The 72,089-nt window shown below is 37.8% G+C and overlaps 3 protein-coding genes and 1 long non-coding RNA gene across 5 annotated transcripts; all 4 read left to right on the top strand.

Annotated features, from left to right (window-relative positions):
* The first annotated feature begins 14,363 nt into the window (after positions 1 to 14,363).
* LOC113271794 (serine carboxypeptidase-like 25) lies at positions 14,364 to 40,652 on the top strand. 2 transcript variants are annotated; one of them, XM_026521712.1, is made up of 8 exons: positions 14,364 to 14,768; positions 15,631 to 15,834; positions 15,928 to 16,103; positions 16,209 to 16,481; positions 16,587 to 16,726; positions 16,810 to 16,905; positions 17,012 to 17,224; positions 40,574 to 40,652. In XM_026521712.1, the coding sequence occupies exons 1-8, from the start codon at positions 14,489 to 14,491 to the stop codon at positions 40,614 to 40,616; spliced, it is 1,425 nt and encodes a 474-aa protein (XP_026377497.1). In that variant the 5' UTR covers positions 14,364 to 14,488; the 3' UTR covers positions 40,617 to 40,652. The 2 variants fall into 2 exon arrangements, with proteins under 2 accessions (XP_026377497.1, XP_026377495.1); XM_026521710.1 differs by lacking the exon at positions 40,574 to 40,652 and having other exon boundaries at positions 14,365 to 14,768; positions 17,012 to 17,520.
* On the top strand, positions 35,005 to 40,201 carry LOC113271793. The gene is made up of 10 exons (XM_026521709.1): positions 35,005 to 35,197; positions 35,983 to 36,150; positions 36,237 to 37,703; positions 38,015 to 38,126; positions 38,410 to 38,587; positions 38,711 to 38,795; positions 38,931 to 39,161; positions 39,277 to 39,342; positions 39,537 to 39,608; positions 39,693 to 40,201. Exons 3-10 carry the CDS (start codon positions 36,921 to 36,923, stop codon positions 39,813 to 39,815), a joined length of 1,650 nt encoding a protein of 549 aa, XP_026377494.1. The 5' UTR covers positions 35,005 to 35,197; positions 35,983 to 36,150; positions 36,237 to 36,920; the 3' UTR covers positions 39,816 to 40,201.
* Positions 40,653 to 42,122: 1,470 nt separating the features above from the next.
* On the top strand, positions 42,123 to 44,407 carry LOC113271792 (exocyst complex component EXO70E2-like). Its single transcript, XM_026521708.1, has 2 exons — positions 42,123 to 42,589; positions 42,864 to 44,407. Exons 1-2 carry the CDS (start codon positions 42,168 to 42,170, stop codon positions 42,985 to 42,987), a joined length of 546 nt encoding a protein of 181 aa, XP_026377493.1. The 5' UTR covers positions 42,123 to 42,167; the 3' UTR covers positions 42,988 to 44,407.
* A 13,696-nt stretch (positions 44,408 to 58,103) lies between these two features.
* On the top strand, positions 58,104 to 60,736 carry LOC113271790. Its single transcript, XR_003322348.1, has 2 exons — positions 58,104 to 59,770; positions 59,913 to 60,736. It is a non-coding gene; the product is annotated as an uncharacterized LOC113271790 (long non-coding RNA).
* Positions 60,737 to 72,089: the final 11,353 nt, after the last annotated feature.

Genomic DNA, 72,089 nt, shown 5'->3' with positions numbered 1-72,089 from the left:
AATAAAATTAAGAGTGTAAATCTAAAAATGAGTTGAGTAATAATGAAATCATATGAGGGGTGTAGTGTAGGATTTCCTGCAACTACAGTCAACAAACTTCAACGAAAAGCAAATCAATTAGCAAATAAGCTTAAACTTGCTCAGAAGACCGCTGAGGTATGTAGGATTTTATCTTCGTCTAAGAAGTTAGTTTCCAAGGATAAACCAAGACCATTAGAGAAGAAAGTATGGTCGAGTCGTTCTGATAGACAGAAGTCTATGGATTCCTCTCAAGAGGAAAATGGTGGATAAATTATTGTTTACCACAACAAAACTTGATTGTGTTGTTCTGGAAATCTTGTCTCATGTGCCTGATCAAAAGAGACAATGATTTTGTACCTCTCAGGCTTTAGGAAAAGTTTTCTTTCTTCTTTTCTTAGTTTTTGGAATTCCCTGTCTATCAATAAAGGAGGGTTATTATCGACAATTATACTCTTTATAGGATTGTGAGTTGGATGTGTAGGAACCTGTTTAAAGGTTTCGAAACCCTACATTCCTTTTTCTTTCCTCGAAACCTCTTTTTTATCTCAAGACTACTTGTTGAGTTCAATTTGTGATTTCCTCTCACAAAACCATACGTTTTGGATACTCCAAGCATGATGTCTTCTGATGGAAAATATGTTAATATGATTGTTAAGCCATCAATCATGAAGGAAAAAGAGAAATCTCTGTTATCTCCTACCTTGAAAAGAAAGAGAAGGAATGTGAGGAAGCCAAAAGCCGTTCCTTCAAACTCTCAGAAGTTTTCTGATGTTCTTGAAGGGTTGAAGGAGATGCGAAAGGAGATTCAACAAATAAAGGCTTTTGTGTATAAGACTCATGAGATTCAGAAGTCCCTGGTTCGACATCATCAGCCAAGAAGGTTTATTGATATAAACTCCTACTTTAATGAACCTTATGTCCCAACTTGACGACAAGGAGTTCGGGGACGATGAAAAATTCTTCAAAGGTCTTATTGCCTAGTAAATCTTCTATTTTCTTGTTTTTGCTAGAAGAATAACTAGAGTTTGGAATAGTCATTATTGTGATTACACATAGCTATTTCCAACGTTTTCATCTTCATGTTTTTAGATTTATTGGTTAAATTCTAAATTTGGTTGGAAGATGATTTTTGCAGTATTAATATTTATGATTTTATATATTGCAATATTGTTATGGGATATGTGTGTTTGCTTCCGTGAACTATGATTGTCCCATACCTTGTCAAAAGTAAAGTCTTTCATATGTCGATATGCATGTATTGATAAAAGAATGAATAGACTTTTGACAAATACAAAAGTTAAGCCTATTATGTCAATTATTGATGGAAGATAGGTTAAAATCTTTTGTTTGCAAGGATTATGTCTGTTGAATGTCGTTATGTGAATAGTGATGGAAAATAGAATGAATCCTTGTGTATTCCGCAGTATTGATCTTCCCTGATCCATATTTTATGTACTATTGAGAGGCTCCGTAAAGTGTCTTATGTTGAGCACTAAAACGGACAAGTTCATTATTTTTATGATTAGCTTAGTTGTTGTTCCGCAAGATACTTTATGTCGCGCATATTCAACTAAATTAATCATCTTGTTTGGTTATTTAGTTGTTGCTCCGTAAGTTTTCTTATGATGAGCATGACCAATTAAATTGATTACTTTTGTGATTAGTTTGGTTGTGTATTTCGATTAGATTAATTATGGGTTCTCTTGTGATTAATCTAATTGTATATTTTTGAGTCTCCATAAGTTCACTTATGTTGAGCATTTTCGATTAAATTAATCATGGGTTCTCTAGTGGTTAATTTAATTGAGCTTTTTGGATTCAAATTCATACTTGTATGTGATTTGTTATGTCCAAAGAAATCCTTCTTTTCTTTCAAAATTAAGGTCGCTCTTGTTGTTCTTTCGGGAATGACATTTTATGGGGGAGAGTTCTTAATTGAACTTGTGCTTAATTACCAAATCTTTGTGGGGAGTGCGGCTGCAGAATATTATAGGGGTTATCTTGTATCTTTATAAACTCCTTGATGAATGCATTTAGCTTCGGCTATATGATTCCTTCTAAATAAGATGATACATGTTTCTTTCTTTTGGTCATGAAATGTCTCTTTCGGAAATTTCATTAGGATCTCGTTCTTGTAACTTTGCCAATTTTATTGACAAAAATGGGGAGAATTAATATGTAGTTCACACTACAAATACATATAGTTTTCGGATCATTATGTAAGGGGGAGTGGTTTCCATGTGAGATGGAGTATTGACTAAGGGGGAGTGATACATATCACCATAGTATTGTTGTTGAAGTTGTGATGCAATTGAACTTTGACTTTGTGTAATGATACTATGACACTGTATAACAATGATTGAGAACTCTTGTTTTCTCGTTGTTATAGCTACGGATTTTCAACAACGATGATGCTGAACTTACAACCTTTGAGATCATTGGAGTACTTTGAAGTGATGAAAATTAAACATGTGGAATAGGAGCTACAAAAGTTAATTTATTTATATTTTGTATTCCATATGTATTGATAGTTTTGTCACTAAAATTGACAAAGGGGGAGATTGTTAGAGCATTGTTCGGTTGAACTCACATGCGTTGCTATCTCAAGCATGTTTGTCAATGTTAGTGATCAAAACTATAAGTCTTGATTTCTAGTCTACTATAGCTAAGGTCTCAGACTAGGATATAAAGTGTAGTTGAGCTCAAGAACTCTGTGGCAATTATCATACAAGACGAAGGACTACTCAAGGAACCGGTGGATCTTCATCGGAGGATATAAGCATCCTCTAAGAATTTTTCAATGATTGAAATGAGAGTTTAGATAATATAACCATTGGAGGATATAAGCATTGTTGTGGAAACACATATATGTATAAGTCCTTATTCCTTGAACCGAAGTTTTCCAACTTTGTTGATCAAGAGAACCGGAATGGTGGCGTGAGCCAAGTCCGCGAACTCAGTCCGCGAACTGGCGGAAGTTCTCGACCCGAGAAATTATGCTGGAGTTTGTGAACTCCATTTGGGAACTTAAGGCTGCGAACCCAGTCCGCGAACTTGAGTAGGTTATATCTAAAAACGATGTTTGTGAACTTATTCTTATATAAACTAAGGAATGAAAATTGCAAACCGTGGCTATATAGTTCATGAACCGATTCGAGTGAATCAAATCGTTTTTTCTTCGATTGTGTCTTATGTAGTTACATAAGATTTCCTTGCAATTGAACAACTCTCTAATTAGTTCATTTGAGTCACTTGAACTAGTTATGGTGAAGAAGAATATGGTTGATATGAAAGTGATCATATGGCTAACCATTTGGTTGATTATTGTTGAACCAACAAACGTACAAGTTTGGATACGGTTACACAAGCCTGGTGCATTTCATTTGTGTGTAACAAGATAGTTTTCGATCTAACGGTTGAAAGATATTAGCTTGAACCTAATCAGGTTTTCATCTAACGGTGAATATTGAATGCTTTTTTACCAAGCTAACATTGATTGCAAATCCTGATTTGAAAGACTATATAAGGGAGAACTTTAGCAACTGGGAAACCTAATCCCCACACCTTCTGTGTGATACTAGTTGTGCTAAGCTAGAGTCGATTCTCCTTTAACCTTTGGTTTCTTCTTCTAAACCAGGTTAACGACTTAAAGACACCATTGGGATTGTGAAGCCATACCGATACTACTTTCTTGTAGTTGTGTGGTCTGATCTTGTTGTTTCTATCATACGAGTACGGTTGTAATATTTGGATTGAGATTGATATCTCCGATAGGCAAGATATAAAAGAAATCATAGACACTTCGTCTCATCATTTGTGATTCTGCAATATCTTTTTTTCACTGCGTCGATTAAGATTAAAGTGAGGTGATTGATAATACTAGGATGTTCTTCGGGAATATAAGTCCGGTTTATCAATTGGTTCCTGTTCACCTTGATTTATCAAAAGACAAAACAAAACTCGTAGGTATATTCGTGGGAGACGGATTTATCTATTACCGTAGATTTTTTCTGTGTGATACAGATTTGTTTATTAAAGTCGTCGACTTTGGGCCGTAACAACTCTTAGTTGTGGGTGAGATCAGCTAAGGGAATCAAGTGCGTAGTATCCAGCTGGGATCAGAGACGTAGGAGCATAACTGTACCTTGGATCAATGTGAGATTGATTGGGGTTCAACTACAGTCCATACCGAAGTTAATTTGGAGTAGGCTAGTGTTTGTAGCGGCTTAATACAATGTGTGTTCAAACTGGACTAGGTCCCAAGGTTTTTATGCATTTGCGGTTTCCTCGTTAACAAAATTCTGGTGTCTATGTTATTTCTTTTCTGCATTATATTTTGTTATATAATTGAAATATCACAGGTTGTGCGTTGTTCAATCAATTAGAATATCCTACCTTTTGGTTGTTGATTTAAATTGATTGACACTTGGATATTGGTCTTTGGTACCATCCAAGTTATCTCTCTAGTATTTGATAAAGACTCGCAGATTTCTATTTGCTTGAGTATATATCAAATCGAGAGATTCAGATATAAACTCTTTCATATACTTTTTATCTAGATTGAGTCACTGTCTAGTTGATTCTCTAGAAAGTATATTGGAGTTTGTCCATACAGATTGCTAAGCGAAATATTGGGTGTGATTGTTGTACCCCCAATTTTCACAAACAACTGGGATCTTTGAATCCCTAACTCTATTCTTGTATATCCTAGTTGTATACTAGAGTCGTCCTCTCCTTCAAACCCTTATAGGGTTTAGCAACTAAAAAGACTTCACCTAGGGATTCTTGAAGCCAGGTCCAACTGTCTTTATCTTGGTAGTTGGTGTATCCTACTCTTGTTTTGATTTTCGAGACTTGTTCCAACAAACAAGATAAAATATAAATCACAAAGTTCTTCGTCTCAGACTTTGTAATTCCACAAGTTTATACTCGTGAGGTAAATAATAATTTAGGTTACTCTTCAGGAGTCATAAGATCGAATTTTGAGGTTTGCTAGACTTTGTATATTGCAATAGATTTCCTACCTCACCTTGATCTTTGATCAGAACGGAAATCACATATAAGCTTATGTGCGGGAGGCAGATTAGTTTAAATTCTTCAATTGAGTTGAAGCAACTCTTAAGTTGTAAAGGATGTCAGCTAAGGGAATCAATTGCACGGAGTCCTGTTGGGATTCAAGAGGCATAAGGAGCGCGACTGTAACTGAATTGTTGTGACGTTTTATTTCAATCTCAACTATATTCCAATCTGAAGTTATGATAGTAGGCTAGAGTCTGTAGCGGCTTAATACAGTTTGGTATTCAAATCTGGACTAGGTCCCGGGGTTTTTCTGCATTTGAAGTTTCCTCGTTAACAAAATTTTTGGTGTCTATGTTATTTTTTTCCGCATTATATTGTTTATCTTTATAATTCAAATATCACAGGTTGTACGTTGATAAGTCCATCGCAATTGTTGGATACGACATGATTGATTCTTGGATATTAATCTTTGGAATCGTCCAAGTATTCTCACGGTATAATTAGGTTCACGGACTAGTCTTTGTAACATTCTGCTTATGAGAGAAAGAGATATAAGCTCTTCATACCTTTCTTCATTGAGATTCATTAATTTGAACTCTCGGAATTATATTTTAGTTTAGTCCATACATGTTTCCTAAGAAAAACTTGGTGGTGTATTTTGGTACCCCCACGTTATCAATAGTTAAAGAGTTGTTGCTACTGCCGTTAAAAAATCGCGACGAATGTACCTCATATCCTCAGATCCATAAAATCTCTAATCTTTGCCACATTTTATTTCAGATCTCAAAATCAATTAAGTATTTTTCCACCCAAAAATTCAGATCCTCAAACTTTGTGTGTGGTAATATATTATATGATCCATAAAAAACAACAATAAAATGTTTGATTATCAGGGGAAATTTGTAAAGCAAGAAAGAATGTGACATATGTTTCATCTTCGTCATCTTCCTTTAGACGAAATGGTCATTTACTTACATTTGAACCTCAACTTATCATGGGAGTGCTAGCAGGATACATATCCTTGTTAAATTTCCTGACAACTTTGGACATATGCAAACTGGTGGAATAATATACCACAAGCTCAGTGTTCGACTGAGCTTTCCCCAAATCCGCATGTTCATATCATCGATATAGATAACTATAATTCCAATTCAGGAAATTTATTTGTGAGTGCACAATAAGGTGTAATACCTTACTTGTTTATCCATTCCCAATCAAATAATCACTTAGACGGGTATATGAAATCCGCTTGATTATTTCAATCAATAAGTGAGTGTTCCAGTGTAACTGCAAACACACCCGTGGTTTAGAGTCATTTGACTTAGGAAACAAAAAGTCCATCATGTACATTTTCAAATATCTTTGAATCTAAATCTCCAGAGATATAACCACATCTATTGTGTTTCAAGTTCTTTTGAAACTACCAAGCAAACTAATTAACAAAATAGTATGATGTTCAAAAGAGTGCGCGATCTAGGGGTTTGTGAGAAACCTTGCACCACAAGGTGATTCTTTATACTTTAAGACCTCATTCTTCTCACTACACTTTGTGCAAGAATCAAATTGCAGGAGATACAAAGGGAAGAAATAGATACGAAAAAGAAGAATAAAAATGGAACATGAAGATAAGATTGAGAGAGGCAAGAGGTGAAAAATTAATAATTCTCCATTGATAATAATGTGCCTTTTCACAAGACTACAATCCAGAATATAAATACGAAAAGAAATACATAGAACTAGACTAGGATACTTAAAATAAATAAATTATAAAAAGAGAAAAATTAAGAAAGGAAATAACAAAACTTGTAAGACAAGGCATTAACAGTTGAAAGAAAGAAAATTGAAAGATCAGCAATGATGTTCTATATCACAATTGTCTTCAAGGACTTCAGGTTTGTGTTAATATCGACATGATGAGCCAATAATTCAATCATATAGTGAACCGCAACAAGTGAATTAACAAAATATATTTCAACCTACAAAACAAAAACAAGTAAAAAGGAAAGCATCATAGGAAAAATAAATAATGCATGCATTATATCCATCCACTTGTATCATGCATATACAACCAATTTTTGTGAGTACTTCATAAAAATGACTACAATATGAAGCATTGTAAAATGTATAAAACAATTTTGAATACTAAGCTAAGTAATTGTGTAACAAAAGTTATAACAAAATCAATTAAATTGAATCGAAAATTTGATTGAAAATCAAATTGTATCAAGTCGGGAAAAGATCAAGACTATTTTCTAGTAAAATTGATTGGAATGTAAGTCCACCTATATGTGTTAATCTTAAACTGCTACTAGATCAATCAAATATTAGGGGACGAGACTCTAACTCCCCGATATTAGATGGATCTACTCTTAAATTGAATATCAAAGATCAAAGTTCTATATTGGTCTAACCAATTTAAATCTCAATTTCGAAAAAGATCCACACTAGTCTAACATAAACTTACAGAAAGATGATCAAATTAAACAAAAACATGATCGAACTACAGATTCATACTTGAACTTGATATTTGTAGTTGCTTGGAAAATCGAATCATTTAAAAAAATAAATCACAAATCAACAAAAATCAGAACAAAAACAAAAGCTAAAATCACCTCTTAGCTCGCACAACTCCTTACCTGTAGAGAGTCAACTAAAAATATCTCTAAATATGCCTCTTTTTTTTAATAACAAGAAATATATTGATTTTGGTGAGAAATGTTGTGTTGGTCTGCAGCTAAAAGTCTATAGAAAAAAAATCCATAAATATACTTACGAAACCCTAATTATCAATAAAAAACAAAATTCTGAAACTTACTGAGTTTGTCAATAGAATGAAAGTAGAAGAAAACTGCAACTCAAAAGATCATAACCGAAACGAAAAACCTTTAGAGAGAATTTCATGAAAATCCCCTTCGTAGATCCGAGAATCAGCTCAGCTCCACCCCGAGATTTTCTGTTTTTCTTCTGAAAATAAAGAAATTGAGAAGAAAAAGATAGACGAACGGGTTATCTGGCTATTAAGAAAACGGAATTTTTTATAGAAAAAAGGGTGTATGAGAAGAAAAGAAAGGAGCAAATGGCGCCTAAGATATTTTGGACACTGGGTATTTTAGAGAGAAAAAAATGGTATTGGTTTCCACTACATAAGATCAATCTGGTATTAAGTCACTCTTTTATTTTCATACCTGTAAGTACAATCGTTTTAAGAACGAGAATAGGCCTGTCAATATCTGTCTGATATCCGGAATCCGTTTCCGAGTATTCGAGATCCTATAGGATTTTATCCGTTTTATCGGATATCTGATATTAATTTCTTCCTTAATATATCAGAATCGGATTAGTCTCCACTCGAATTGTTAATATCCGATATCTGATAAAACATGGACTTATTTGTGATTTAGCCTAACCAAGTTAGAGTCAAGTAGAAGAGTAAGGAAAAATATTGGATATCCGATATCAAATGTTTGAGAAATTGAACCTAAATTTCAATTATGAACATGTTTTACACGATTTTTAACATTTTTTTCAAAACCAGATATTATCGGATAAATATACGATATCCGATAGCTTAGCCTATCGGAATCGATATATGATTTTGACATCCTATAGGATATTATCGGATATCAAATATCTGATAGCCTTAACCTATCAGATATAGATTTCTAAATATCCGACGGATATTCATTCATTGACACCCCTAAATGAGATGTTATTAGTGTCTAATTGTTAGTAATTAATCTCTTTTGCACACTTACTATATTTTTGTGTTATATGCTTAATGATTTTTCTTCTAAGTTTTTCAATTAAATTATTGAATTTTTATAACGATGAGTCGTATTTCTATTATATCGTTATATATATTTTCCAGGATATGAGGTTAGTTTCAATACCATTTCGAGTATTTTAAGAGTAAATTAAGTGTTCTCTATTTTTATTTTACAATTAAAATAGTCTAATCAAAATCTTACATTTTTCTCGTTGACTAGCAATTTGATTTATAAGTTTTTTTTCTAAATTGAAATCACTAAATAAATCCTTTTAAAATATTATTTTGTTTTTGATATAGAATTTGTTTAATAGCTAGAAATAATGTTAGCAAATGCAGTGGAAGGACTCGTAGCTTGCAAAATGACCACATCGGAATGTAAGTATTTCAAGTAGGCTGGAATGTCTTCAAATATGCCTCTTATTGTTGGGATGAGCTTGACAATAAACATTTAGCATTCATTTAATATAAGTGAGGAAATGAGAGAACCGAGGTATTTTTTTATGACAGAAATGAGAGCACCGAGGTATGTTTGATGACTGCTAGAACTTTTCACTAAAAAAGCTGTTAAAACTGTAAACACAAAAAACTTCCTCGAGATGTTGTTCCATGGTTGCCTTGTCCGTATAATTCTTATTCGGAACTACTTTCATTAAAGGTTTCACTTTATTTATTTATTTATTTTTATTAATTGTTGGATTACGCTTACTGTTATGTTTAAAGTTCAATTACGATATACCAAAGTATGGCTTTGGATAATTTCTAATTTTTGGTTTGGGTATATAATTTAGTCATAAGACAAATTTTGCATTACAATGAAAAGTATTTGGATTGTCATACTGGTTTATATATAGTTGATGAGAAAATTTTATACACTTTGCATGTTAAAAATTGGGAAGGGGAAGCGAAGTGAAACAAATAGGCTAATAGTCTCCTAATATTTCTTTTTGCATTGCCCTTTGAGTAAAAAAAAAAAGTCTCATAATATATCCTAGCTATTTTGAGGTATATGTTGTTTATTTGGGGCCAATGACTAGATGACAAAAACGGGTAATTATGAAGTAAATCCTAAAAACCCTTAGCCAACTATTTTAACTAATGTGTAATTTACCCCCAATTAATTAGTCCTATATAATAATTTTAATTAACGGTTTTAGATGTAAAACCAACTAATATTAATTGAACTTCCAATTATTGGACAACTGAAAATTTTCATTTTTTTTGCGAAATCACCTCCAGAATCGGTATATCTTAGTGCACCAGCGGACCGATTCTGGGTTTGTATTCGTCATTCCCGAAAGAACACTCGTAATCGTTGTACATATACATGGATACAGACCGATGAAAGGAACCAGTAGTTTAACAAGCTTATATAGACCGTTTGTTGCACACGAGGAGATAATTTATTCATGCTTTTAAGACATCTCCATTCATTTCAAATCAATCTAACCACTTTCGTGGGCATCACGGATGCACTTAACACGTGCATCAAGCCTTTAAACCCCTAGACGATCCTAGTGGATGAGTTATAATCTCGTGAGGGTTTACATCGAGATCTACCCAAAAAATCTATACAATTTTTTTTAAAACTATCATTGGAGGAATCTTCTTCTGGTACATTGGATGACATATGGTCGGGAATTTTGGACTTCATTAATTCGTAGCTTTCAAAATATTTGAATTGTTCACCTTTTTCCTCCAAGTAGACTAGTGTCTTTTTGGGACTTCCTCCTACACAAACAAAACACAAATTTACCTTTTCAGTGTGCAAGTGGAAGATCAAACAACCGAGGCTATGTGCTAGAAATTGGTAAATATTTACAAATTCACGGATCGACAAGTCCAAATGGCTACGACAAAATATTTTCTCTTGTATGACCACATTATCAGTAATTTCTTTTTTGGATTAAGTGGAACCTTTCGTAATTTGTCGCCAAGTTTTTCCCCTTGTATTTTCATAATCTACTACGAGTTTGAGATATACCCTACCCCAAAAGATTCCAGGTATAACCTTTTCTGCTAAGACATCTTCACGACGGGTTTCATTCGACCATGTTTTGACTATGGTTAAATCTTCAGCATAATCAAACGATGCCATGCTTGTATGTAGAGGTATGGAATGAGTAGTTGCAGTGTATATGAAGTATGAGTGAGAGTGAATAAAATGGGAAAGTTCGAGGTAAATTGGGTCTGGGTATGAGGTCTCTTTATATAAATAAAGATCCCAATTGATAGTTTTTTTTTAATAAAGTGAAATAATTGAGCACAATCGGTACTCGTGAATGTCTATAAAAATCGGTTTCTTTCGGAATCGGTCTTTGCAGTTGTCCACTTTGACTGATTGTGGATTTGAAAATCAACAACAAATTTTGAACTTTTCACCGACCATAATCTGTTCATATTAACTCATACGTATTCCGATTGTGTGTAAAAAAAGATATAGGAAACTGACTTATCTAAGGCTTATAAAGTCAGATAATACACAACACCTACATAAACAAATTATATGCTTGTGTTTTGAATCATGATGAAAAACCAATTGTACCATAGATCCATTGCATACCACAATTGTACCATAAACATAATATCTAAACCATAATTATACCATAAACATAATAATCAGAACCATAATTGTACCATAAACATAATAACCTAAACCATAAGTCTTAGAACATTAACCTTAAAACTTAAAACATGTTTTCAATAATTTAGAAAGTATAAATTCATAAGGATCAGACAGCAACATCACCAGCATTGTCAGCACATGCACCATCAGCATTGGCACAACATCAAGAATAATAGCACCATCAGAAGCATCATCATTGGAAGCATCACCATCTGCATCATCATTTGCATTGGCAACAACTTCAGCATCATCTTCAGCTAAAGCTTTATCCATTTCCATAAACTTCTCCTTAAGATCCAACCGATCTATAATTTCGTGTCTCGTCCTTTATGCAAAGCTGCTTAGCACCCCAAGTTCCTCATATGAAATCTGGTTTGCAATTTTCAAAGCCTTCTCTATCTTGGTCTTTCGATAAAATGCAACATTGTATTTTTTGACAAAGATTTTATCTGGCTCCCTCTTAAGATCACTTACTTGGATTTCTCGGTTGCAAAATTTCAAGTGACCGAAATCCATCTACAAGGAGTTCAATAAAAAAAATCTGGTTAGACAATCGGTATATAATACATATGTATAATTTGATTCTGTATCGAAAAGCACACATGAATATGAAACCCAAGGAATCGGTTTATAGAGATATAAGTAAAAATCAATTGTGATTTGAGAATCTCAAAAGACGAGCTTCATAATCAGTATTCTAACCACATACATGAAAATCGATTCTAAGGGAAAAAAAATTAATTTTTTTTTAGAGGAATCGGTCTATGTTAATGTACTTATAGACCGATTCCTTTCTATGTTTTTCTATATTCTGATTCTTCGTAGAATTGGCAGATGTTAATCATCCTAAAAGTTGATTCTGGTGCATGTTCTCCATGGACGCGAAGAACATCAGAGAATCGATATACATGATGCTTCGCCGTAAACCAATTCTTGGAAGAGTCAAAGATTCTGATTTTTAAAAGATTAGATTTTAGATGCCTAAATCGATGAATAAATGAATTTAAGGGAATGCGCTTGATGGGGATTTACCTTACGGTTCGGTAATTGTCGACAAAAAACCCAACAATTTTTTTATTAGGGTTTGAATATTTAAAGACTATGGAAAGCTTGTGTGTTTAGATTTTAGTTTCTTTTTACTGAAAATAGAAACCTTTACTGTTTATATGAGTATAAGATTAGGTATAATTTGTGCCTATATTGATCAATTCACCATTTTAGCCACCCCTTAACATCCTTCTAGTTGGGAGGGCAAAATTTTTATAGGTCCCAAATTATCCTAAACACAAAATGATCAACCAAGAGCCCAAGACAGAATGAGGGACAAGAAAGATCGTGACTCGAGTCAATATATAAACTATAACCAACCACAAACGAAAGAAACCTTCTTTTTTTTACGGAAAATGGGTCATTTGTCCAAATATTTTTAAAACATGGTTCACATGGACGAGTAAAAATTAGTATGGATGAAGTGGACGCCAAAAAATAGCAAGAATGAAACTGGATTCATCCTGCCTTAAACTTAAAAAAGAGCGAGGATGAAACTGAATGCATCCTGATATAAATTAAAAATAAGAAAAAATATTTGAAAATGGGTAGGATGGAACTGTTTACATCCTGACTATTTTTACATCCTCGTCCATTTAAGCAGTATCAAATTTTACATGTCTTTCTCACCCAAAAATTATTGATTTTAGTCTTTTTAACTAATTTTGTGTTTATTCTATTTCCTTGAAGAGAAAGCAAAACATCATGATAGTGTTTCTTTCATTTTCCAACAAAAAATGGAAAAAGAAAAAACTACTACTTTCCGTTTGTTCTTATTGGTGTATATCTTACCAATCCATCTCAAATAATCATTACTTTAGTTCTCTGTTCACAGCTGAAATCATATATATACTCCTCCATAGTCCATATAACTTCATCGCGGAGATATATATTATCATTCATATTTGTCCACACTTGCCATCTTCATTTCTAATGCTTCGTGTCCATTAATCATGGTTTGAGGTTTTAAAGCTCTCATGTGACATGACTAACTTAGGAAGCTGGTTGGCTGGGTGGCTCCCGCAACTACATTACCACCAATTTTTAAAAGTGTAAGATGAATTTAATCAAACAACAACAAATAATTGTCAAGCTTATCCATCCAGGGTACACAAACGAAATCATATTATTATAATAAAAATGATAGAAGTACGTATCAAACAAAACATGAAATAAATATTCATATATATAATTAATGAGCATACGGGTGGGAGACTGGAGATAGGATAGGCCCAATAGAGCTAGCCAAAGAAGAAGACAGAGAGCAGTTAGCTAGAAAAAGTAGTGGCGGTCGAAACAGAAACATAGCGGCAGTAGAAGTTGCAGTGTCATTCGTTTTACTCATCATATACTTACAAATAAGAGGAATTCATGGAAGGATTCAAGGGACCCTTTTTGTGGCCGTGTACAATCCATGTGATGTGATTCAACTTTTTCTGTTCGAGGTGGGGCAACTCTAGTTAGGATGGACAAATAAATACTATCACATTTGCTCGGCCATGACAAACCAAGTTTGTACACTTTGCAAACATGGGAAACGAATAACTGGCGGCCCTCAGCCAAAGAATGGTCGAGCGGCCAGCAGGGGCAGAGCCAAAACTTCTAGATTGGAGGTGTACAATTTTTGTTAGGGGCGCAAACAAGCATAGAGATAAATATTACCCCAAGATTATGCAGAAATAATGAGCCATATTTTTACACAACATGTATGCATGTGCTGCAGCCGGTACTAGTTCCCAAGTAGTAGTTGGTTTTATCTCATTTACCTCTCTATTCCCCCTCTCTCATCTCAAACTCAAACAAGCCAATTACTGCTCTCTTCTCTCCCCCATCTCTCTCCTAATTAATACCTGAAAAACAACTCACACCATACAATAAACAAGGCCGTAACACCAAGAGCTCTGGTCTCTATATTATACATAGTCTTGTACTCATCACCAGTACTACTACTACTCACCATTCTTCTTCCTCCTCTTTATTGTTATTTCTTTCAGAGGAGGAGCAAGCAAATGGCTTCTTCTAATGGAAATAAGATCATGCTTCTCTCTTTTCTACTTCTCTTCTTATCATCACTGAGCGTAAGTAGCAGTAGTAAGAGAACTAGAGCAGAAGAGGAAGAACAGCATGATAGGATATCAGCACTACCAGGACAACCCAAAGTTTCTTTTCAACAGTATTCAGGTTATGTTACTGTTAACCAAAAATCCGGCAGAGCTCTGTTCTACTGGCTCACTGAAGCTGCTGTTCGTGATCCTGTCTCTAAACCCTTAGTCATCTGGCTCAATGGAGGTAATCACTCCTCTCTCACGTTAATCATCTTTCTGCACATGATTATTCTTCATGGTGACATATTCATATAGTCTCGTTGTTCTAATATACTCCTCCGTTTCAAAAAGGTGTCACTTTTTTTGAAACAAAGGTAGTATGATAATACTGGTTAACTGAAAAACAACGACTGAGAAGAAACATACGGGTATATTCTTGTTACTTTTTTTGTACTCGGGAGGATCTCTCATCTCTTTAACATATATTATCATTTTGTTATTAGTGTTTTGTACTTGGGATCTCATCTTGTGTCTGTTAGACCGACATTTGTTTAACAGACGATATATGCAAAGTAAAACTCATCATCATCATATCAAATCAATGAAAACATCATGACCAGACAAATCAATCATACAGAGGGATTGATTTTTCATTCATTCATCAGTACTTTGGGCCCAAAAGTGTTGTTATTGCTAGGATTGGGCACAATTTATGTTGATATTTAAATCATTCATTCATTCATTCATCAGTTAACTACTCACTCTATGCATTTTCTCTGACCATGACATTAAAAATATCTCATGGAGAAACTAAAAGGAATTGAATGCCAATATGAGAAGCAACTAATTAAAACCAGTATGCATCATTTATTACTCAATAGTTGACGCCTTGACTATCGTTGACCGTCATTGACTAACCAATGCTGTTCAAACAGCTGTTGGCAGGGTTTGGTTTAGAAAATGAGCACTCAACGTTTAATGTTCTCAGTAATGGGAATTTAATGGTGTTGTTGACCACCGCTTTCGTTTCTATGAGCGTTTATGACTGGTTGTTGTGCAGAGTAAATACTTGTCTAATTAATTTACTGTTGATATTGGTTCTTCAGGTCCTGGCTGTTCATCAGTAGCTTATGGTGCATCGGAAGAAATAGGTCCGTTCAGGTTAAACAAAACTGGTACGGGTTTATACTTGAACAAGTTCTCATGGAACTCCATAGCCAACTTGCTATTCATCGAAAGTCCGGCAGGAGTCGGTTTCTCTTATTCTAATACATCCTCGGACTTGTTGAACTCCGGTGATCGGCGTACCGGTATGTATTTTAATATGTCTGCTCTTAACCTGAAATTTTGCCAACTGATGGAATTACGTCTGATACATTTTTGTTTTGAATCGATGATTTCAGCAAAAGATTGTCTTGAATTCGTCATCCAGTGGTTAGAACGGTTCCCTCGTTACAAGAATCGGGATGTGTACATTACTGGAGAAAGCTACGCTGGTCACTATGTTCCTCAGTTAGCCAGGGAGATAATGGCACACAACAAAATCGCTAAACATCCCATTCATCTCAAAGGAATCATGGTTCGTAACTAATTAAATAAGTCACTTGGTTACTGATTATTAAGAGTGTTTAGTTTCATTAGTATATCTGATAACACATTAATTTGTATGAATTTTTGTGTTTAGGTTGGAAATGCGGTGACAGATAACTACTACGACAACGTAGGCACCATAACATATTGGTGGAGCCATGCAATGATTTCAGATAAAACGTACAGGCAACTACTCAACAAATGCGATTTTCATAGGCAAAAGAATTCAAACGAATGCGAAACGTTGTACTCGTACGCAATGGATCAAGAATTCGGAAACATTGACCAATACAACATTTATGCTCCACCATGCAACAAGTCAGATGGTAGCCAGAGGACGTTACGGTTGCCGCATAGACCTCACCAGGTGTGTATGTTTTCGTATATATTGCAAGCATTTTATTCAAATAGATTGGTGGGTTTTCTTTTGAGAATTGAAGTTTAGTTTTGACTTGTTTGATGTTTCTATCAGGTATTTAGGCAAATTTCAGGATATGAAGGATACGATCCATGTACCGAAAAGTATGCAGAAATTTATTATAATCGGCCTGACGTACAAAAGGCTCTCCATGCAAATACAACTAAAATCCCTTACAAATGGACTGCGTGCAGGTATAGTCAAAACTAAACTAGAGTGCAATATTGATTATCCAATTTATGTATAAATGACTGTTAGTTCTTTTGTTTCATTTCAGTGAAACTTTAAACCGAAATTGGAACGACACGGAAGCATCGATGCTTCCAATATACAAAGAGATGATTGCTGGTGGATTGAGAGTCTGGGTATTTAGGTGTGTGCCAACATTTTTTATAAATTTTCCATTTCATATTCAGTAGCTTATTTTTGTGCTGAATGGTCTTGTTCTTATGCTATCTTTCATCACAAATTCATTACAGCGGCGATGTTGATTCAGTTGTGCCGGTTACTGCAACTAGATTCTCGCTTGAGCGCCTCAAGTTATCAGCAAAGATACCATGGTATCCATGGTATGTCAAGAAACAGGTGGGAGGATGGACAGAAGTATATGAAGGATTAACATTTGCAACAGTAAGAGGTGCAGGTCATGAAGTTCCTCTTTTCAAACCAAGAGCTGCTTTTCAACTTTTCAAGTCATTTTTGAATGGAATTCCTCTTCCGAAATCATCAAATTAAGTGTTAAAATTGTTGATCTGTAGTATATATGCTTCATTCATCCCGATTTAGAAACAATGTATGTTTCATTTACCAAAAAAAAAATAGAAGGAAAAGCAATGTTAGACAGCGAGAGAGGTTTCTTAATTCATAGTTTCACATGTAAGCTTATATTTGTTATGAATTCTTTGTTTAGCAGTGTTTTGAGAACCAGACCGGACTTGCCGATTGTACCGGTAAGCCGGTGACCCAGTAAAACAATGGTTTGCTGTCATGTTGTGTGACCCATTTATTTTCCAAGAAACTGTTTTAAAACTGTTCAACTGGGTGAGCCGAACGCCCAACCAGTGAACCGACTGATCCAACTAGGTTTTTAAGCCGGTTCACTCGGCTCTTTCCGAAAAAAATATTCTCCCATCTCAAGAAGATTAACCAGGTTTCAGAGACTTGCAACTAAAGCATCCAGCAGCTCCGCCGCTTTATATTCTGTGTGAACCTGTTTGTGTTTACGGTTGACTTAAAGGTTGTTCTCTGCGCTATCAAGAGTTTCCCTAAAGGAACTTCCTGCGACCGAGATGGTTTGCGAGTGCAACATTTAATGGACGCTATGAATGGTGCAGCTTCGGCGGTCGCGGATGAGTTACTGTCTTCTATCACAGGGGTTGTCAATCTTTGGTTGGCAGGCAAGTGTCCCGTTGGATTTGCCGAGTTCATAGCTAGTGAACCCCTTACACCATTATTGAAGCCAGATGGAGGACTCATGCCTATTGCTGTTGGTACTATTTGGCGCAGGTTGGTCTCTAAGGTAGCTGTTTTTTCCGTCGGCAAGGCTATGATTTCTTACTTGGGTGATCATTAATTTGGTGTTGGTGTGCCTGTTGGTGGTGAGAGTATTTTACACGCCGTAAATAGCTTGCTGGAGATGAAAGGTCAATCAGAACAGATGTCAATGCTTCTTGTTGACTTTTTTAATGCTTTCAATATGGTGTGCCGGTCTCATCTCATTAAGGAAGTTCGACTTCACTGTCCACGTATTTCACGTTTGGTGGAATTTTGCTACAGTACGCCTGCTAGACTTTATTATGATGGTTATATTTTGTTTTCGGCTTTGGGTGTCCAACAAGGGGACCCTCTAGGTCCTTTGTTGTTCGCTCTGGCACTCTACCCCTTTGTGAAATCCATTGCTTCTCGCTGCAAACTTGATTTGCATTTTTGTACCTTGATGATGGCACAATTTTTGGGGAAACACTTGAGGTGGCCAAAGATTTGAGTGTCATACAATCCGAAGTCCCAAAAAGGGGTTTACATCTCAATATAAAGAAGACGAGGATCTTTTGGCCTCCCATTAAGTTCTTGTTCCCTCATTATATTGGTAGACCTACTAATGGTGTTAAATTTTTGGGGGGACTAGTGAGTCTAGATCCGAACTTCATTAGTGACATGGTGTTGTGTAGGGTACACAGGACCATCCATCTTATGTCTGCCATAAAAAAACTGAAAGACCCCTAGAGTGATGTTATTACTTCGCAATTGCACTGGTGTATCTAAATTATATTTTGCAATGCGTACTACCAACTCTACAGCACTTCAAAAGGCCACTGAACTTTTTGATGACGATGTATTTTAGTATTTGATACTTTTAATCACAGGAGATGGGGCTGATTTTGGGCCTTTGCAACAACGATTGGCTACTCTTCCTATCAAATAGGGGCGCCTCGGCATTTATACTATAGCGGACACTCGCACCTTCTGTTATCTTTCCTCCCAGAGTCAGACTATTTATGTACAAAGGGTGATACTTGATAGCTTATTCTCATCAGATAAAGGATCTTCCTATCAGACGGATCTTCAGAACTTCATTCAGGTATGTGGACTACCTTATAACCATTGCGTTGACGATACTTTCCCCCCTCCTTTTTATGCACTCCCTGGCAGTTACTTATTTTAACGTTGTTAAGAAGCAAATCCCCGTCCGATTTTCAATGTTTGTAAGAGATTCCATTTTGTGGCAATGCAACTGTATTAAGCATGCTCAAGATTATCTTTTGGTTGTTCCTATTAGTGGGTTGAATCAGTGCCAGGGGCCAAGACAGTTTAGAGTTGTAGTTTGCTATCCCCTTGGCATTCCCATGTTTGTCGAGGGGGCTTATGTTCAAGTTTCAATAGACTCATGGATAATTTTGGTGTTCACGCTCTTCATTGTGCCAAAGATGTTGGGCTCAAGTTCCCGCATGACCTTGTGCGGGATGTAATCGCTGAAATATGTTACAAGGCTGGTGTACCTGCACGTAAATAAGTGGCCTTGGGTTTTTGTCTGGTGATAATAGAGATTTGCGTCCAGAGGATATTCTTGTTCTTAATTGGGAGAATGGCCAAGATATTTGTATGGATGTAACCGGAGTTTCACCTTTCACCTTTCACAGGTAAGGACATTCGTGCTTTTATTCTGGGCCTGGCTGTTTCGAATACAGAAATGTACTAAATATTTAGACAAATGTGTTTCACACGGTTATGGTTCGGGTGTTCTAGCCTTTTCCACGTTGGGAGAACTTAGTGGTGATACTTTGTGTTCTTTTAAGAGACTGAAGAATTGTCTAGTTACTAATGATGATAGTAGTAGGTAAATTTCTTTTTATATAGATTAGTTAATCTATATAATTTTGTTATTCAAAAGGGTGTTGGCGCCCAGCTTGTTTCTAGGTTGCCAACCTAAGCTTTGTATGAATCCTAATTCTATTAATACGATATTTAATAATATTAAATATATAAGATGATTAATTATATAATAAGAAAGATCATACAAATCTTTTGGTTGGTAACCTAGCAACAAGCTAGTATCCAACTCCCCTTTGGATAGCAATGCCTAATCTATAAAAATAAAACTACACAAACCGCTACTAGCATCATTGCTGACAAGACAATTCTTCAAACACTTGAAGAAACTCAAAGTGTCATCGTCGAGTTTCCCTAAAGTGGATAAAGCTAGGACACCCAGATCATAACCATGTGAAACACATTTTTCCAAATATTTAGTACGTTTTCGTGAAACTGCACTAGAAATAGCTTTACCAGGGACAAATGAGCGAACACCTTCCCCAGTGAATGGCGAGACGCCTGTGACATCCATACAAACAATCTCACAGTGATCCAAGGTACAATTATGCTCTTACGTCTCTGATCACAGCAGGATACTACGTACTTGGTTCCCTTAACTGATCTCACCCACAACTAAGATTTGCTACGACCCAAAGTAGAAAACTTTAATAAACAAATCTGTATCACACAGAAAAGTCTACGGTAATAGATAAATTCGTCTCTCAAGAATATACCTACGAGTTTTGTTCCGCCTTTTGATAAATCAAGGTGAATAGGAACCAAATGATAAACCAGACTTATATTCCCGAAGAACAACCTAGTGTTATCAATTACCTCACAGTAGTCTTAATCGACGCAACGAAAAAATATATTGTGGAATCACAAACGATGAGACGAAGATGTTTGTGATTACTTTTTATCTTGCCTATTGTATATTGAAATCTCAAGCCAATTATTACAATTTTACTCGTACGATAGAAACAACAAGATCAGATCACACAACTACAATAAAGTAGTATCAGTCTGGCTTCACAATCCCAATGAAGTCTTTAAGTCGTTAACCTAGTTTAGAAGAAGAAACAAAAGGTTAAAGGAGAATCAACTTTAGATTAGCACAATTAATATCACACATAATGTGTGGGGATTAGGTTTCCCAGTTGCTAGAGTTCTCCCTTATATAGTCTTTCAAATCAGGGTTTGCAATCAATTTTACCTTGGTAATAAAGCATTCAATATTCACCGTTAGATGAAAACCTGATTAGATTCAATCTAATATTTATCAACCATTAGATCGAAAACATATCTTGTTATACACAAATGAAATGCACGTTTCTAGGCTTGTATAACCGTACCCAAACTTGTACATTAGTTGGTTCAATAATAGTTAACCAAATGGTTATCCATATGATAAATTTTATATCAATCATATTCTTCATCACCATAACTAGTTCAAATGACTCAAATGAACTAGTTAGAGAGTTGTTCAATTGTAAGGAAATCTCATGTACTACACAAGATACAATTGAAGAAAAAACGAATTCATTCACTCGAATCGGTTCATGAACTATATAACCACGATTTGCAATAGCATTCCTTAGTTTATAAAAATAAGTTCACAAACATCGTTTTTAGACATAACCTACTCAATTTCGCGGACTGGGTTCGCGGACTTAAGTTCCCGGATGGAGTTCACAAACTCCAGCAGAAATTCTCGGGTTTGATAACTTCGCCAGTTCGTGGACTAGGTTCATGGACTGAGTTCGTGGACTTAGCTCACGTACTTCTCTGGTTTCAGTTGATCAACAAAGTTCGAAAACTTTGGTTCAAGCAATAAGGACGTATACATATATGTGCTTCCACAATAATTCTTATATCCTCCAATGGTTATATAGTCTAAACTCTCTTTTCAATCATTGAAACATTCTCAGAGGACGTTTTATAGTTGTTATTCACAAACCATTTTTCGTCAGAGCAATTTTCAAAGTGATTGAAACATAACATGACTTTTGTCATTAGGTAAAGATGAACTTGGCTAAAGCGAAAGCTTTACCAATACATATTTCGAGAAATAGATAGGCGAGGTAAACTTGGATCTAAATACCAAATGTGTATAATCTAAGTAGCAAAACGACTTTTGTCTCAAGATAGGAGATAAATATACTTTTGAGTGATAGATAAGTTTAAGTCTCCACATACCTTTTAGTCGATGAAGATCCACCAGTTCCTTGAGTAGTCCTTCGTCTTGTATGATGATTGACATGGAGTTCTTGAGCTCAACTACACTTTTTATCCTAGTCCGAGACCTTAGCTATAGTAGATTAGAAATCAAGACTTATAGTTTTGATCACTAACATTGACAAACATGTTTGAGATACCAACGCATGCGAGTTCGACCAAGCAATGCTCTAACACAGTTGCTAGAGTTCTTCTTTATATAGTCTTTCAAATCAGGGTTGCTTACAATCAATGTTAAGATAGTTAATAACAAAGCATTCAATATTCACCATTAGATGAACTTATGATTTAAGATTTAAGCTAAGTCTGCTTAGAAATTAAGCAATTAATCTCCACATTTAGATGGTTTTAGCTTGTTACACACAAATGAAATATACCTATATTTAGATATGGGTTACCGTACCTAAACGTGTATATTGAGTTAGCCATATATTTCTTTTTCTTAGCCGTATTCATCTAACACTTCTAGATCAACAATTAAGATCAATTAGTAAAAAAAATGATTGATTGATCTTCATTTTTGATAGATAATCATGAAATATCAATTACTCATGATGGATAATCAGATGAATCTAATTGTGTTTCAAATAGAGTTTTTCAATTGTTCACTATCTCGTAAAAAATATATATATGAACAAATCGGTTTGATTCGTAATCGTAAATAGTACTTATATAAGAATCAATTCATGAAAATTAAGCCACAGTTTGAAAAGTTAATTTGCATTCCTTAAATCATAAATATTTTAGTTCATGAGTATGAGAATCACACATAACCAATTTTAGAACTTCACAATTATGTTCGCTAACTTGGTACGCGGACAAAAGCTCCGGACCTTGGCCTAGTCAAGCCGTTCGCAAACCCGGACCCAACTCTGGTAAACCCATTCGGATACTAGGTACGCAAACAAGGGTTCCGGACCTTCTCAGGTAAATCCATTCACATACTAGGTATGTAAACAAGAGTTCCAGACCTGAATCATCACAATACAGTTCACATACTAGGTATGCATGCCGTGTTGTATCCGGACATGGATAATTGTTATCAACTCTCATTTCAATCATTGAAACATCCTTGGAATACGGCAATAGTAATCTCACACATAGCATTAGCTTCAAGTAATTTTCAAGTGATCGAATGATCAATATGAAACTTCCCGAGCTAACATCAAATGACTGTCTCATACAAATCATATAAGACGTTTCAAGGTAATTTTCACATGATCATCTTTTGACCTAATATTTAGTTTCCAACACCTAAGTTGTTTCCAGCTAAACTCGTCAAGAATACGATGAACATAGCTAAAGCAAAAATATTCCAACACGTATTTCGAGAAATAGATAAGCGAGAAAAACTCGGATGGAAATATCAAATGTGTATGATGTAAAAGTCTATATAGCTATACGACTTAGTCTCATTAGAAGATAGAATAGAATAGACTTCTGAATGATAGATAAGTTTTAGTCTCCACATACCTTTTTTTGATGAAGTTCCTCCAAGATCCTCAGTAGATCTTCTTCTTGAATTGGTGAACGCCATGAAGTCTAAAGCTCAACTACGCATTCTATCATAATCTGAGACATAGCTATAAGTAGACTAGAAATTAGGTATATAGTTTTGATCAACTAAACTTGACAAACAAGCTTGAGATAGCAACGCTTGCGAGTTTGACCGAGCAGTGCTCCAACATAAACGACAACTTTTTTTTTTAATTTATTTGTTCGACACGTATCCAACTAATGTAAAGAAAATCAAAGCAATCACGTATAGAGACTGACCATGGTGGATGTAGAGACACAAAAAATTGAAGAAAAAAAACTCTTTTACCTAGAGAGAGACTTAAGGGACAAACTATCACTTTTTTTATGCACCAATAAAATCAAAGACGACAAAGAATGAACCTATTAATGGCATAATATGATATCATGATAACTTTAGAGAAAGTGAATACTATGTCTTATTCTTATAATTAAGGAGGAATAATACAATGGTTCGTATATATATGCAACACAATAAAAGCGTAAAAGGAAGCTAAGAAAAATGAAGAAACTAAGATATATTCCTAATATTGCATACACTAGAATATTCTTGAACTCATAAACTTGTTAATAGTACGAGCAAATGTAAAGCTAATAAAAGAAGTCTATGGCTATCAACCCAGATATGTTAAAAACCTTTGATATAGTAGAACGAGGCTTCCTTGATGAACTATGAAAAGGTTACGATTTGATAAATATTGGTGTAAAATGATATTTGAATGTGTCTCTGTAGTTTCTGCCTCTGTTTTGTTGAACGACTTACCAAGCGATGTTTTTTTTTATCCTACAAGGTGTTTGGTAAAATAAGACTTTATTAACTATAAAGCAGAACCGGTTACATGCTCGTCAGAGCTAAGTTTTTAGACCCATAACTTCTTCCTACATTGTTGCATTTCGTCAGAGGTAATATGATGATTAGCAAAATTCAGTTTCGGTTTAGCTAGTATATCGACAAGACTATTACAACACATGTTTACATAATTAAAGGAAATATAACTAAAACCCCTACTGAGATCACTAATATTTATCGAGATAAATTGACATCTCCACTTTACCGTGCAAGTTTTTTAAGAAAAAAAGTCTATAATATTTTTGTTATCATTGAGTACAGTTAGGTCCTTATGGTTCTTATTCAGAGCCCATCTGATAGCTTCTCTTCCTTCTGCTTCGCAAGTACTATTGCACCACCCATTCAATATGCAAAGTCACAAATTTCACCAAAATTATTAAATCTAATGACTCCATGTTGTAGTAATTCGATTGCGGTAAATACGGATTCGATGCTCGGACTTGAATAGATTTAAAAAACAAAAATATGTACAAAATTTGTCACAAGATCAAGAGGAACTAGGACTCAGGATTCCAATGTGTTTCATATTCAAGTGGCTCAGAAAATAATTCTAGGCGATTATAGCTCAAAATAAAACAAGTATTAACTCTATCTTTGCCAAATTAGATTCCATAAAATATTACTTGTATATGATAAGCATGGAACATCAAGAATCCCTAGGACTAAGCATGTTCCATCAAACAAAATCACAAGTAATTAATTGAAATCATAAATCAATTAAAATCGGTGCAAAAAGTGAATTAAGAATTATTTAAATAACCACATGGCTGAAAAACAGCTTCCTCCATCATCCCAGTATTGGGGTTTAGCTACTCATAATAATCATGTTCTTAAAATACATACTTGATGCTCAAAATATGATTAAAAGAGTGAAAAATATAATACAGTGAAACTACGACCCTCTTTAAGCGTCCAGAGAAGAACGATAGAATACCACTGCTGTAAAAACGATACCTCACGGCTGCTGTTGACGCTGTTATTTTAAGACCCTCGGATGCTAGTCGTTGACACTGTTGATAAACGACTGTCTATGCTGGTGTGTTCTTCGTGTTCTTCGAGCTTTGTTAATGGCAGCAGCAGCAGGTACAATTCCTGCAACTCCTCCTGCGCCTCTCTGCTGGCCTCCCAATCGACCCCTCACTCTTGATAAAACTTTCTCTCACTTCCCACCAGCCTTTATATACCAATAGGGTCCAAATAACTCGATTAAATCCGAGTTTATCTCCCTTTTTTCTTCACGTGCAGTTGAGAGAGAAATCTCTTTTCTGTTGCTTTGTACGCGTCTTCTGGAAATTTCTTACGCTCCAAACTTCTCCTAATCCTTAAACAAGACTAGATACACTTTACTTCAACGTAAAACTCTCCCAGAATCTCTAAAAATATATTTGAAAACTTCACAGAGAACACGTATTCTGTTTGGACTTTGATCGCTTCTCCCAGCCATTCCAGCCCAAGTTGATCGATAAAATCACTTGCATACGATCTGTTTATTCTTAACAGGCCTAGCCCAATTGATTTCAGGGATTTAATCTCCCTCAAAACTGCCCAGAAATCCAACAGAGAATTATCAGACGTGAAATTAGTTTTCCCGCCAAATTCCATTATTTGAACTTTGAATGTGGTGTCCCCTTAACCAGACCTGGTGCCCCTTTAGCAGCTGCTTGGAAATGGGTCACCCCTTAGTAATTAGGTTACCCCTTATCCAAAATCAAGGGTCCATATAGCAAGTTTCCTCTGGGCATTTTCCGCACTTTTTTCGGGGTTCCTCCGGGGTATTTCTGGGGTACTTCCGGTACACTTCTGGGGCGCTTCCGGCACTCTATCAATGGAGGTTCAAACGCCGCATTTTCAGCCAATTTCGCCGCAAATCCTTATTCTTCTGAAAACACCTACAAATATATAAAATAACCAAATAAGTACAAAAATGGGTGCTAACACTATATACAATTGAGATATATTAGACACATAAATGCGTCTATCAAATACCCCGAAACTTATTATTTGCTAGTCCCGAGCAAATCAAAACTACAAAATAAAATCCTAACTCACTGTCGCAGGCATCGTCGATTGCATTTAGCGTATGCAATAAGCCTTTAAACCCCTAGGTGGCCCTAGTGGCCGAGTTAAAGTCTCGGGAGGGCTTACCAGAGATATACCCACAAAACCTGTACTCCAGACCTTAGCTATCTACGCAGAACCTTGGAAGGCACTAAAGAATCTCCTTGGTTGGCATACTTATTGACTACAGGAAGAAGTACCCTGATGCGAAATTCCAATTGCTGTACACGAGTTTGCATTCAAGCATACTAAAATTCATATAAAGTGACAGAGCTCTACTCAGATAGTTGCACTATGGACATCATATTCGGAGTCAAAACTAATCACATGGTTAGATCAAGAAGATGGATATAGAAAAACATAGATGGTTTTGATGTTTACTAAGTGAACGACGTTTCCCATATCTGTCTGAAGGCCTCCGCCAAAATGAACCTATCCTAATGGATTGAGATACTAGTCTGACTAATATCAACACATTGGCATATACAAGGGTACCAGTGGTCGATAACCTAACTCTAGGTCAACACAACTGGCATATACAAGGGTACCAGTGGTCGACTTTATTGAATTTATTCCTTTTGGTCAAATGGTCTGGTCTCAATTTCTTTTTTTTTTTTTTTTTTTTTTTTTTTTTGGTAACTACCATTTTTTTTTTCATCTTGCTTTTTCTTTTTCACTTTCTTTTTTTTCTACTTTTTTTTTTTTTTTTTTTTTTTTTTTTTTTTTTTTTTGGCTGAAGGTATCTCAATCACTCTAATTCACCTAGCATTGGTAACACTTGAATCGTGGGCCCCACCTATTACTTAGAGAAACATAGTTCAAAAACAAAATAAAATAAAAATAGAAGTGAAAAGGACTCAACGAGATATGGTGAAACTATCATGTTATTTCTAACACCTGAGCTCTGTGCTTTTATGAATAGACTCTTTAGATGTTTCCATCTAATCAGATTGGTTCCTCAAACTCCTACAATCAAAATGCTTCCATCCACTTAGATTAGTTAGTGCAATCCTCAATAGGCATAAATTTCTAGGCTCTGGAGTTTATTTATTGCAACTAAAAAGTTTCTCCCATACCCCCAAACTTAAACCTAACATTGTCCTCAATGTTCTAAAGATAAAATTAAAAACATGAACAAGGAGAAACTATTACCATTCGAAGAAAAAGAGTTAAGGAAAGATATTACCTGGTTGCATGAGTTTGGGTTACCTCCCAAGAAGTGCTAAGTTTAAAGTCTTCAGCCAGACATAGAAAAGGTTTAGTCAACTCGTACCGTATAACAATAGCCGGAATAACTGTGGGTCTTTAAAACCAAAAAGAGCTGACAAAAGGAAACTGCAGTGAACCAAGAAAATGTACAAGACTAGCATGCCCTTACCTAGTTTCTGGATAACTATCGCTAATTGCGGTTCAGGTTCAGGTTCTATGAAGGGGTCTAAATAGACTATTTTCCTCGGATGCATTTCCTCATAGGTAGGATTCAAATTATTAGGTCCTAGAGTCTGGAAAAACTCAGATAAGAATCTGGAATCACAAAATAACCTAAATAATTTAGGATCCTCTAAGTCAATTAGGTATGACTTACATAGTTGACCACAGTCAGAGTAGTGGTCATTCTGAAGCAAATGTGTCGATTCTAATTTCCTAAAGTACTTAGGCTTAGTCTTAGAACTTAATAAGTGACACATTTGAAATCTAAACGTTCCCACAGTTGGAAGAAAACTATTTGGTGGGAAAACAAAGTCAATCTGGGGATCATAGCCTGGGCAAACCACATCAACCAGAGGATGGGTTTCTAACGACTGAACTTTTTTCATGACATCATTAGGTTCGGGAAACCTAGTATGAAGATAATCTTGTAAGATGGTTGAGGCATGGATATCAAGTCCTATGTGAGGCGACTTTCTGAGAGTTAAAGGTAAAGCACTAGGAAAGTGATAATCACCCCCAAACTTAGAGTTTTCAGTGTTTCTAGTTAGACTAGCCACAATCTCCCTAATTTCTAGGTCATCAGATTCCTGAAAATGGGCAATTGATTCTTCTAAGTTGTAATCTTGCGGTGTATCCTCATTAATATCTACGAGTTCATCTAAGACTATTGTTTCTAAATCGTACGACTCTGAAACAGTATTCTCAGGGTAAAACCGTTCCTCGAAACCATCATCGATTACAGTTTCTAAATCGTTCGACTCGAAAACAGTAGTCTCAAGATAAACCGGTTCCTCTAAACCTTTATCGGCTTCGTAAACAGGAATATTACATCGTCTAAAACGGTGGTATCCCTAATCAAATCCTCGTCCTTTTGAATAGGTGAATAATCAAAAATTATTTGGATTTGAACTAGAAATAATATAATCACTATAGCTCAATTGGATTACTAGACTCCTGATCACTATGCCTACATATTTCAGATTCTTCATTACTGCTATCCTCATCATCATAGTACGAAATGATTGAACCTTATCTAAATAAGTGTCTTTTATTCTAACCTCGTCTCTAAATTAGGCAAATATTCACTATTTATCAAGGGTAAAATTAGAACACCATTTTGGAAATTAGATTATTTCGAGCAAGTCTTTCGTTCGTCTCTAACTCAAGTCTACGTGTCGACTCAGCTATCCTCTCAAGGGTCTCTTCCAAAGAAAGTTCCCTTAGTGTAGGATCTAAGTTTTGAGTTAATCTATTGAGGATATCTTCTACAGATTCAGTTTTGTTGCAGTTCTTTCGTCCATAACTACGTTATTCACCTCATCTAATTTATACGTCGATTCAGCTAACTGACGTGAGACTCAGCTAAATTCCTAAGAGTCTCTTCTAGAGAAGGAATAGGAACTGAAGGATCATAATAAGGACTACTTTTCAATAGTTTGATTGTATCCTCTAGAGACGAAGAACTAGTACTATAATCTTCTTGATCGTATGACTGATGCGCGTGCGGATAGTAATTGGGCTCACCATGGTATGAACCATAACCTTGAAAAGGTTGGCGTCCCCAGCCACTATTCTCACTATGGTCATAATACTGATGATGTCCATATTCAAATTCAGGTCGATATTCATTGTATTGGCTTCTATCATACCAGTTCGACATTCTTAATTACAAGGGAATTTACACAACCACAAACAAGGCCGACTCGACTCCACCAAAACAAACCTAAAGATTTCTAGCAAACAAAAAGCATGATGGCTCCACTTAGATTGTTTTCTAGACCAGCTTCTATTCCTTCGAAAAGGAATTCGTTACAATTTGAGCACACCCCTCTGGAATCAATCCGAGCTAATGTAAGTTGAATCGAGGCGAGGGAAGCTCAGTGGAGCTTTGATACCCAAGGCCTCACCGCTATCACAAGGCGGCGCAGTCACGCATTCAACTCACAGAAACCATCATGAACTTTGAAATGTGCTTAAAGAGCAACCAATATTTTTCGAACGAGTTTCCTATTAAGCTCGTTACCCTATTGGTCTCGTTCTATTCAAAATTTTAGGCTTAGGTTCGCGTTTGGTTTCGTTTTCCTAAGGCGGGCAAGAAGGAAACGGTGATGAAATCCGAGTCCTTATCTTGATTTGGCCAGGCCTTGCCCTTTACTAGGAAATTAAAAACAGTCCGGTTCGTCCTCAAACAATTATCACCTTAAGGCAGACAGTAACCCGCTTGCAGGAGATTCGCGGGTGTTTCGATTGGACTTACCTCCCGTACCAGACGGGCGATGAACCGTTGTTGTCGACTCGGGCCACGACTCCTATGCCGTGTGCGAACCCGAGGGGCCGAGACGATATAGTAATCGTCGTCCTTCCCTGCAAACAGTTTGTATTTAATTTTTTTTTAATTTATAACCCTTCCGTAGGGTTTTTAAAAATAATGTCCAAAGTCCAGAATAAAGTCCAAATAAAAAGTCCAAAAATTACAAAAATTATGAAAAATAAAGCCTATTTACAAATTCTAAAAAAAATATATAAAAGCTATATACAAAAATAAATAAATAATAATAAAAATAAAATTAAATCCTAAAAAAAAATTATGTCTTTTTTCTCTTCTCTTTTAGCTTTTAGCTTTAAGCTTTTTGTTCCCAAGTCCTTAGTATTCCACTTCGAACCTGTAAATCAAACACAAAAAGAAACGTAAAAAGGAACAAATATAAATAAATAAAAAATTAAACCTAAAAACAAATCTATATACAAGTCCGCGTCGGCGGCGCCATTTTGTTGTAGTAATTCGATTGCGGTAAATACGGATTCGATGCTCGGACTTGAATAGATTTAAAACAAAAATATGTACAAATTGTCACAAGATCAAGAGGAACCAGGACTCAGGATTCCAATGTGTTTCATATTCAAGTGGCTCAGAAAATAATTCTAGGCGATTATAGCTCAAAATAAAACAAGTATTAACTCTATCTTTGCCAAATTAGATTCCATAAAATATTACTTGTATATGATAAGCATGGAACATCAAGAATCCCTAGGACTAAGCATGTTCCATCAAACAAAATCACAAGTAATTAATTGAAATCATAAATCAATTAAAATCGGTGCAAAAAGTGAATTAAGAATTATTTAAATAACCACATGGCTGAAAAACAGCTTCCTCCATCATCCCAGTATTGGGGTTTAGCTACTCATAATAATCATGTTCTTAAAATACATACTTGATGCTCAAAATATGATTAAAAGAGTGAAAATATAATACAGTGAAACTACGACCCTCTTTAAGCGTCCAGAGAAGAACGATAGAATACCACTGCTGTAAAAACGATACCTCACGGCTGCTGTTGACGCTGTTTTTTAAGACCCTCGGATGCTAGTCGTTGACACTGTTGATAAACGACTGTCTATGCTGGTGTGTTCTTCGTGTTCTTCGAGCTTTGTTAATGGCAGCAGCAGCAGCAGGTACAATTCCTGCAACTCCTCCTGCGCCTCTCTGCTGGCCTCCCAATCGACCCCTAACTCTTGATAAAACTTTCTCTCACTTCCCACCAGCCTTTATATACCAATAGGGTCCAAATAACTCGATTAAATCCGAGTTTATCTCCCTTTTTTCTTCACGTGCAGTTGAGAGAGAAATCTCTTTTCTGTTGCTTTGTACGCGTCTTCTGGCAATTTCTTACGCTCCAAACTTCTCCTAATCCTTAAACAAGACTAGATACACTTTACTTCAACGTAAAACTCTCCCAGAATCTCTAAAAATATATTTGAAAACTTCACAGAGAACACGTATTCTGTTTGGACTTTGATCGCTTCTCCCAGCCATTCCAGCCCAAGTTGATCGATAAAATCACTTGCATACGATCTGTTTATTCTTAACAGGCCTAGCCCAATTGATTTCAGGGATTTAATCTCCCTCAAAACTGCCCAGAAATCCAACAGAGAATTATCAGACGTGAAATTAGTTTTCCCGCCAAATTCCATTATTTGAACTTTGAATGTGGTGTCCCCTTAACCAGACCTGGTGTCCCTTTAGCAGCTGCTTGGAAATGGGTCACCCCTTAGTAATTAGGTTACCCCTTATCCAAAATCAAGGGTCCATATAGCAAGTTTCCTCTGGGCATTTTCCGCACTTTTTTCGGGGTTCCTCCGGGGTATTTCTGGGGTACTTCCGGTACACTTCTGGGGCGCTTCCGGCACTCTATCAATGGAGGTTCAAACGCCGCATTTTCAGCCAATTTCGCCGCAAATCCTTATTCTTCTGAAAACACCTACAAATATATAAAATAACCAAATAAGTACAAAAATGGGTGCTAACACTATATACAATTGAGATATATTAGACACATAAATGCGTCTATCACTCCATAAGAAGATCTTTTCGTCTTTTTAATAAAGGCAGCATGATATAATTGATGTTTAAATTCAGGTTAGTCTTTCCATTTCTGCAGTTCAGATGATCATTATAAAAATATATTCTAATCTCTGTACTAGAAAGACCATGATGATCTATTAAAAAACCTTTAGTTTCGTTTTAGATGCTTAGTGTAAGCTCTTTAGATTCTGGAATTTTCTGTTGAAATCTACTTTGCATATGTATTTCCAAATAAACCGGAGTACACAACTTATCAGATCCTTTTCCTCATTATGATTAACCCAATTGGGTCACCCACCACGACGACTCTGAATATGGAACGAGCAGAGACAGAAGCTGCACCTTTGACAGAACATGCCGCACATAACTTAAAAAAAACATGCAATTCTGAATTTTATGAGAATCACTTGGGACCATGAATAACCTGTTTGGTTCAGAGATATCCTCCAATGGGACATAATATAAGCAAATACGTCTGTTTAATTTATTTATCATTTCCGTTCATCAGTCTATTTTTCTATATTTAGAAAAAAGAATAAAATAAAAGATGAATTTATCAGGTTAAAAAAATAAAAAAAATAAAAATTGAACGAGAATCTAGCTCAGCTGGTCATCCCCGTTTCACAAAGGTTTGATGCGGTAATTCTAGTTCCAAGTCAATATTGTTGGTTGATTTTTCGAATGCCTTTAATTTGGTGGATCGCACTTTAATGCTGAGTGAAGTCAGAAATGGTTCCTCTCGATCTCAAGGTGGGTAGAATTTTTTTACGCAAAGCCATATAGATTATATTATATGGATAAAACTCTTGCATCTAGTGAAAAGGTACCATAGGGGATCCCATTGGTCCCTTGTTATTTGCTCTAGTCTTAGACCCCTTAATCCACAAGATTGCAACACAATGTGTCTTGGATCTCCAAGCCTGGTATCTAGATGAGGCACCCTAATTGGAGACACTTTGATGATCGCGAAAGCTTTACATATTATTCGGCAGGACGACACGTCTTTGGGGTTACATTTAAATGTCTCAAAAACTAAACTTTTCTGGCCAACTGTTGATAGTAGGGACTTAACATAGGGTGTTTTCCCTTCAGATATTTGCAGACAATTTGAAGTTGTGAAGCTTTTGGGTGGCTCGGTTATCTTGAACCTTCGCTTTTGTAGTGGCATGGTTGTTAACAGGGTACGCAAGACCATTACTTTGATGAATGCTATTACTAATCTTAAAGACCCGTAATGCGATTTGTTTCTTCCGAGAAACTGCAGTGGGGTGTCTCGGTTGTATTTCTCAATGAGAACTACCAGGACTAAACATTTAAGTGATGCGCAACCATTGTTTGATAGCCATCTAAATCAGTTTTTTAGGCATCTTATTACAGGTGATGGTCCCGGGTACGGCTTGCTCCATAAAATATTATTCACTCTCCCCATCAAACATGGTGGTTTGGGTGTATATACGATGGAAGATGTGATTAAATATTGTTATTTGGCGTCTATTGTGCAGACCCAGGCCCAACAGAACATAATCTTGCGTGACTCTGGATTGGTTGATCTAAGCTCAAATTTCGAATTTGCTTTGAACATCTATAACCATGTATGTGGTACTACTATTTCTCCACTTTGCATTGACGATGTCGCCCCCACTCCACGAGTCCTTTGGCAAATAAATACTTTGATGCAATGAAGAAAGAGCCACCCTCTCGGTTTACCATGTCTGAGCGTGATATTGCGCTTAGGCGATGCAACAAAACCAAACACACGTAAGATTATTTGTTGGTTATCCCCATCGAAGGGCTTTATCGGAAAATTGGACCTATCCAGTTTTTCCAGTACTTCGATATAGGTTTGGGATTCCATTTTTTTAAAGATGTGTGCGTGGGGGTGGGTGGGGGGAGGGGGGTGATATGCTCCAGTTATGACAGGGAAATGGATATCTTTGGTGACCATGTTTTGCATTGTTCTCATGAAGTTGGTCTTAAGTTCAGGCATGATCTAGTACATGACACATTTGCAAACATGTGTTTTCGTGCAGGTGTGCCAGCTTGGAAAGAGGTTGACTTAGGCATCCTTTCTAATAATGGCATGACTGTGAGACCAGCCGATATTTTAGTTAACTAGGATAATGTCCGTGATGTGTGCTTGGATGTAACAAGCGTCTCCCCTTTTACTGGAGGTGGTGTACATACTTTTATGCCTGGTCAACAATTAGTAATGTTCAGAAACGTAACAAATATCTGGAGAAGTGTACAGTTCAGGGGTTTGGTTTTGGGGTACTTGTTTTCACTACTTTGGGGGAGTTTGGTGTTAATGCTATAGACTTCCTCAAAAGACTGCGAAATTACATGACTAGTCATGATACAAATGTCAAAATGGGAAATATCTTATTTCATAGATTAAGAGTTATCATTCAAAAAGGGATCAGATCGCAGCTTGTTACTCGACTCCCGTCCAATTTCTTGTTAAATGTTGACAATTGATTGTATGAATTGACTTACCATTTAAAAAATTTTCTAAAAAAACCATCTTTTATTATTAAGAAAAATCATTTAATCATCTTATTATTAGAAAAATAATAAATAAACTAATTTTTCTCTAATTTTGATGTTTTACTTAGTTGCGCCCCAGACAGCAGCTACAACTATGACACGTGATAACAGCCAAGCAGCACCAAACGCATTTGACAGGAAAATTTCTTGCCCAAAGTATCTCAGAAACACTCCCGCACTTTTTCCCTCGATATTTTTACACTTGCCACTCTTTTCTTCTCAAATTTCTTCCCCTCTCATTTAGAGATCTAGATCTCTCTTTCTCTGTTATAGTTTTTGATTCAGCTCAACTTTCTCAAGCCAAGCATTTCTGAGTTAGGGCTTGTGAGGTAAAAGGTAAAATCTCTTTCTCTTTCTCTGTGAATTTGTTTAGGGTTTCAGATTACAATTGATTTCCGGTTTGATAAGAAGAATTTCAGGTTGTTTTTGTTAAAATCTCAAATTGTTTTTGTTTTTCCATCATATCTTCGTCGAGATCAGTAAGGTTTCTATGTGAATGTGTCTGAGGTTTCCGAATTTACGGATTTGGGATTCGATTCGATTTTGTATATTCTTATTCAATTCATCTAATGAGATGTATTCGTAGCTATTATCCCTAATTCTTTATTTCTCCATTCTGATTTTAATTTCGGTTATCATAAACCCCCAAATCCAATTCGACTGTCGATGCATTTTTAATCTAGGTAGTTTGAGTTCAACAATTTTGTCAAAACACCTTTGACATCTGTGATGAACCGATAGATAGCAAGCACAGGCACTGAGTCATCACTAGTTTGTGTTAGTGGCTGAATTTCGAAATTGCAAGCGTGGTGCTGAGTATCATTTGTCAACTAACATGCTTAAAGAAAATTTTATCACTTGCTAGCTCTTAGATATTGTATGTTATAATTAATTGTGATTCCTATCTGTATTCCCGAAGCAATTTTTCTTAAAAGATGGTTTCATAAATTTGTTTAACAAGCTTCATTAGATGAATGTTATAGTTGAGCTTAGAGCATTAGGTTTTGAAACTTAATATGTTAAAGTATATGGGTAAACTGGCAAGTTCAAGAATTATGGACATGGTGTCACTACTCATTTGCTTGTCAAACTTCACATATTGTATCCTTTTTCTTGTGTAGGAATTCAGTCATGGATCATAATGAGAATGAAGAGAACGACAATAAGTTTCCTCATGGCTTATGCTCGAATTTGCTTCCCCAGTTTGATCTGGAGGACAATGTACATCCTTTCACTCATTTGCAGCAAGTGCAATTGCGTGCTCAGATACTTGTTTATGGGTCTTTAATGTAAGCCATCTTTCTTTATCAACATCTGAAATTCAATTTATTTTTCAGCTGGACATTGTTAAGTAGTTAAGTGTTTATTATTGCAGTCGAGATACATTACCTGATGAACCATATATGGTTTTAGCCTTTGGAGAGTTTGGTTTTGTGGAAGGAGTACGTGGGAGACTGTGTGGCTTGTTGCTCAACAAAGGATTGCTCTTCAAAGTGATACATTTTCAACACCTGTCCGAGCTGGTGGTGTTGGTGCTCATCCATCGGTGATAAGTCCTGTAACACCCACGTTGTCCCTATTACGGAACGTTTCTTCTCATGTTCAAACTACATTAGCCTCAGAACCAGTTTCTTCTCTCAGAGATGGTCATCATTTGCCAACTACATCTGTTACCCCCATCGCAGGAGTTCCATCTAGTGTCGTTCCTAATGTTTCTGCTGGGAGTAAGTTTGTCTTGTCAACAACATCGCCCGCTCCTCCTAGGCCAAATTTTCATGTATTAGCTGGTCATGCGGACACAGAGCAGCCTAATGAGATTTCCCTGTCGCATGAAACATGTAGACAGATCGATCAGGCTCAACAGCAAGCTGAAGAAGCATCACTTTTAGCTGCAGATGCAGTTAAGTACAGCCAAAGTGTATGGACCCAGCTAGCTATCCAGAAGAGCTCTGGTTTTGTTGCTGATAAGGAAGCTAATCTAGCTTCTGCGGCAGTCACAATAGCTGCAGCAGCTGCTGGTGCCAGGATTGCATCTGATGCTGCTCTGCAAGCCAAACTCATGGCTGATGAGGTTCTAGTTCTTTCAGACAAACTTGGAAAATCGATGTCTGATGAATGTCTTCGTGGTGGTGTGAAGAGTATGGTGAATTTTGTCTCTCCCGCACCCATCTTGAAAGGAGAAGACAGAACTAACTATTCGGACTCGATTCTTGTTGCCGTTAGGGAGGTATCTAAAAAGAGGGTTGAAGCTGCTTCAGCTGCTACAAGACGAGCTGAGAACTGGGATGCTGTTGTTAAAGCGGCAGTAATGGCAGCAGAAGCTGTATCACAAGCTTCAACCATCACTGCGATGGGTGAACCCATACCCTTTACGCTTCAGGAATTAGCCGAAGCTGGTCCAGAAGATTATTGGAAAATCCACCAACATGATCAAATTGCCAAACCAGATTCATACGCCACAAATATGGCAGAACAACTTGAAGCAGTTTGTGCAGAGGAGGGGGTTACCAGACACATTGAACGTAACTTGGAAGAGACAGAAGGTACCTCAGACCAAGGGAAGAAGGTACTTCCTCCAAATGAGTTGTCAGAGCAGGTAGAAAGCAGCAATTTTCCGGTGAATGGCATGCGCTGGGGTCCTGCAGGGAATAGTGAAAAAGGGCTGGTGGAACCAAAACCTGGTAGGACATCCGTTTTTGATGAAACCGTTGGATCTTCTCCTAAATATCAGGTTGGATCTATATGTGCTTTGGAAAATTCCCAGAGTGAGGGAAACAGAGCAGCACACGAGTCAGCCAGAATATCTACAGAGAACCAAATTGAGGAAGGTTCCGTTCCAGAGGTTTGTGACCTAACGATGATGTTACATTTATAGTTTGGGTAGCTCTTGTCATATGAGCGACTGATCCCATAGCTTGGTGGTTATACATTTATGCCATGGCCTTCATTTGGATTGCATACTTCCATAGTTCCCTTTTCTGAATAATTCAGACTTCCATGGATTATGATCATAATCACTTGATAAAGGTCTGTAGTGTCCGTCAAGTTGTTGTGTAACTGAAGATTATTTGAATCTTTTGCTGCTGACTTGCAGCTGATCTGTGAAATGTTCCCTAGGTGATTACAATTGCTAATTCCATTTGAAACTTTTAGGTTCTCTCCTGCGAGGAAGGTCTGGGGTGGTTGGTGTGGCTTCCAGCCAAGGTACTGAATTTGAAGCATGGCAAGGCATATGTCTGTTGTACTGAGCTTGCACGATGTGAAGGTAATTTTAAAAAAATAACTTCAATTTTTGTCCCTTTTATCTGTTGTTGCTCTAAATATGTGACCTTGCACATGTATGACCTGTAAAGGACCATGGTCTTGAGAAGCTCATAACTGAGAGTTGGGTTGTTCTATATGTTGTAGTCGTTAGTGATTGCTGTTACTATCTTGCTAATAATTATATACTATATTAACATTATTGTCGTTCTTCAGGTTTGTCGCATGGTTACTGTTACTATTTGGTTGTGTGTTTATTTTAACGTGTATTTGTATGTGTGTTGCAGGTCCTGATCAGAGAGAGTATGTGTTACTTGACGGAGAAGGAGGTCAAGCTCCGCGAATCCACATTCCGCATCTGGTGAGCGGCTTAAAATATGAAGGAACAAGGAAGAGGCAGAGATCAGCCGTAGGGGATTGCAGTTGGTCTACTGGAGATAAGGTGGATGCACATATAAACAATGGGTAAGCATGTGATGTGCAAATATTTTCGTTTAGACATCTAGTCGTTTAAACTGCTAAGAGTCCTTCTTGCTGTATAGTTTCTTAAGGCTTATTATGGAAGTGGGTGCTTATATATGAAAACAGCTCTGAACTTGCAACATCAGTTACGGGAGTAGAACTGGATCCTGCAAAAGTGGACACTTCTGAACTTCAAAAGTTGAAAACCATGGTAGGAATCACATTGGTGATTTTTAGACGTTTCTTGAGTTCCCTTTCAAATTAGATTTCAGAACTACTGAGTTAGTGGTGTAGTTGCTGTATAAGTTTGTTGCTTACTCTTTTTTTGTTTCCAACTATCCTGAAGCTTGAGAAAGCAATGCAAGAGTCGAGATCTAAAGATGCCAAAATGTTAAACTTGGAATCCAGAGTGAGATCAAAGGATCAGCTGTGTAAAAACCAACAGGAAGAAGTTGAAGAACTTGCAAGGAAGATGCATTTAAAGCTGGAAGTGCAGAGCCAATATGAGAAACAAGTTTGGCAACTTAATGACAAATTGAAGGGCAGAGAAGAAATTTGCAACGATCTTCAACGCAAGGTTGTTCTCTTAGTGGTTAATTTTTTTAAGCTTTTGATATTATTCATTACCACTCTTACAAGGAAACTGGCAACCATTTCTGATGCATCGTCACTTTTAATTTCCTTGTTTAAAGGTCATAGAGCTTGAAAGTAAACTGAAAGAACGAGAAACCTCGGTGTTTTTGGCACTTCAGCGTAAGGTTTGTTCTGTAAACACTTCATTTTTCTGCCACAGTCAACTTCATATATTCTTCTAATTGGATAGTTTCTCTTAACTTGATAATTATATCGTATTATATCAATCACCCTAGTTAACAATTCAGAGTCTCAGAACATTGTATTAATGGACATCATAAAATTGATACGCTTAAATCTGTGGTTTTTTTGTGCATAGATCAAGGAGCTCGAAATCAAGCTGAAAGAGAAAGCTCAGCAACAATCTGACTCTGCGGTCCTTCAACTAATGGTTTGTTCTGCGTCCTTATAGTTGTATCCTAAATGGACTAGTGCCATGTAAATTCATTAATATGAAATGTTTGATCTTGTACAGGCTAGGCAGCCTGAATCTCAACACCCTGTACCTCCCAAGCCTTTAAATTGCGAGTTCCGTGATTGTGTATTATACAGGCCCGTACCCCTCCGTGAAAAAAAGAGAAGGCATGATAGCAAATGACGGTTCGTTGAGTTTACTCAAGAATAAGGCCGTGCCAGTTGGAGGGAAGGTTCCAACAGATTCGGAAAAAGGCAGAATTAACTCGTCCAAAGTATATGCAAGAATATTAAGAGGAAGAAGACTTAACAAGGATGGTGCAGCGGGCATCAAAGGAGATGTGACAAAAGGTTGGCCTAGATAGTAACTGTTTGACAGACCTTTACGGTTTACATCAGGATAGTTTAGGATACATATACATATATTAGGTGTTACTATCTGTATAGAAGAATGTTTATAACAGTATAGATGACTTGACCATACTAGGGCTCAACACCAATTCAATAGAAACTACGTCAATGTGTGTATTCCACACTATATCGTTTAATATAACCTATATATACTGTTATATCGTGTGATAAGTTTATGAATTTGGAGTTTTTAAAGTTTTGCTCCAGTAACTTGGTTTAATTTTTAATGCCTCATGTTACCTATAAACATACAAAAGAAACTGATACAACCGAACAGGCGTGGATGATGAATGGTTGCTGGCGCTCTAGATGTGGATGCTTACCATTGAACAGGCGTAAACCCATTCTTTTCATGAAATACGAACATAACATTATGTGACAGTTTACTAAATGTTATTCATGATTGTTGTGTGTTTTGGCGATGAATTAAGGTGGGAGGATGGACTGAAGTATATGAAGGATTAACATTTTTAATTCTTCGCAACAGTTAGAGGTGTGCGGGTCATGAAGCTCCTCTTTTCAACTTTTCAAGTCATTTTTGAATGGAATTCCTCTCCCAAAATCATCAAATTAAGTTATAATTGTTGATCTGTATTATATATGCCTCATTCATCCCAATTGAGTTTCATCAAATTAAGTCGTAAAATAACTACTGGAAGGCATTTGTATAGTCATTTTTAGTGAGGGGATGTCATAATCCAGACACCCTCTTTGTATTCAGTAGTTGGGTTTCAATGGATATATAAAGCAAAATTTCAGCGATCATGGAGGAAACGAGGCATGGGTATAAAGCAATTTCGTCTTTGATGTCATGGGTGATGTCAACAAGTTGAAACACACCTTTCTGCTCGTGCCGAAAAACATACCAGAAGCCCTGAAAAGACAATGCAAGTCAAAGGAGAGTGAAAAAACCTGTCTACTAACTTACTCCATTACTTATCTCCGCAATAGACAAAGCACCTTCAACCACTTCCTTTACTTGTATTTATTAGTATTTTGTCTTGTTTTCAGAGATAGAGATTGGTTTCGGTTTGACTTCGGAGATTGGATTTTTCTACTTGTTCCCCAGATTAGTATTTTAGTTAGGGTTTGGGGGTTTCTTCCTCCTCTTTCGTTTCCGGATTCATTCTGTTTTTGCTCTTCAATCAACAAGTGAATTGCTTCAAAGAAGAAAAACTCTCATTTTCTGGTCAAATTCAGATTTTATCTCTAATTTTAATTAGGTCATTCATCATCTTACTGAGTAATTTTTGTTAGATACATTTATTTGTGGATGTAACTAGGTTCATCCTTTTCGGGTTGTTTTCATTACTACTTTTATCATCATCATCATCACTCTCTCCTGTCAAAGTCTTGTATCATGGCGGATCATAAATCTGTGGTCCAAGGAGAGAAACATTTGGTAGCTGCAGCATTACACATAGTAAGAGCATTAGGAGCCATAACAACTTGGAAGATGATTGCAGAAAGCTTCTTGTGGATCTTGATATCAAATTATCTGCCATGACCTTAACTTCTGACAAAAACAAAGGTGGAGGGTTAACTGATATCGAAAATTGGATGAATTCTGTGGAGATGAAGGTCAACAGTTGGGTATTAGATAAATCATTTGTGCTCAATTGCAGTCTTGAGGAGGCTTCAGAGTATTTCGAGCTTGTCGAACAGGTTCTTGGATTGGCTGATAACTTGGCGAGCTTTCCTTTTAATGATGATTGGAAGAACAAGGAGCTTCTTCACCAAGCACATACTGTTCTTCATTTCGCAATGGTAAAGCTCGAGGAAGAGTTCAGCCACATTCTTGTTAAGAATAGGCAATTTCTCGAGACCGAAAAGGGGAACGTGTCTGTTTGCTTATGCAGAGATGTTATAAATGAAGAAGAAGATGATGAAGTAGAAGAATCAAGCATCTCCAAGGAATTCATTATAAATTTGGTACGTCCGAACGTTATACCTGTCCTGAAATGCATTGCGAATTTGATGTTTGCTTCAAAGTATGAACAAGAATGTACCTTAGCTTACATTAGAAACCGGAGGGTTGCGTTGGCTGAAGTCCTGTTCAGACTTGATATGGAGAGGATGAGTATTGATGAATTAGTTAAGATGGATTGGCCTTAGATTGGATCTCATGATCAAGAAATGGATTCAGTCTTTGAAGACGTTCGTGCGTCTTTACCTTGCAAGTGAGAAGCAGCTCTGCGACCAAGTATTTGAGGAGTGTGACTCTGCAAAATTGCATTGTTTCATTGAGGTTTCGAAATCTTCGATGTGGCAGGTGCTGGATTTTGTCGAAGCCATATGCACTGGGTCTGCAGAGCCGGAAAAGCAGTTTCGGATACTTGACATGTATGAGTTGCTTACTGATCTCATTCCAAAGGTAGATGCTTTGTTCTCTGGCCAAGCTCGTTGTTTGTTTCAAATGGAGTACCGAGAAGCAATTAATCGGTTGGGGTGTTGTGTGAAGAGAACATTTTTGAAATTTGAGACTGCAGTCCGATGGGAGCCGTCTACGAATCCATTTGCGCAAGGTGGAATTCATCATCTGACAAGGTATGTCATGAATTATATCAAAATTGTTTTGGAGTATGAAGATACCCTTAATTTAATCCTAAAAGAAGATGACATGACACTAGTATGTCCCAATATGATACCCATAAGAGAACAAGATGAAGATACTTCTGACAATGTTCAGCCATTGGCAAAACAATTGCGAATAGTCATTTCATCTCTTGAGTACAATCTCCATCTTAAAGCAAACTTGTACACGGATATATCTCTAAATCACCTTTTCTTGATGAACAACATTCATTACATGGTTCAAAAGATTAAGGGTTCGGACCTCAGGATCATTTTCGGAGATCCGTGGCTTAAAAGACAGATTGGGAAATTCCAACTTCAGGCTAGAGAATAGAAGCGTGCTACATGGGGATCAATCCTTGATTTACTAAAGAGTGAACCAGGTGGTGGTGCGAGACCCGTCTCAAAGAAAATTCTCAGAGAGAGGTTCAGGAGCTTCATCCTTGCTTTTGAAGAGGTTTACAAAATCCAAACAGGATGGTTGATCCCAGATCTTCAGCTTCGAGATGAGGTACAGATATCAGTCTCCGGGTTAGTAATTCAAGTGTATCGGTCCTTCCTGGAAAGCCATTACAATCAGCTGGATGTTGGAGGTTACTTTGGGAAGCGCATCAAATACAGCACCGACGATTTGGCAAATCATCTCTTGGAGTTGTTTGAAGGATCCTCCAAGTCGCTGCACTAGCCCTGTCATGAGGTACTATATCATCAGATGTAAGTAGTTCTCATGTTGTATGCAATGTGATAATAGTATTTTCTAGTCATTCTTTGTTCATATCGTTTCTTCATTTTTGTTAGCAGTTGTGTAGAAGTAGACTTATAGATTCTCATGCAGTAAAACTCAGTGTTGTTAAATTTTCTGTCACTATGTTAGGTTCCTGAACATAAGATTGTTAGTAACCAACTGTCGTGTAATTTTCATGCTCTCACGGTCAGTAGTACAGCATTGTAATCCTTCAAAAAAAAAAAAAGAAAACTAGTAAGCAAAACTTGACGTACCCTAGGTTCTCTTGTAAAATTGTCTTTAGATTTGTGTAAGCATTAACAATGGGATTCTATTATACCTGTTACTTGATTGTCCCACTAGTTCAAGCCCTTTAACCTCTTTTTCCTTCAGTTGTATTTTCGTAGTATTCAATACATATCAAACTAGTAAACTGTACATGTTGAGCAGCTCTATTTGGACTATGTATGAAACACACTGATCATCCCCTGCCAAGACATTGCCATATTTTTTTTCTTGGGAAAACAGTACACATACAAGCTTAGCTGCTCAGGTTTGTAGTCTGAGTAGCATTTGGTCTAGTTATAAGATTAGAGATAGTAATAGTGCGAGCAGTACTATCATCTGTAGGAGATGCTGCTGTAATAGTCACTAGAGAATTTAGTTGTGGCTGCCAATCAAGCCTTAGGGGAGTACAAGTAAATTGTCTAAAGTAAGTAAACGAATCTGCAGAGTCATCAATCATTTCATTATTAGTAGCTTTGTCTGGATGTCTCCACTTCAGATTCAGCTATTTCACGAAAGGTTTTCCTTCTAACTTGTATGTTGCATATTCGGCTCCATCTTTGTTGCTGTCATTTGAGAGCTTCGATTGCTCCCACTGTGTTGCTCTGGTCCAAGGAGTCTACTTTGCAGTTGAAGCGTCTCTCCCCAAAGATTTGTCCCTGTCTATCCAAATGCTGTAACATAGCTTGTAGCCATGTATTCTTTGGGCTTGGGGATTACCATTTAAATGTACAACAAGTATATAAACTATTGTCTTCAATTTATTTTTGATGTTTTTAATATTTTTTTTTGATATGTAATGATGAAGTTGCAAATCCCACTGTTGGAAAGCCAGAAAACTTAAATCACAAGTGAATTGGTTTTTTCAGCCTGTGGAAGAATGCCTGTCTAGCCTCAGAGGTATTAACTATAAAGAAAAAATATACTGGATGATCAGTCTAGCTTGTTTAGCTAGAAACTCCAAGAGATTACTGCAAGTCAAAACAGTAACAAAAGAAGTCCCCTCAGAGATATTTGAAATTGTTTTATCAAATATCTCCCTATATAATAAGCATACTTGAGGGTTGAACTAATTTCCTGGAAAAAGAAACCAGAGATTCCTGAATAGATGAAAGTACGATTCTGCTGTAAGCACAAAAGGAGTGAAAAAAAACTGAACAAAAGACTGATATAACTCGTCAAAAACAACATCACTATTCACATAACAGAGATTCCACGCATCTGATTGGAGAAAGGAGAAAGGCAAGTAGGAAAATGGAATATTACATTTTGAATGAACAAACACCCAGTGTCACACCATCAATGGCATCATCAGCAGGAAGGAGGACAAGCTCCCAGTATCTGAAAGAACATCGCACCAAGCCTGGCCTACCTGACAACTTAATCCGCCCAAATCTTTTAGTACATAGCATCTCTATTGTTATTTCTCTATCTTTCTCCTAACCATCGCCCCAAAACTAGATCCAACCAGAAATCAATGAGTCTTCTTACAGGTCGGCAAAAGGCTGGACCAGATGTACGGCGTATTGCGCTAGTTCCCATCTTGACAATTCGTTGTTTGTTTGCTTCCACAACAGAAAGGTGAGATGACGAATCTTGCAGATCTAAAGAAGCAGCTGCAAACTCGGGTTCCTTTGCTGCTACAACCTTATCAGGATCACATAATTTTCCAAGGTCAGAAATTACGGACTTTACTACTCCTAGCTGCTTACTTACCAACATCTTCCACATTTCTTCGGTTTCAGTAGAAGAGATATCTGAAGCCAATTATCATTTATAATTGTTAGAATAGCCAATCAACCAAGCTGGATTAAAGAAGAGAGATATCCGAACAACATGAGCTGCAGTAGTATGCTGTAGAAGCAAAATTTCGAAAGACTGAAACCAGAAGAAGATACCACCCAATAGATATAATAACCGAATAGGTAATTTGTATAATCAACCAACAAGAATGTAAGCTTTTACATAGTTGAAAACATATTAGGTAATTCATAAATTCCATCCTGTTCAAAGTAGGATAATTAATTGAGACACTAGTAGGAGTGCTGTAACCGAGAATCTCTAATCAACATAAGAAACTAATAGTAGAAGAACTGAGAGGTAGCCAGGTTGGTGGAGGGCCTTATTATGGAGTGTAACATTATAACTTAAGTATGCCATGAAAACAACATGATAATCCTTAGATTATAAAGACAAGGAATTCTTGTGGAGGGTTTAAAGATAAAACGATAAGAAGACAAAAACTGGAACCTTGAGATGGCTATTTTGATATACAATAACAAAGCCAAAAAATTGTAACACCAGGCACCAGGTTATCTGCCGCTAACATGATTGTTCAAGCTCGTGTAGTAGTGTCGAGCATCATGATTACATATGTACATGCCAATTTCTATGAATTTGAAATATAAGCTCACATTTTAAAAGACAAAACTGCATACAATTTAGAACAAAAAACTGATACAATGCCATGTGATTCCTTTATAACAAGGAGAAATGTAAATATGATACGAAACTGAAGGATACCTCATTTCACCTATGACCTTAACAACAAAGTGAGACATAATATGAATGAAGTGTCGAATTAAACAAAGTAGTAATTGGAAAGCAATTTCAGTTTGTATGCCAGAATTGATTTCGCCCGTATTTTACCACATTTCTTAGCTAATCTTATAAAGTGATCCAGTTTTTGTTCTACACCGTGGTAAAGCAAGAATTTCAATATATGTATATTATTACAGTAATAACTGTTAGAAAAAACGGCTTTGTTATACCAAATTTGCATGGACTTTGTTTTGATCTCTAGACTTATTGCCCACTACTTGTTTTTTCATTTGAATAGATAAAACAATAGTTCCACATAGACTAAAATCTAAAGAGTTTTAGACTTAAATACCATAGAATTGGCTAAAAGGGCATGACCCTTGGGTCATTAGACTTTTGTGTGAGGGGGGAAGGCCTAAACTAGGGCAAGGTTGCTTTTCCCGTACGCGCTGTGGTTCGCACAGAAGCACGCACGCCGGCGCCCGTCGGGTCGGGTGTGGGTATGGGTATGGGTGTGACAACACACTGCTCTAAGCCTGACAAAGGCAACATTGTTTTCTTTCTGTCATCCGCATGAAGCCAACACACTGCTCTATGCCTGACAAAGGCAACACTGTTTTTCAACCAAACATTACCAGTATTTCTGTCATACGCATGCTTTTGTTGCATGCATTTTTCCTCTCGTTTGTAACGTCTTAAACACTATATAAGGGAGGAGTCTTGAGCTCATTGAACATACAACAGAGAAACATCTCTTCTTCTGCTCTCCCTCTGCTTTCAGAAAATAAGTTTTTATTTCTAGTTTCTCTATTTTTAGCTTTTACTAACACTGCCAAGTTCTAAGGGTACTCTCTCTGTATGCTACATTGAGGGGTACTATCAGTAGTTGTATCCTGGAGGTGACTCGCCAACTGCTATAGCATCTCAGCGGAGTAGCAGGCGATATTGCCTTTAGGACAGCGTATCGTATACGTGCCTCTACATTTTCTGTGCATCTCCAGCAACATCGGTTTGAGCTAAGTATCTTCTTCTCAGTTACATTATTAGTTCTTTCCAACAATCTAAAGGCAATATCCTCTTTACTATATTTTTGTAACAACATGGGAAAGAGTACTGTAGACAAACCCCCAAAGTTTAGTGGCAAAGACTTTAAACGATGGCAGTCCAAAATGTTATTCTTCTTAAAAGACCAAAGGCTAGATGAAGTTGCCTTAGAAAGACCCTCAAGAAGGCTTCATGACCGTGGCTATGAAGATAGACTGGATAGGTGGACTAGGAAGAATTACATGTGCAAAAACCACATTCTTAACTGTCTGGATGACTCCTTGTACGACTTTTATAATGCAAAAGAGAATTTTACTGCTTTTGATTTATGGGAAGCCCTAGAAGAAAAATATCTTGCAGAGGCTGCTGGAAGCAAGAAGTTCTTGGTAGCTAGGTTCCTGGAATATAATGACTGATGAAAAGCCTGTTGTAGAACAATTCGTCGAACTCCAGCTACTCATCAACGAAATTCTTGCTGAAGGAATGCATATTGATGAATCTCTACAAGTATCTGCAGTAATTGAAAAGCTACCACCCTCATGGAACGAGTACAAGAGGAGGCTGCGACACAAGAATCGCGAAATCACCATGGTGGAGCTGGGGAAAAAGATCCAGGTGGAGGAACTTCTGTGCTGCAAGGACAAAAGCCTGATGCTGAGCAAAGACATGTCCAACAAAGCTCATGTCCTGGACGATAATGCTGCGTCAAAGAAAAGGCACGGAGAATCCAGCAAAAATGGTAAACGTAACAAACAACGTAACTCCAAAGGTAACCATCTTAAGCCAAAGGGTGGTGTCTCCAAAAACACCATCAAAGGCGACTGCTATAACTGTGGGAAAACTGGTCATATGGCCAAAGACTGTAGGGCACCTAAAAAGACCAAAAATGATCCTAAACAGAAAAATAAGGCAAACGTAGTAGATGATTCTGGATATTTTACTGGCATGGTGTCTGAAGTCAACCTTGTCTCTAATGTGACCAATGTGAGAGACTGGTGGCTTGATTCTGGAGCCACCAGGCATGTCTGTAAGTTCAGAAATGCTTTCTCTCCTATAACAAAGTAGGAGACGATGAGAAATTGTTTATGGGAAACTCTTCTACCTCTAAAGTGGTAGGAAAAGGCAAGGTTGAATTGAAGCTCACTTCAGGAAAAACTCTCGCATTGAATGACGTGTATCACGTCCCGGACATATGCAAGAATCTTATCTCAGAAACCATCTTACTTGGGAAAGGTTTTAAATTTGTAGCTGAGTCTAACAAAGTTGTAATCTCTAAGGTGGTGATTCGTAGGAAAAGGATATGTCACTGAAAATGATTAAGCTTAGTGTACTTTCTTTGAACTTGAATGACAATGCATCTTCTTCTGCTTATGTTTGTGACTCCTCACATGTTTGGCATGATAGACTAGGACATGTTAATTTCAAATCCATTGAAAGACTTGCTAAATTAGGATGCATTCCTAAAATAAACTTGACAGAGGTCATAAATGTGAAATTTGTGTTGAATCTAAATATGCAGAAAACCCTTCAACAAAAGGTTGAACGTAGTACAACTCCCCTAGAATTAATCCACTCGATTTGGGAGATTTGAAATCAACACCAACTAGAGGAGGTAAAAAATGGTACATCACTTTTATAGATGATCACTCAAGATACTGTCAGGTTTATCTTCTTAGAAGTAAAGATGAAGCCTTAGACGCTTTCAAATTATATAAACTTGAAGTAGAAAACCAAAGAGGTGTTACTATTAAAACTCTTAGGTCGGACCGAGGCGGTGAGTATGTGATACCTATAGGAGAATTCTGCAAACTTAATGGCATCATTCATGAAACTACTGCACCTTCTTCACCTGAGTCGAATGGAGTAGCTGAAAGGAAAAACCGAACACTCATAGATATGGTGAACGCTATGTTAGCTAGTTCAGGGCTACCTTCGAACCTGTGGGGGGAAGCAATTCTCTCTGCTGCTATATCTTGAACCGAGTTCCATTTAAGAAATCCGACAAAACTCCATATGAGTTATGGAAAGGAAGACAACCGTCCTATGCATACTTTAAAGTGTGGGGGTGTTTGGCCAAGGTGGCCACTCCTCGTTCCAAGAAAACCAAAATAGGACCTAAAACTGTAGATTGTGTTTTCCTAGGATATCCTGAGCACACTAGTGCTTATAGGTTCATGGTAATTGGTGAGAACACCATAATGGAATCCAGAGATGCAGTGTTTTTCGAACACATTTTCCCTTTAGGGTCTGGACCTCATAAAAGGGTCCGCGATGATCTCTCAGATGTTCCTTCGACTAGTCAACCCCCGTCTCTAGATGCTGAAACCGAACCTAGAAGAAGTAAGAGGGTCAGAACCGAGAAAGTTTGGTCCAGATTTTGTGACTCTTACGGTAGAGTCTGAACCCCAAACTATAAGGAAGCTATGACCTCTCCGGAAGCTCCCTTCTGGGAAGAAGCTTCAAATAATGAGTGGGATTCCATTCAACAAAATGAAACTTGGGACTTGTAGACTTACCTCCTGGTAGTAAAACCATAGGTTGCAAGTGGGTCTTCAAAAGGAAACTTAGAACAGATGGAACTATAGAAAAACACAAAGCTAGGTTGGTAGCTAAGGGGTATAGACAACAGGAAGGATTAGATTTCTTTGATACCTATTCACCGGTCACAGAATCACTTCTATCCGGATGCTGATTGCTATTGCTTCTATTTATGATTTGCATATACATCAGATGGATGTTAAAACTGCTTTTTATATGGTGAATTGAATGAAGAAATTTATATGGACCAACCTGAAGGTTTTGTTGTGAAAGGTTTGAAGATAAAGTATGCAAACTGAAAAAATCTTTGTATGGTTTAAAACAAGCACCTAAACAGTGGCATGAAAAATTTAATCATGTAATGATATCTAATGGCTTCAAGGTTAATGAATCTGATAAATGTGTTTACATTAAATCTGTGGATGATTCTCATGTTATTGTGTGCCTATATGTTGATGATATGCTCATATTAGGTAGTAACCTTGATAGTATTAATACCACTAAAAGCATGCTTAACGAAAACTTTGACATGAAAGACTTAGGCCCTGCTGATGTAATCTTAGGGATGAAAATCAGAAAGATGTCTGATGGATATAGTCTTAGTCAATCTCATTATGTTGAAACTGTTCTTAAGAGATTTAATCATGAAAATGCTAAACCTGCAACTACTCCTTATGATCCCAATTGTAAATTGAAAAAGAACAAGGGTGAGGGTATTTATCAACTTGAGTATTCTCGTGTTATTGGCAGTCTTATGTATTTAATGAACTGTACAAGACCTGATATTGCCTACACTGTGAGTAGATTAAGCAGGTACACTTGCAACCCTGGGCAGGATCACTGGAATGCTCTCTACAGAGTTCTAAGGTACCTGAGAGGAACTTCAAACTATTGCTTAAGTTTTGGGAAGTATCCTGCTGTGCTAGAAGGGTATTGTGATGCTAACTGGATATCAGACTCAGATGAGTGCAAATCCACTAGTGGGTACATCTTCACACTTGGTGGTGCGTCTGTGTCATGGAAGTCTACCAAACAGACATGTATAGCCGATCCACCATGGAGTCTGAGTTTATAGCCTTGGAGAAAGCTGGGGAGGAAGCTGAATGGATACGAGGTTTCCTGGGAGGAATTCCACTCTGGCCCAAGCCTGTGTCTTCGATCGCAATCCACTGTGACAGTCAAGCTGCTATTGGATGCGCAAAGAATAGTGTATACAACGGAAAGTCTATACATCTTCAAAGAAGACACAAGACAGTGAAACAACTACTCTCTACTGGTATCATCTCTATAGACTTTGTAGGTCTAAAGAGAATATTGCAGATCCTTTGACGAAAGGGTTATCTAGAGAGGTAGTTAGATCCACATCGAAGGGGATGGGACTCAAGCTCATAGAATAAATCGCCATGAAGGACACTCAACCTTGTGAATGGAGCTCCAAGATAAGGTTCAATGAGATAACTAATTTTTGGTGATGTCAAGAGAGCACTATCTTTGTCCCTCCCTATGGTGTAACCGTATGATAGTGCTGCCTGCATGTTTTAGGATGATCTGTCAAGATCTTAATGAGTTCCATGACTTTGCTTAAAGCGGAGTGTGGCAGGACACTCTTAATGGACTCACCTATGTGGATGTTGGAAGTGGGGCCGCTTCCTATGAGAATTTGAGCTTTTTCTCTAGAGACATTCATTAAGTCCGGGATTTAGCCCACGGCCAAAACGGGCACAACGGCAAGAGCTTGGCAGCTTTCTTTTTCTTTGAGACATCAAAGTGTGGTTGTTATTTCTGAATTGCACTCACTGTTGACGGTTCAAGACATTGTGTTCACCGAACAACAAGCAGTTCCGGTAACCTCTCACTAAGTTGGTTCAATCTCTGGGACACCTTAGCCTAATATTGATGTATTATGTTTTCTCGTATTTCGTCGATATGTTTTATCATTCATGTGGGGGATTGTTAGAAAAAACGCTTTTATACCAATTTGCATGGACTATGTTTTGATCTAGACCTATTGCCCATACTTGTTTTTTCATTTGAATAGATAAAACAATAGTCCCACATAGACTAAAATCTAAAGAGTTTTAGACTTAAATACCATAGAATTGGCTAAAGGGCATGGCCCTTGGGTCATTAGACTTTTGTGTGAGGGGGAAGGCCTAGACTAGGGCAAGGTTGCCTTTCCCGTACGCGCGGTGCTTCGCACAGAAGCATGCACGTCGCCGCCGTCCGGTCGGGTCGGGTGTGGGTGTGGGTTCATTAGATCCTATCTTTTTGCTAAAACTTTTGGTACGTGTTTTACACACATGTAGAAGAATCTTCTTCTTTGTCTGCACATGTTTGTCTTGGCTTTCTTGTCTGTACGTGTTTGTCTTGCCTTCCTTGTCTGCACATGTTTGTCCTGGATTTCTTGCCTGTACGTATTTGTTTTGGCAACACTGTTTTTAACCAACACACTACTCTAAGCCTGACAAAAGCAACACTGTTTTTAACCAAACATTACCAGTATTTCTGTCTTACGCATGGTTTTGTTGCATGCATTTTTCCTCTCGTTTGTAACGTCTTAAACACTATATAAGGGAGGAGTCTTGAGCTCTTTTGACACACAACAGAGAAACATCTCTTCTTCTGCTCTCCCTCTGCTTACAGAAAATAAGTTTTTATTTCTAGTTTCTCTGTTTTTTAGCTTTTGCTAACACTGCCAAGTTCTAAGGGTAGTCTCTTTGTATGCTACATTGAGGGGTACTATCAGTAATTGTATTCTGGAGGTGACTCGCCAACTGCTATAGCATCTCAGCGGAGTAGCAGGCGATATTGCCTTTAGGACAGCGTATCGTATACGTGCCTCTACATTTTCTGTGCATCTCCAGCAACATCGGTTTGAGCTAAGTATCTTCTTCTCAGTTACATTATTAGTTCTTTGTCCAACAAACAATTCGTTGTTTGTTTGCTTCCACAACAGAAAGGTGAGATGACGACTCTTGCAGATCTAAAGAAGCAGCTGCACACTCGGGTTCCTTTGCTGCTACAACCTTATAAGCATCACATATTTTTCCAAGTTCAGCTAGGAGTGCATGGAATGATTGGCTATTCTAACAATTATAAATAAAAAGAGAACCCCAAACTTACCAAGATGAAATGAGATTCTTCCATGATTTGCTCACCAATGCAAAATCGATCGGTAAAAGACCGAAAATATGTAGTAAGATATCTACTGGGAGAATGCCGAAATACTCCATCACCGCAAAACCCTAAGTTAAGCACCTTTAACCTTTCTTTGAAGATTACTTGATTACATTTGAGGAGCAGAATGTTCCTCTCGAACAAACCCCTATACAAAAGGATGAATGACTCTGGTGAGCCGTATGGGTATTTTTTGTAACCACAATTTATTTTTCTTTTTCAATCAAAAGTCATCCAGAAAACTCTCGACAAAGTTCATTTGTTCTTCCCCATTTTCTTGGTTTCGTCCCACAACACAATCATCACCTTCTCGCTCTTTCATCCCAAAATTCCGATTGAGTATGTTGAACAAGTTCTCAATATCTAGTTACAATTTGTTTTGAAGAGTGTTATCATCTCGATAATTAAAAGCATTATAATCAGCTGGATGTTGGAGGCTACTTTGGGAAGCGCATCAAATACATCACCGACGAATCATCTCTTGGTGGTGTTCGGAAGATCCCCCAAGTCTCTGCACTAGCCCTCATGTTGTATGCAATGTGATAATCGTGTTTTCTAGTCATTCTTTTCTCATATCATTTCTTCATTTTTTTTTACCAGTTGTTGTAGAAGTGGACTCATAGATTCCCATGCAGTAAAATTCAGTGTTGTTGAATATTTTGTCACTCTTGTGTATGTTAGGTTTCTAAGCATAACGTTGTTAGTACCTAACTGTCGTGTAATTTTTATGCTCTCGCGTCTTCGTCTTTATTAGGCTAAGTCCTATGGGAGAGATAATTAGCTGCTAGATTGGCCATCCACGTCAGCCTGGTCGACCTCCTAAGTCCAATGGGAGAGATATCTAGCCGCTAGATTGGCCATCCACGTTATCTGTGAGCGCCTAATCATTCGGCGTTTTGCTTAACGCTGAACCATTCGGCGTTTGGATTAATTTTTGAACGCCGAACCATTCGGCGCTTTAAGTCTCAGCCGTTAGATTTTGCGATTCTTCTAAGTGCCGAACCGTTCGGCGTTTTGTTTTACTTTTTGAACGTTGCTCGGTTCAACATTTCAATTTCGCTGATAGTGAAACGGCGAGCAAATGCTAGGAGAAAGAAGTAGCCAGAAAAAGTGCTAATTTTTTCCCACAATTTTTTCATGATTTGCAACACTTTTTGGCCAATTTCTCCATCCAGACTCTCCCATAGAACTTAGCCTTAGTACTAGTGCAGCAACAAGTTAGCAAGAAAAACTTAATGTATCTTTGAGTTCTCTTAGATCTCTTGTAAGAATGTCTTTGGATCTGTGTAAGCATTATGATAGTCCTATTAGTTTAAGCGCTTTAACCCATGTTAGTTAAAATTCCATAGTATTTTAATACATACAGTAGAAACTCTTTAAATTAATAGCATTGGGACCAGAAAAATTTATTAATTTAGAGAGATTATTAATTTAACGAGTTAAATTTTAGTTTGTGCAAGCCTAGTTGGGATCATCAAATTTTATTATTTTAACAAAACTAGTGACAAAACACCTAGGCGACCAACTTTGTGGTACAAAAAATCCAGCCACATTATTTTTAATAAATTAAAACAATTTCATAAAAAAGTGGCACAAAAACCCCATGTCAAATAATAATGAGCAAATTTAGTTTTGTTTACTTTAAAAAAACCCAAACATACCCTTTTAGCTTTTCTTCTTCTTCTTTTTTCTTCTTCTTTCGTCTCCTTCTCCCCACCACCATCACTACCAGCGGCAATAACAGATCTCTACACCAGCAGAAATTTTATGCTCCTCCGACCACACTACTGCGCCTCCGTATCTCACCACTACCACCACCCTCCTCCGCCTCCTTCAATTCCTTAACCATGAACACCATTACCACCACCACCCCCAACCTTAATTAAAACCCTAACCATAGTTTCATTTTCAAATTCAGAAGAAAACACAGGTGGATCTGGTGATGTTTTGATATTTTTGTAAGATTAGATGAATAAATTGTTGAAATTAGGGTTGCGGTTGTAACATCAATTGAAGAACAAGAAGAACAGGGATGGGTTGGTGACGAATTGATGATTGAGATCGATATTCAAGGAAGAGATGACGGAGTGGTGATGTCAAATTTGATAACCTAATTTGTCTAATCGGCGATAGCGATAAGAAATCACAAATTTCTTGTAATTTTTTGTTAAATTTTTGTCAAATTTGTTGGTGGAATTAGTCTGTGAGGGATCTAATTTGATGATCTTTTTTTGGTCGAAGACTTTATGATTTTTGAACAAATTTTTCATTTGAAGTTTGACAAGGATCTATATATGGATTTGTACTGAAATTTTTCTGAATCAAATTTGGTTGGTTACATTTAAGCCAAGGATTAGATGTGGATACAGAGGAGAATGAAAATTTTAAGGTAGAAGCATTTATTTGAAATGGTAGATAACATTATAATCAAGGAACCAAATGTGAAATTGAAATGGAAATGCTAATTTCACAAAACTAGGATGAGTCTTTTGGTTGTTGTTTGATGGTGGTAGTGATTGGTTGAGATGATTCTCCGGTGGATTGAGTTGTCGATCGACAAGAAGAGATGTTGAACTGAAATGGGTTTTATGGTGTTGGGTTTTAATAGATTTGATTGTTTGTTTTGTTCCTAGGTTATGACTGAGATGGATTTGTTGATGGCAGTGGTGACTGTAAGCTAAACTGAACTGCAGGTGATGGATTAGGATGCATATGGAACTGGGTAATAAGTCTGTTCATAATCATGGCGACAGTGGCGGCGGAGGTGGTGGTGAGATAACAAATATGAAATTGGTGGTAAGACATAAAGATCTTGCTCAAATTGTTGCTTGTATCAAATAGTATCTTGAGAAAGTTGTTGTTGCTGGTGATCCTGTCTCTAATCTGCTTGAAATTAGTCGTGCCCATCTAAATGAAAAGTTTGTAGTTTTCTTTTTGAATGAAAATTAAGTTTATTTGGGTTTAGGATTGATTGGGGTTTCACATTTTGACTGACCAGAAACTGTCTTTTGACAATTTTGAGTTCAAGCTAGATATCAAAACCTCCTTTGGATATTTAGTATCGATTGGATACCGGCGCGCTTGTGGAACAAGGTCCGAAGAGTCACTTTTCCACATTGGAGCAACTCTTGGCATGGGAGAAGAAGCTATACCAGGAAGTTAAGGTATGCAGAATTGTACTGCTTGTTTGTGACACAAAATTGAGAACCACTAGACTAGGATATTGAACATTGAATTCATTATAAATTGGAAATTTGACCTTTGATAATTCAGATTTTAATTTGCTTGTGAAGCCATTAGGTGTCTTGTTGAGTTTCAATCTAACGTGGAGCATTAGTCTTAGTCTTAGTGATTGCTTATATGTGTTATATGTTGCTTGATTTTTAGGCTCTTGAAAGGGAAAATATTGAGCATGAGAAGAAGTTATCAACATTGCAATATTTGGAATATAGGGGAATTGGAGAAGCTAAATTGGACAAGACAAAAAGCATCTGTAAAGAAGCTGCAGTCAATGATTTTGGTAACATCACAGCTGTGTCCACTACTTCATATGTTATCGTCCAAGTTAGGGACACTGAGCTTATTCAACTAGTTGAATATGCCACGGGTAACTCAATTCTCCTTGTTCAATTTTTTCTTTAATTTACATGCTGCCAGTGTCAGGAAGTTGCTTGCATCTTAATTGTTTAGTGTTTGTAGCCTATCCAACCTTGAAATTAAATAAATCTCATGCTTAAGAATTTCATTTGTCACAATATGCATGACTTTCGCCCGATTATACTCTCCTAGGTGTCATGATATCTTTGTTCTTGTTTGGTTATCAACTCTGTATATGTTGACCTACGTTCGTAGCTAGTAAAATGCGATGTAATCAACAATGGATGTTTGATTTGTGTTGATAGTCACAAAACTCACATCAGAGACTTTGAACTTGTCTACAGCTTGTTCATTAACCATGTGCTAGGTAATAAGAAATTGCTTATTTATGCCATAAAATTATGAAATGCAGGTTCATGTACATGTGGAGGTCAATGAATCAATAACATGCAGGTTCATGTACATGTGCAGTTGAATTATGACGAAACCAATTATGGTTTCATCGTATTTATGATGAAACCAAAATTGGTTCCATCTATCAATGAACATGTATCCTACCTCTTATAATTTTTCTTTCAGTTGAATTCTCACGAAACCAATTATGGTTTCATCTTATTTATGATGAAACCAAAATCGGTTTCATCGTATTTATGATGAAATCAAAATTGGTTTCATCGTATTTTTGGGAGGTGGTGGTGGTGGGCGGTCGTGGTGCTGGTTTTGGTCGGCGGTGGTCGACAGTGGTGGTGCTGGCTGGTAGGGAGGCTGGTATTGGTGGTGCAATTACGTAGTATCGGTGGTGGTGGTGGTGGTGGTCGGAGGTGGTGGCAGTGGTGGTCGACAATGGTGGTGCTGGATGGTAGGGTGGCTGGAAGTGATGGTGCAATTGCACAGTATCGGTAGCGGCGGCGGCGGCGGTGGTCGGTGGTCGGAGGTGGCTGCGGTGGTCGGAGGTGGCGGCGGTGGCGGTTGTCGGTGGCGGCGGCGGTCGGTGGTGGAAGGTGGCGGTGCTTATTGGTGGTTGTTTGTTTCTTGTTGGGGGTGACAATATAATAAGAATTAAAATGGGATTGATTTTTTTTTTGTTGGGGTGATTTAAATTAGAAGGATAATATAGACAGTTTATATTAAATGGGGTTTTTGTGGACAATTTATTTTTTTGGAGTTTCTGTATATGAATAGTGACATCTTTGGGTTATAACTCGCGGACCGTTATTTTAAAGAGATAATTAATTTAACGAGTATTAATTTAAAGAGTTTCTACTCTATCAAACAAGTAAACTAAATTCGCTTGCACTGTATCCATAAACTTATTAACGTATCGTTCTATATTTATCGTCTCGGAATTTTCTTAGTTAAGACCTTTGATTGTACATGTTGAGCAGCTCTATTTGGTCTATGTATGAAACACACTTATCATTTCTTACCAATACATTGCCATCGAGATGTGCAACATCTCTAAATATTAGGAATATAGGTCAGTTCAAGTCTGTGTTGACTTGACTAAGTTTGTGTGTCACAAGTTATGGGTACAAATACCCTTGTCCTGTAATTGTGTAAGACATCTGAAACATAGTTCTATTCTATCTTTATCACAGTTTTCTCATGGTATCATTCGGGAAAAACATTACTAAAATTCTTTTTCGATCCTAGGATTTCTTTTCATCTCCATACCTCTCTGTAATGGAAAATCAATTCATAGTTTCCGCTGCATCATCACAATCATCATCATCAAAAGGTTGTCCTAAGAAGACGAAGAAGAAATCAACTCCTGATATTGAAGAAGCTTTACTTTCGTTGCTCTAATGCTCAGAAACTTTGTGGTGTTTGGCTACAACGATGATCAATTTCTATTTTGATAGAGGTAATTTTTTGATACAATTACACATATTCTCTGTTCTTGATTTCAACTTAGGGTTTTTCAACTGAGGGTTCTTGAAATTGCTGGTTAATGATTGTGTTCTTTACCCTAACCCACCCCTTTCTGTCTCTACTCTCTGATTCCAACAATTTCTTTTAAACCCAAACCCTAATTCAGCGTCAAATGCACAGTTATATCTAAAGAAATCCAACAACCCATTATTATGGATTCTTCAAATTTTACCCATTTCAAACCAGAAATTAAAAAAGATAAAGTCTTGGGTTTCATTCCTTCACAAATCTCTGGGCATCAGTGCGGTGCAATGTGTGTAATTGATGACGACGATTAAAAAAAATAAAAATGAAGTTACTCTAGGAATGGATCAAGAAGAAGAAGAAAAGAAGAAAGAAATGTTAATTTCTGAGGGTTTTCATGTTAATTATGTGGGCACTTCTACTGATGAATCTTCTCCTGTGTGTTATTGGTGGATATGAAAAAGAAAGCAGATTCTGATGAACCCATTTCTCAGATACAAAATGTTGTCAAGAAGAATCAAGAACCAGTCTGCAAAGGTATTGTTCAATTGGATGATTCATTCATCTTAATCTCTGTTCTTTCAAAATTCTCAAGAACAAGACGAAGGATAAAAAATACCAAGACATTACTTAAAAAGGCAAAGGATAACGCACCATTGAATTACTGAAATCTAATTGAGAACGTTCCATGAATTTGATATCTTGAAAACACATAGTAGTGCAAAGAAAAGAAGGATTTAGGCAGAGGAATAAAAACAGTGTTGCAAGATAACCCTCTCAAGAAAGAAACGTTTCTGAAGTTGAAAAATCTAACAGTGAGGAACTCCTGGATTCTAATGTTGCATATGCCAATGTTGATATTGCATAAGAAATCTGTCGAATAAGGAAAGCTTCAGAAGTCAAAGAAGTTTATGCTGCATATGCTGATAATCATAGTGAGAGAAGGTTCCAAGTATACCACTGCCTCAGTGGTTTTCCTAAGAAGAAAAGGTCAGTGCCTGCTGATGATACTGCTAGTAGTACTGGGCATCGACATAGAGTAGAGCAGAATAAACTCAAAATCAATGTTGCAAAATCAATGTCTTAAAAAGAAGATGAAAAACAAGTTCGCCGGAAACAACAAAAACAAAAGAGGAAGTATAGAAGAAGGAGAGAAGTAAGGTTAAGAAGATAAGGGATAAAGGAAAGAAGAAGAAATCATCTCCACCATCAACATCATCTGTACCCACTGCAACAACTTCAACATCAATACAGCAGCAGCTGCAACTTCAACATCAATACAGCAGCAGCAACAACTTCAACATCAATCCAGCAGCAGCAGAAACTTTCGGGAAATATCAACATTCATATGGGTAATAACTTTTTAATAACAAGTTTTCCCCATTTATTCATTACTACTTCTTTTTGTGTGAGTTTAGCATATGAAGTAATAATTTTCAATACCCAGTTATATGCCTTTTTATTTCAAAACAAGTCATCTCAATACCTTTGCAGATCTGGTCTTACAAACACCGGTTTCAACAGTGGCGGAACTGGAAATATAACCTAGGGGTGGCTTAAGCCTAGTACGTGGGATTAAATTTAGCAGCCCAACTAAAATAGGTAGTTGAAAACAAGGCTTTTTGGGCTCTCAGGGGTGGCTTAAGCCAGCCCTAGTCTGGCTGTAGTTCCGCCCCTGGGTTTCAAAATAACAATTCGATTCTCTTAACAAACAGAGAACACCAAAAACAATTTGAGTCTCTTAACCAGCAGAGAACAACAAAACAAATACTGGAAGCTCCAATTTCTGTTGTTAATCAACTTGAGTTGCTGCTGGTTCTAATTTTGATAAAGAGGTTCCCAATTACTGCTTGTTCTGTTACTATTGGTTCCACTACTGAAGATGTTTTTATAATATATTTTCCGTAACTGCTGGCTTGATCACACTGACAAGACAAGGGCTTGCTGGGTTAGCAATTGGATTATAAAGGTGCAATATGGGTTTCTCAATTTTGCTACTTCATCTTGAGTTTTGCATTTTATAACATTGCATAGCAGTTCAAGTCTATGTTGAGCTAGTGTTCTTCCGCAATTTCAGTTTGAGGAGTTGTACTATTTTTCAGTTCAAGTCTGTGTTGACTGTTGTTTCTCTCTTCAAACTGTTCCAGACTTTTCCAGTGTCTGTCTCTGACGTTTGAGGGGGTGTATTAGGAATATAGAATAGATCACTTCAAGTCTGTGTTGACTTGACTAATTTTGTGTGTCACATGTTATGGGTACAATTACCCTTGTCCTGTAATTGTGTAATACATCTGAAACATAATTCTGTTTTATCTTTATCACAGTTTTCTCACTAAACTACTTTCTTGAATTTCGTTTTGATGAAATTGTGAATCCTAATAATGAAAGCCAAAAATTTAGATCACAAGTAAAGGGCTTAGTTCATTCAGCTTGTGAAAGAATACTTCTCAGAGATATGAATTATTAAGAAAAATACTGGATCGGTCTTGCTTGTTCATCTAGAATTTCCAAGACAAATGTAGTATCATCTAATAATTTTTCGCAGCCTACATGTTGAGTTCGACTATGTGTGCACCCTACATCTAAACTGTGAAAGGTTTTTATTTTATTGTATACAGTTACCTACCGAATCTGGGTCTGAAATATTTCTCTTTTATTTTTATTTTATGACTATCTCTGAATAACTTCTATTGAATATTGGATTTTCCATCCTAAATTCAAGATCCTTGCCAGTAAGATGTTATGTTAGAACCCATTCACTTGAAGAAGAGATCAACCCTATTTTTAGCTTAAATGTTAATAAAAATAAACTATGAGCTTCATTAGACTCTTTTTTTTCTTCTTCTGATTCTGATATTTTATTGATTAGGAGCAGGAATTGAACTCGTCATTTCAGCGGCAGAAATTGAACCCGTAACCTATAGTTTGGGAGTCCAACCTCTGACCAACTGGGCTAATGCCAGTTGGTTTAATTAGACTTCTTAGTATTGACAATTGCTTTGATATTCTCTGAGTTTTCATGACCATCTTCTAACACCCCGTGGAAACTAATAGTCGTCATCAAATGAGTTCGTGAAGAGAGAAAATATTAGTTTCCACTTCCTCTTTCTACTGAATCAGTGTTGTTAAGAGTGAACAGTGCCAAAAAATCCAGATAAATCATGATCTTAGTAATCATTCTACCTTAATCGATACCTAAAACGGTTTTCTTTTACTGGATATTGAAAATCAATCATTGATTTTGAATAATCTGTTTTAAAGAGATAGTCATATGATAGATGAGAAAAAAATTGATTAGGAGGGAAAAATTTAATCCGGAAAGAGAAAATTTGGATATAAAAATAAATACATTTAAGAATAATAGTAGTAATCTTTTTTAATCGATAAAAGTATCCATTAGCCATGGTTGAGATTACGAACATCCATTGCATATCGGTTCCATTGCAGAATATTTAGATAAGTTAATAATGTCCATAGACTTTGATCCACCCATGTATGTTTGGTTTCATATTATTTTATGGGTGAAAATTGTTTCTGCTGGTTTTGGTAATTTTGGGTGTGTGGATGAGAAACAAATCTAAACCCCAAACAATGCACTGCATGGGAGTACTTTTGATTCGAGAGATCAATCTGTACAATCCTGGCCTAAACCAAGAAATGGTCGTTCCAGACTTGCTTCGGTAACAAAATGAAGGAGAATGGTTGGTCTTAGGGAGGGAAGCTAAGAGAGTGTTGAGACCATAATGGTTGATTCTGAAGATGTGGCTTGTTTTATAACGTGTATCAGAAAGTGGAACTGGCTTGCAGAGTGAAAAGCTATCAGTTCTTGGTGATCTCTGGATACTAAGTTGTTGCCGATCAAAAACTTGTCCTTTGGTGGAAATAGGTGAAACCTATTTATACAAGTCGTAACAAAACGTACCCTGATCTCGTAGGAAGTGGAAACGGTTGAGTGGTGGAAGAGTGGAGTAACGTATAACGTTGGAATTTATGCTTCCATAATGAGAGAAATGTTTACACCATTACTTCTTGCTATTACTAACCTCCCTTCTTCATGACACTTTCTTGTAACGGGCGTTTTGCACGCCGCACGCTGTAAACCGCCATACCAATACCCTGATGAGTATCCCCCAGTTTATGACATGTTTGATGTCTCGAGTGTTTTCGTGGAAAACATGTAGCACTTTGCTACGTGTGGCAAGTCAAAGTCAAGGGACTTACCGCAGGAAAATAGCATGTAAGGCTATTAGGCTCGTTTTGGCTAGTTTCCTAAAACTTGTCACTGGTTAGTCAGTTAAGTGGCGAAATTCGGTGGCTAAGATCGCATCTCGTGAAGGAGGATAGCCGTTGATTATGGCTACCTTGTGTTGGCGCCTGATAACGGCGCAGTGGCGTTTTGGTGTACGCCAATGGAAATGTGGCATGGCTGGCATGGCTCGTGCATGCCAGTGGCACGTTGATGAAAGTGGCGCCTGGCGTAGCCATGGCCACTAGATTTAGGCAGCTGGTCGCCTGAAACTTTCCACAAGTTTGTCAATTCGGCGGCGAACTTGGATGGCTGAGATTGAATGTTATGAAGAAGGATGACCATTGATTATGGGCACATCTCGTTATATAGGAAAGTGGCACCACTGGCATAGCGGCATGCCAGTGGCGTAGTGGCGTGGCCACGCCAGTGGCGTTGTAGCATGGCCTACACTAGGATTTAGCTCTGTGACCAAAGTTAGGGCTTGGCGGCGTGGCCAAGGATATAATTTGGCGCCGTGGACAAAATTAGGGCTTGGCAGCATGGGCCAGGCTAGGATTTGGCGCCGTGGCCAAAATTAGGGCTTGGCGGCGTGTCCAAGACTAGGATTTGGCGTTGTGGCCAAAATTAGGGCTTGGCGGCATGGCCAAGGCTAGGATTTGGCGCCATGGCCAAAGTTAAGGCTTGACGGCGTGGCCAAGGCTAGGATTTGAGGACGTGGCCAAAATTAGGTCTTGGAGGCGTGTCCAAAGCTAGGATTTGGCGTCGTGGCTAAAATTAGGGCTTGGCGGCGTGGCCAATGGTAGGATTTGGCGCAGTGGCCAAAATTAGGGCTCGGCGGCGTGGCCAAGGCCAGGATTTGGCACACGTGGCCAAAATTAGGGCTTGGCGGCGTGGACAATGCTAGGATTTGGTGCCGTGGCCAAAACTAGGGATCGCCGGCGTGACCAAGGCTAGGATTTGGCGGCGTGGCCAAAATTAGGGCTTGGCGGCGTGGCCAAGGCTAGGATTTGGCGCGTTGGCCAAAATTAGGGATTGAAGGCATGGCCAAGGATAAAGTGGCTCTGGCATGTTGTGGACTATGACCAAAAATTAGGGTTTCGGCTAATGCTACTGAAGCAAAAGTCTTGTTTCGATCATGGAACCCTAATTGGATTCCGTTATGGCATTGGCCACGAACAGAAGGTGGATTAGCACGTAGTGGCGTCATTTGTGGCACATTGGCATGTTACTGCGACAGAGTGACATGTTGACATGTTACTGCGGCAGAGTGGCATGTTGGCACGCCGATTAATAAGTTATTATGGCAGGGCGTGTTTGGCTCGCCGGTTAGTATGGTAGCGCGGCAGGGTGTGTTTGGCCTTTAATGTATGATGGCGAGTTTAGAGCGACTTGATTGGTCAAGAAAAGGGGTCGTCCAAACATAAGACGCGACCACACCTTTAGTTCTCGTGGCGCATTTTAAAGTGACCTGATTGGTCTGTAGGAAGGAGAGGGGACGGACAAGCATGGGCGTGGCTACACTTCCGGTGTGAGTGTTGCGGTTTTAGGGCAACCTGATTGGTCGATGGGAAATAGGTCCGTCAAATATGGGCCCAGCCACAAATTATGTGCGCATGGCTAATTTGAGGCGACCTGATTGGTCGAGGGAAATAGGGCCGGTTTTAGGATGGGGGCATGGCCAATGAAAAGTGGCGCCATATGTCTTAAGGCATGGCCATGCCCCCCTTTTCTGTTGTGGCTCCCTGTTTTCTGATTCTGGGCAAGGTTTTGCGCCTACTAATCCATGACGGATTAATTACCTAGGTTTCCTAGGCTTACTTTCGACAAGCAAGGTTTGGTATACTATGCAAGGCGCAAAAGTAATTGATCGAATTCTATGTGTTGAAACAGAGTTCTTTAAGTTCATTTCCAGAGAGAAGCATGCTTTCTGATTGAATGCCTTATGCAAATACCTTATCCTTGATATTTGGAAATTTGTGCTACTTTGCTGCGAGTGAACAGAAATTGTTACGCCATATCAACATTAAGGGTTCATCCGGAGAACATAGCATAAAAAGCATTTAAAGAAAATTATATTAAGTGAATATAAGCAAGGCGCCGAAATTTATAGAACATCTGGGATGGTTGCTACATGCGCCAATCTGGATAAATTTCATGTAAATAAATGTGCCAGTTGAGAGATTGACACCCATGGCTTCGTTTCATCGCAGAGTAACGTCACATCAGATGCAAGGTTTTACAAATTTAACCCTGAGCTAAAAACCACCATCAACACATATTTCTTACAAAAGAGAGAAAGACTTGCTACCCAGATTATGTCTACTCTCATAACTAAGGTGAAATCCTGGGAAAAAAAGTTCATATCAAACTTTTTTGTGTTTCCAAAATCTTCAATGATAAAATAACATTGCATGCGAGCTTCTGTGTACATTTCTACCAACAACACCAGAGTTGGTTCCGAATAACTCCTGAAGGAAATTTTGTGGCAACTCCAACATGTTGCCCATTGGGAAGCGGCTTCTGCCCCAGCTTTTTTTAGATCCTTTATGGTTGTAATGTCAATAAAGAGGCCTCTTACTTCTCTGACTGTACATGTGTGATCAACCAAAATTAGTCCAATCTGCTTTAGCAATAGACTTTTTCATTGTCAGGACTCAAGGCAATGTTAATTGCCACTGCCATGTTTTGTTCTCCACCCTCATCAGGATATTTATTAATCCTAAGAATAACTTTATTCCTGGAATTATAATAAAAATCTTTCATCATGTCATGGCCTGGTTTATTTACAGTGTTGTATCTATTTACGAATTTGATGATGTTGTTTGTGGTTATAACACTATTATGGCTTTTCTTTTTAAAGGCTATATGGCACCTTACTTTCCAGATGTACCAGATTATTATACTCCATGCCAGTCTATATCATAATCTCCCATGTCAAAGTTTTAAAAAAAATTGGTTAAGCATTCATGGAAATTTGTTGTGTTTTTTCTAATGAAATCTATATCGCAATTGAATTTCATCCATACCTGAGAAGGGTAGTTGCAATGCAGGAAAAATGAGATAGAGTTTCTTGACTCTCATTACAATATTTACATTTAGTATCAATGTCAGGGATGACGGCTTCCACTCTCATACTATTGGGGAGTATGGAGTGTGTCGCCTTCCAAATAAATTTCTTAATAGCCGTGGTTGTCTCTATATTCCAAATTCTACTCAATTTTTGTGTCTGTATTCCCGTTTGAATTTATATGAATGTATAAAGATTTTACGGAGAGCATATATTTTTTGTTCAGACTCCATCTTGGCGTATCTATTTTTTTCTACTAGTATTTTAATCTCCATATTTTGTCAATTATTTGGGTTTCAAAATATCTGGTAAGTTTATCTAGGTCCCAAGTTTTATGTTCTGTTATCAAATGACTGACTTTGTTAAATCCCTCAGTAGTTGATTGATTTCTTTGAAGTGGTATTTTAGTCTCTAGTATCCAGTAGTCTTCACAAATGTCAATATTTCTACCATCACCTAATTCTTAGAAACAACACTTTTTAATTTTGTCAATCCCCGTTAATATCCCTTTCCATAACCAGCTATCGTTTCAGTTTGGTTTACTATTTATATGAAGTACGTCACAGTTTGGGTGATATATTGCTTTTATAATATTATCTTTAGTATATATAAATTATATAAACTACGAAATGACCTTGCAAAGTGGTAAGCAAATTAAAGAAATTTTTGGAAATATAAAAATAAGGATCAAAACTTGGCTATAGGATATAGAAACACAAGATATTTCCACACAAAAGCAAAACAGAGATTTAGAAGGAAAATAATAGATATGATAAAGAAATAAGATAATGTTTGGCTTAATACCAAAGATGAGATCGCTGACTGTATAACTCAACATTTCCTCAAAATTGCTACTAAAGTAAAGCCTGAGGTTGACCAGAATTTGATAAATCTAATACCTACTATTATAAACCAAACTGATAATGATACACTGTGTGCCACTCCTTAAGAAAGTGAAATAAAGAAAACTATGTTTTCTATAGATCCCGATAAAAGCCTATGGCCGGATGGCTTTCCTCCCAATTTTTTTCAACAGAATCGGAAAACCATCGGAGCCGATCTAACAAAAATGGTGCAATTTTTTCCGAAACTGGTCATATTCTAAAGAGACGAATGCCTCTTTCATCTCTTTGATCCCGAAGACTTCGAATCCCACAACTCCGTTGGAATTCAGACCCGTAGCGTTAACAAACACATGTTATAAGGTAATTTCAAAACTGATGGCAGAAAGAATGAAAGGACTCCTAGGAAAAATAATATCTCCTTATCAATCTACCTTCATTTATGGAAGAAAGATAGTGGAGAACATAACTTTATCTCATGAAATTATTCACAAGATAAAAACTCGAAACATAAGAAAGAATTTATGGGTCTAAAAATTGATATATCTAAAGCATTCGATAGGGTCTAACGGTATTTCTTAATACAAGTAATAACTAAAATGGAATTTAACAACAAATGGTGTAACTTAGTAGACCAGTGTATCTCAATAACATCTTTAGCTGTCCAGCAAAATCGTTCTCCCACGAAACTTTTCAAACCTACATGGGGATTGAGACACGTTAGATGAAAACCTGATTAGACTCAAGCTAATATCTTTCAACCGTTAGATCGAACTTAGATTGTTGCACACAAATGAAAAATGACTTCATTTAGATATGAGTAACCGTACCTAAACGTGTACACCTTGTTGGCTCAAAAATAGTTAACCGAAGTTAGCATATGAACACTTTCATATCAACCATATTCGTCTTAACCATAACTAGTTCAAATGACTCAAATGAAACTAGTTCTAGAGTCGTTCACTTGTATATATTCTCAGAGAAGTATACAAGACACAATTGAAGAAAAATCGATTTTGATTCACTCGAATCAATTCATGAACATTATAGCCCTGGTTTGCAAAAGATTGCATTACTTATTATTTAAATGTATTAGTTCATGAACAAACCAATTTTAGAACATAACCTACTCAAGTATGCAAACGGGTACGCATACCTAAGTGGCTGGACTAAGCTTGGGTTCGCCAGTATGCGAAGGGGTATGCATACCCTTCCAAACTCAGTTGAATTTATGGAACTTGAACCTCACGCCAGTACGTATTCCGGTATGCATACTAAGTTCCCGGACTTTCACTAAACCAACCAGTACACATACCGGTATGCATACCATGGTTCCCGAACTTGGACTATATATAAGCAAGTACGCATACTATGCTATATCCAATCATTGTTATTTGTTCTAAACTCCCATTTCAATCATTGAAACATTCTTAGAAGACGAAAATAGCTGTCTTACACAAGCTATTAGCTTCAAAGAAATTTTCAAGTGATCGAATGATTAATACGAAACATTCCGAGTCTACATCAAATGACTGTCTCACACAAATCATGTAAGATGTTACAAGGCGATTTTCACATGATCATCTTTTAACTTTCGTCAAGTATATAAGATGAAATTGGTTGAAGTGAAAGCTTACCAACACATATCTCGATATATATGTGTTGATGGTGGTTTTTAGCTTGGGGTTAAAACAGTAAAACTCCTCGCCTGATATGACGTCACTCCGCAAGGAAACAAAAGCCACGTGTGCTAAACTCCCCACTGGCGTATTATTGATCCGCTCAATATACTTTTATTCATAACACTCTGTAAATCATGGCACCTCGCCAACACAAGACTCACTGAGTACTTTCCTGTGCTGTGTTCCCCGACAGAACCCTTAACATCGGTATGCCATGAAGGATTCATGTTCACTCTCGGCGGAGTAGCATGAACCTACAAGTACTACGGTTAAGGTCAGCGCACTAAATGCTCAGACGAAAAACACACTAGAAGTGTGGCCGCTCCCCTAGCTTACAGTCCCACTTCCCATCGACCAATCAGGTCGCTCCAAAGCTGCCACAACGCGGAAGAAGTGTGGTCGCGCCCCTAGATTTTCGGCCCACTTCCCATCGACCAATCAGGTCGATCCAAATCCTCCACAATGCGCAAGAAGTATGGTCGCGCCCCTAGCTTGCCGGCACACTTCCCATCGACCAATCAGGTCGCTCCAAAGCCACCACAACGGGCAAGAAGTGTGGTCGCGCCCCTAGATTGCTGGCCTACTTCCCATCGACCAATCAGGTCGCTCAAAAGCCGCCACAGCGCACTAGAAGTGTGGATGCACCCCTAGCTTTCCGGCCCACTTCCCACAGACGAATCAGGTCGCTCCAAATCCGCCACAGCGCGCAAGAAGTGTGTCCGCGCCCCTAGCTTGCCGATCCACTTCCCATCGACCAATCAGGTCGCTCCAAATCCGCCACAACGTGCAAGAAGCGTGGCCGCGCCATAGCTTGCCGGACCTCTATTTTTCATTGACCAATTAGGTTGCTCCGATCCTGCCATGGCCTCAAAAGAGGTTTCCATACCAAGTTGGCTTTCCAAAACGCGCCAGTTTCCCAAAACGTGCCAAACATGCCGCATGCGCATACCGCGCATGCCGGGCGTGCATGCCAAACACGCATGTTAGGCGTGCATGCCAGACAAGCACGCCAGACGCACCTTACTACGACAAACTTTGCGAACATGCCACTTTATGGAAATTTTCCATAAACAGCAGCCCACGGCTATTCCTTATGGCCGCTCCCACATTTTGGCATAACTTTGAATCTTTACACGCGCCAATTAGGGTTTTTGAACATACCAAACCCTAATTTGGGCAAGTGGCTGCTAAATCCTTCCACCGCGCCCAAAACTAAAGCCTCGGCCTCACCAAGCCTTATTTTTTCCACGACTATGCCACTGGCGTACCACTATGCCATTGCTAACCGACTTACCACCAACACATTGCCAATGCCTCTACGCAAACAAGATACATCCATCATAAGGTCCATGCTTCCTCCTGAGGTGCAAATCTCAGCCATCAAAGTTTTCCACCAAACCGAAAGACTTGTGGCAACTTTTGGCCTAACGCCAAACCCTAACTGGTCATGGAAACCAACTTGGCTACGATGCCAACTTCTACAGCTCCGCCAGCATGCCGCCATGCCATGGCCTCTCCAGCATGTCACCATGCCACAACCTCGCCAGCGCGCCACGGCCTCGCCAACATGACTGCCATGCCACGACCTCGCCGGCATGCCACCATGCCACGGCCTCGCCGGCATGCCTTCATGCCACGGCCTCGCCAGCACACCGCCATGCCATAGCCTCGCTAGCATGCCGCCATGCCATGGCCTCGCCAGCATGCCGACATGCCACGGCCTTGCCGACATGCTATGCCAAGGCCTCGCCGACATGCTACCATGCCACGGCCTCGCCAGCATACCACCATGCCATGCCACGGCCTTTCCAGCATGTCTCCATGCCTCGCCAGCATGCCATGCCACGGCCTCGCCAGCATACCACCATGCCACGGCCTCGCAAGCACGCCACGACCTTTCTGTCATGACCGCCATGCCACAGCCTCACAAGCATGACCTCCATACCACGGCCTCGCCGGAGTTCCACCATGCCACGGCCTCACCGGCATGCCATCATGGCACGGCCTCGCCAGCATACCGCCATGCCACGGACCTGCCACTATGGTGGGTTTTATAAACAACCTACAAATTGACCTGCAAGTATACAAGGTCAATTGTAGCTAGAATGGGAAGAAAGGGAAAGTCCACAGGGACAAGGGGGAGAAAATGTTGTTTTCTAGCTTCTCTAGATGCTTCCTAAGCTAACATGGAGCTGAATGGAGGCAGTAAACAGTAGCATGCAAGGGCCTTTGAATCCACTTCTTGATCCTAAGCTAAGGCAGTACCTAATCAAATCATTGTTCTTGTTTCATTTCAGGGAAGATCATAATGGATGATTTTCTTGACTAATCTTTACTCACTTGCCCCTAGCATCAGCTGTCTTCTTACAGCACAGCTGATCACAGGCTTGTTGTTCAAGAAGCTATCTATCACCCTAAGACAGTTAAACACAGTCCTTCAAATGGACTGAATTCTTAGCTACCATCATTCTTTCACCCCTAGAATCAGTTGTCTTCTTACAGCACAGCTGATCACAGATGCATTCACTCAAGTAGATATTATCAGTCCTATTAAATTTAAGCACTACAAGAACAGTTAACATGATCATGGATTATCCTAGCATACAATTCAAGAGTATCATCTAACCCCTAGCATATGAAGTTAGAACATATTGAAACTGATTAACAACTGGAATTGAAGTTGAACTTAAACATTGAACTGAAATTAAAATTGGAATTAAACTGAAATTAACCCAATTAGGGGGTATCTCGGCTAACCAAGAACACCCCTAAATTGCTCTACACACTCTCTATTTATAGCATACAAAATACCCAATTTTTGGTGAACCCTAATTTTGAAATTAGGGTTTTGAAAATCCGAAATTTACTCACCAACTCTCTGATTTCGCCTTGACCCATGTTCCTTCTCTTCTTCTTCTTCTGCTTTTCCCATGCTCTAATTACAACTCTATTCCGACCTAATTTATCAATTTCACCTCTAGGGTTTCTGACATGGGTGAAGCGTGAAATTGAGAGATTAGGAGGCCATAGAGTTGGTGAAAGTGGTAATAATGATGGGGTAGTGATGGGTTAGTGATTTGAGAGCTCGAGTGGTGGTGGTTGAGGCGGCAGGAAGTTGGTGGCGGAGCAGGTGGTGGCAGAATTTTCTCTGCAGACGGAGGTGAGGGAAGATGGAGAAGAGATTAGGTGCTGTTTGGTTTAGGGTATAGTATTCGGTCACTATGGTGTGTAGCGGGATCATCGAGTTCGATGTTTGGCGAATCTCGACCGTGGGATGTGGAGATGAAAGATCAATCTGACGGTGAGATGAAGTGGATCCTGCAGAGACCGTTGGATTATACAATACAACAAAATTAACGACACCAGATGGAGTTAGGTGTTGTAGTGTTAAGCGGAAGTATCGAGATTTGATGCACAGGCAAAGAAGCGACCGTAGGATCTAAATGTGATCTAATCTGAAGGCTTGGAATTTAGGCACTATGGTGTTTTGCAGGGACTTCAGATTTTGATGCACGATGAAGAAGCGACCATTGGATGATGAGATGGATCCAATCTAACGGCTGAGAATGGAGGCGGGTATGGATATAGAAAATGGGTTTGGGTAAGGGTTTTGGGCCTTGGGTATGCCAAGCCCATATCTTATTTAAGAACAATTCTTCCTTCTTGAGCCCATTCCTAGCTTTTTGGTCTTGTGCGCACCATTCTTTGCGGCTTCCTTGCGTAATTTCTTCCGGCTTTTCACTACTCTTCAGCTCTTTTCCGCTCCGCAAGTCATCCAGACTTTATTTATTACCTAAAAATGCAAAATTAAGTAAGAAAAATATTTATTCT

Source organism: Papaver somniferum, chromosome 4 (assembly GCF_003573695.1).
Source record: "Papaver somniferum cultivar HN1 chromosome 4, ASM357369v1, whole genome shotgun sequence".
NCBI lineage: Eukaryota > Viridiplantae > Streptophyta > Magnoliopsida > Ranunculales > Papaveraceae > Papaver > Papaver somniferum.
Note: the sequence above shows the minus strand (reverse complement) of the source record. Positions and strands in the feature narration are given on the sequence as shown.

What these genes read in the sequence shown, in the direction of transcription:
- LOC113271793 (XM_026521709.1), top strand. Translation starts at nt 36,921, where the DNA reads ATGGCTGATGAGGTTCTAGTTCTTTCAGACAAACTTGGAAAATCGATG. An exon ending in TTCAAAAGTTGAAAACCATG is followed by an intron (nt 38,796 to 38,930) that starts GTAGGAATCACA and finishes ACTATCCTGAAG; the next exon opens with CTTGAGAAAGCAATGCAAGA. An exon ending in CTGCGGTCCTTCAACTAATG is followed by an intron (nt 39,609 to 39,692) that starts GTTTGTTCTGCG and finishes GATCTTGTACAG; the next exon opens with GCTAGGCAGCCTGAATCTCA.
- LOC113271792 (XM_026521708.1), top strand. Translation starts at nt 42,168, where the DNA reads ATGATCAAGAAATGGATTCAGTCTTTGAAGACGTTCGTGCGTCTTTAC. An exon ending in GGAATTCATCATCTGACAAG is followed by an intron (nt 42,590 to 42,863) that starts GTATGTCATGAA and finishes ATGGTTCAAAAG; the next exon opens with ATTAAGGGTTCGGACCTCAG.
- LOC113271794 (XM_026521712.1), top strand. Translation starts at nt 14,489, where the DNA reads ATGGCTTCTTCTAATGGAAATAAGATCATGCTTCTCTCTTTTCTACTT. An exon ending in AGTCATCTGGCTCAATGGAG is followed by an intron (nt 14,769 to 15,630) that starts GTAATCACTCCT and finishes TTGGTTCTTCAG; the next exon opens with GTCCTGGCTGTTCATCAGTA. An exon ending in CTCCGGTGATCGGCGTACCG is followed by an intron (nt 15,835 to 15,927) that starts GTATGTATTTTA and finishes CGATGATTTCAG; the next exon opens with CAAAAGATTGTCTTGAATTC.